This window comes from Phoenix dactylifera, unplaced genomic scaffold (assembly GCF_009389715.1).
Source record: "Phoenix dactylifera cultivar Barhee BC4 unplaced genomic scaffold, palm_55x_up_171113_PBpolish2nd_filt_p 000886F, whole genome shotgun sequence".
Taxonomy (NCBI): domain Eukaryota; kingdom Viridiplantae; phylum Streptophyta; class Magnoliopsida; order Arecales; family Arecaceae; genus Phoenix; species Phoenix dactylifera.
Genome location: NW_024068249.1, coordinates 1 through 72,089, shown reverse-complemented (window position 1 = coordinate 72,089; position 72,089 = coordinate 1). Strand labels below are relative to the sequence as shown.

Genomic DNA, 72,089 nt, shown 5'->3' with positions numbered 1-72,089 from the left:
GCACACTTCGGACCGTCCTGGAAACAGGTAGAGAATGAGGAACTTGACCCTAACCGCGACCTGCCGGTAGAACCAACACTATCAAGTTCTAATCCAAGAACAAAGGTGAAGCTCTCACATAAGAGAAACCCTCAAATTTCATTCATGCGTTCTCCCCCTCTCAAGTACAATCAGGTGCTATTTTAAGGCTGAAGTGGCTTCAAAGAGAAGCAACTCCTAGGAAATTACATAGCACTACTTGTCATGCATTTTTCAAGGCTGCATTTACCAAGGCTTGGAAAAGATGCATGTTACACCTACTCCTAGAAAAGTAACCAGAACCTAGGAAAAAGATCCCAAAGTAATTATAGTGACTTTGGGAACTACAAGAAAGTCTGAATGTGACTTGGGGAATACAAAACATCATCTGAAATATCACCCCAAAAGTATGCACGAAAATCCAAATATAATAGGAAAGTTGGCCTTCCCATGAATGCTTCTTGTCATGTGATTTGGACTTTCCAAAGTGTTGTCTTCAGGTTGGACTCAAAGCATCTTCACCCAATTGTATGAAAGTGACCCAATTAGGTGCAGCCTCTATCTCACGTTGGTCTTCTTTTCCTTTGATTTTTATGATCAGGCTTTCCAAAGCTTGTTTCATCCTCTTAGTCTTGGCCCTAGTCATAGGACCTTCAATTCCATGCAAAGGATCTTTAGATGGGCTGGTTGCGTCTCTATCATTGGTTGCGTCTCTATCACGCTGTTTCTACGCATTCTCACATTGAGGGGCATTTAGGGGAACTCTATAGAAGTCTGTTCAAAGCTAGAAATATACCAACTAAAAGTATTTTTTGTCTCGAATCCAACGAATCCAATTTCGTGGTAATCCGAGTTTGTTTGGGGCACGAACATGGCCGGTTCATCTGACTGCTCCTCTATAAGAGGATCCGAGTTCGTTTGGGGCACGAATCCCATCTTATCTAAGATTGATCCTTATCTTGTAAAAAGGAAGTGGAGTTCATGAGGGATTTGTAATTCGAGGTTGCTCCTCTATAAGAGGATCCTCAAAGGGGAGGGGCTGGTATCAGGTAGATCTGGAGAGACCAGGAGAGCTTATTGTAATCAGTTGAGTGGTTATTCAATGAAGTTCTCTTCCCCTGTATTTCTCCTTCTCCTTCGCGGTATTTTCTGGTGTCGTGCTTTGCTGCATTATTGTTGTTAGGCGTGACCTAAGTCATAGAGACTAGGTTCCCATGCCAGGAAGGCTGATCGGTTCTCTTCGGTAGACCGAGCCGCATGTTGTTGGGATCCGCTCTGAGATCCCTTCGTACGTGACACTTGGTATCAGAGCCATACCAGAAATGAAGGAGACGACCTCTACGGCAACTTCCATGGTGGGAACTAGGGATGCATTATCCTCGATCGTGGATCCCAATCCAGCCTTAGGAAGAGGTACGGCGATGGGTGGAACACATCCAGTTGATGATTTCCTGCATGGGTTACGCATTGCATCTTCGGTTATCTCCGCCGACAATCGATTACCGAGGTGTGAGGCCCAAATAGCTAGGGTTGAAGAGCGGATGGAGGACCTTGAGGGTTGGGATGCAACCCTCCGAGGTGAGATCGCCGCTTAGCTGAACCAGATTTTCTTCGATATGGAGCAGCGCTATAAGGAAGTGCTGCGTCATAACGGGGAGTTGGAGACCATGGTGAAAGCTCTCCAAAATCAGGTGGTTTACCTTTTAAAGGAAGGTACCACCACGGGCGTGTCCTCTTCTCCATTGACAATGGAGGTCGCAAGAGAGGCTACGCACCCTCTGCACAAGCTTGATGTGCCCAAGCCACAGGAGTTCTGCGGACGGCGGTCCACGAAGGAGGTGGATAACGTCCTTTTCGCTGTGGAACAATACCTGCAGGTTACCGGCGTAAGGGAGGAAGCCATGAAGATGAGCACGGCGGCCTTGTTCTTGAAGGACGTGGCGATGCTTTGGTGGCGACGTTGGGCTGACGATGTGAATCGAGGGGTTGTTCCAATCACCACTTGGGTACAGTTCCAAACTGGTCTTCGGAAGCAATTCTTCCCCGCGTTCGCTAAGGATGATGCTCGAGCACAACTGCGGCAACTCATGCAAAAGGGCGATGTGCGTGAGTATGTGCGAGAGTTCAGCAAATTGTTGTTGGAGGTACTAGACCTCAGCAACGAGGACTCTCTCTTCACCTTCCTTGACGGGCTCAAACCGTGGGCTAAGATGGAATTGCAGCGAAGAGGAGTCCAGAGTTTGAACAAGGCGGTAGCTCAAGCGGAGGCTCTCATCGAGTTCAAGACTCAACCCACAGCTCCCAAAGCCCAAGCATCGAAATAGGGCAAAGGTGGGGGAGCGAAATCAGGTTACAAGGGAGGTGTAAAAGGCTCGAATCCGGGCTCCTCGAGTGGAGGAGCTTCCCAAGCGAAGGGAAAAGGGGTGGTGCAAGGTACCAGCACTATCTCATGCTATATTTGCAATGGACCGCACAAGGTGAAGGACTGTCCATTGAGGGGCAAGATAGCATCTATGGCGATGGAGGAGAAGCAAGAGACCGACCAAAGGATGGGCTCACTCAATCTCAACGCCCTAAAGGCCAAGGGGCCACGAGGCCTACTCTATGCACCTATCAGCATTGGTGGTCACACCTTCCAGGCACTCATTGATACGGGTGCCACTGACTTCTTCGTAAACATAGCTACGGCAAAGAGACTCAATCTGAAGATTGAACATGATGAACACACGTTCGAAGCGGTCAACTCCATAGAGGTAGCTACAAGCGGAACGTCGAAGGATGTTGAGATCCAATTGGGCACATGGACCGGACGGGTGACATTGGTGGTCGCCCCAATCGACGACTACGAGGTTGTCATCGGTATGTCTTTTGCTTGCCCAGCTACAAGCCATGGTAAAGCCGGATTCAGATGTGGTAGTAGTCTTGAATTCGAGTAGAGCGTGCATAGTTCCAGGAAAGCGAATTAAAGGGACTCCGCAGTGAGTCCTATTGGCGATGCAACTTGCTAAGGGGCTGAGAAGGGGACTTCCAACATATATTGCGTCCCTTCAGCAGGAAGGCCTACTGGAAGGAGAGGAGATTCCAGCACCCATCAAGGGTGTTCTCACTGAATTCGAGGATGTGATGCCCCCCAAATTACCCAAGCAATTGCTACCAAAAAGAGAAATCGATCATCGGATTGATTTGGTGCATGGAGCATGTCCACCAGCTCAAGCACCAAATATAATGGCCCCACCTGAACTCTAGGATCTGAGGAGGCAGCTAAGGGAGATGGTGGATAGCGGGTTCATTCGACCTTCGAAGAGTCCATATGGAGCACCGGTACTTTTTCAGAAGAAGCACGATGGTTCGTTGAGACTCTGCATCGACTACTGGGCCCTCAACAAGTTCACGGTGAAGGACAAGTACCCCATTCCACGGATTGATGATTTGTTCGATCAACTTAGTAAGGCACGATGGATTTCCAAGTTGGATCTTCGCAGCGGGTACTATCAGGTCCCTGTGGCGGAGGAGGACATTAAGAAGACTGCATGTCTGACAAGGTATGGGAGCTTTGAGTACCTTGTCATGCCTTTTGGCCTCACCAATGCGCCAGCAACTTTCTGTGCTTTAATGCAGCGTGTACTCCATGACTTCATCGATAAATTCGTGGTAGTATACTTGGATGACATTGTTGTGTATAGCCGAACGTTGGATGAGCATGTGGCGCACCTGAGGCAAGTCTTCTCCACCTTACGGCAGCACCAGCTCTTTGTGAAAAGGGAGAACTATGTGTTTGCGCAGCGGAGGGTGCCGTTCCTCGGGCACATCATTGGGGATGGAAGGCTCATGATGGATCCCTCGAAAATTTCGGCCATAGCCGAGTGAGAGGTACCTACATGAGTTACACACTTACACTCTTTTCTTGGCTTGGCAAATTACTTTAGGAGGTTCATCACTGGATATTTAAAGTTATGTGCCCCACCGATGGATTTGTTAAAGAAGGATCGACCATGGTGGTGGTCAAACCAATGTCAGGAGGCGTTTGATAGTCTCAAGCAGGTGGTCACGGTGGAGCCGGTCCTCGTGCTACCGGACTTTTCCATTTCTTTTGAAGTCCACACCGACGCATCAGATTTTGCCATTGGAGGGGTGCTCATGCAGGAAGGGCACCCAGTGGCCTACGAGAGTCGGAAGTTGAACGACACCGAGCGTAGGTATACGGTTCATGAAAAGGAGATGATAGCGATTGTGCACTGCCTTTGAACCTGGCACCATTACCTCGCTGGATCTAAGTTTCTGGTGCGCACGGATAACATGGCCACAAGCTACTTTCAGACCCAGCCAAAGCTCACCTCTAAGCAGTCGAGATGGCAGCAATTTCTCGCTGAATTTGATTTCGACATCGAGTACAAGCCGGGCCAAACTAATTCAGTCCTTGATGCCTTGAGTAGGAAGGTACAGTTGGCTACGGTTTCTTCCTTTTTCGGACCAGCAAGTAACCCAATAGAGAGGGTCAAGGCCGAGATGGAGAAGGATCCGTGGGCCGCTTCCATGGGTAAACTCATCATGGACGGCAAGGCGCGCCGTTTCTGAACCAAAGGAGGGCATATTTTGACACGAGGGCGACGTGTCTATGTGCCTTCAGGCGGAGGGCTAGGGCGCGAGGTGCTGCGAGAACACCATGATTCTATGTGGGCGGGACCCAAGCTCTCATAGAACATAACTATTATTGGCCGAAGATGCGGGATGACATCGAGGAGTATGTTCTCACTTGTTTGCTATGCCAACAAGACAAGGTTGAACATCGAGGACCTGCGAGGTTGTTGGAACCATTACATATACCAGAGCATCTGTGGGAGAGTGTCTCCATGGACTTCATCATCGGGCTACCTCCAATGGATGAGAACAGTTCTATCATGGTAGTGGTGGATCATTTTTTGAAGTACGGGTCTTCATTCCAGCACCTACTACTTGCCATGCGGAGGACGTGGCACAGTTATTCTTCACATATGACAAGAACCCACCAGAAGACCTGCCCTAGGAACCCTTGAATCAATTTGCTATACTTGCCCCGAGATCGCTAGAAAAACAAGTTGTAGGAGATCAGATTAGAACTCTAAGGAAACTAAGTCCTTAAAACCCTAATCCTTGAAGACGCCACAAAGGTTGATCACTCCCTTTGATAAGTCAGAATTTTGTATTCTAATCCAAGAACACAAAAGAGCATAGCAAAGCTTGCCAACACTTTAATTCATTCATAATAATCCCTTGGTTACATATGGCAGCCTTTATATAGGCTTCAAACTAAGCTATTGGAAAGGACACCATCCCCTTTCCAAGGCAATAAGTAAAAAACGTTTTCCAAGTCACAACTTCCAAGTTACAACTTCAAAATAATAAATGACACAACTTTCAAGGTTCCTAACTACGAAGTACATGAATAACTTAGGAAAAACGAGTTGACAAGTCAAAACTTCATGTACAAGTAATTAGGAACACAACAAGACTCAAGCCCAAAAGTACCCACGAAAAATGGGCCTAAATAGCATCTCCACGTGGATCAGCCTTGTTTAATGGCTCCAAGCTTTGTTCTTCAGCATTTACTATGTAAAGATAAGTGATCAATCTTGGTGAAGCCTTAGAGTCTTCTAGAGCAGCCTCCTTCTCTTGAATTTCCATGACTAGTCCATATAAAGCTTCTTTCATTTGTTTTGCCCTTGCTCTAGTCATTGGACCTCCAATTCCTTGTAATGGATCTTTGGAATTAGCTTGAACCATTCGGCCAGCCCCTTGATCTCTATCATTCCCTCCCTCCTCGAAAGGATTCGTCCTCGAATCACCTACATCAAATAAGGATAAATCAGCAACATTAAAAGTAGCACTAATATTACTATAGTTGCTTGGCAAATCCAGCTTGTAGGCGTTGTCATTGATCCTCTCTAAGACTTGAAAAGGTCCATCTCCTCTAGGCTGTAGTTTGGATTTTCGTTGTGTTAGAAACAGTTCTTTCCTCATATGCACCCAGACCCAATCACCAGGTTCAAAAACAATCTTTACACGTCCTTTATTGGCTTGCTTAGCATATTGCTCATTCTTCTTTTCAATGTTAGCCCGAACCTTGGCATGTAAATCCTTCACAAATTCTGCCTTTTGCTTTCCATCAAGATTAGCACGTTCTTTAGTAGACAAAGATAGAATATCCAAGGGAGTTAAAGGATTAAAGCCATAGACAACTTCAAAAGGTGAAAATGAAGTAGAAGAATGAACAGTTCTGTTGTATGCAAACTCAATGTGCGGTAAACATTTTTCCCATTGCCTTAAGTTCTTTTGAATGATGGTACGTAACAAAGTAGTGAGTGTCCTATTAACTACTTCAGTTTGTCCATCCGTTTGAGGATGTGCAACAGTAGAAAATAAGAGTTTAGTTCCTAATTTATTCCACAAGGTGCGCCAAAAATGACTTAGGAACTTCACATCTCTATCACTAACAATTGTCTTAGGCAAACCATGCAAACGAACTATGTCTTTAAAGAACGAAGTCAGCAATATGTATTGCATCATTGGTTTTAGAACATGCAATGAAATGAGCCATTTTGCTAAATCTATCAACAACAACAAATATGCTGTCCTTTCCACTTTGAGACCTTGGTAATCCTAAAACAAAATCCATAGAAATATCAATCCAAGGTTGGTTAGGCACGGGTAAAGGTGTATACAAGCCATATGGTAAAACTTTAGATTTCGCTTGTCTACATGTAATGCATTTATCATAAACAGCTTGCACATCATGCTTCATGTTAGGCCAATAAAAATGTTCATGCAAGATATCTAAAGTCTTTTGCACACCAAAATGTCCCATCAGACCACCCCCATGAGTTTCTCTGACAAGCAATTCACGGATAGAACAAATAGGCACACACAACTGATTTTTCTTAAATAGAAATCCGTCATGCCTATAATACTCACCAGATGCACTCTTTTTGCATGTATTCCATGTTTGGCAGAAATCAGAATCATTGGCATACAAGTCCTTAATCAATTCAAAACCAAGTAACTTAGTTTGCAAGGTAGTAAGTAAAGCATACCTTCGAGACAACGCGTCAGCAACGATATTTTCTTTTCCATGTTTGTACTTGATGAAATAAGGAAATGTTTCTATGAACTCCAGCCACTTAGCATGCCTCTTATTAAGCTTACCCTGGGATTTCAAGAACTTCAAGCTCTCATGATCAGAATGAATGATGAATTCCCTCGGCCACAAGTAATGCTGCCATGTTTGAAGAGTTCTCACTAATGCATAAAGTTCTTTGTCATATGTTGGATAATTCAAGGCTGCCCCACTTAGCTTTTCACTAAAATAAGCAATTGGTTTGGAATCTTGCATCAAAACAGCTCCTATTCCAATTCCGGATGCATCACATTCAACTTCAAAAGCTTTATCAAAGTTAGGCAAACTTAACAAAGGTGCATTAGTTAGCTTATCTTTCAAATCAGTGAAAGCTTGTTCATGCTGATCATTCCACTTAAAAACAACATTCTTTTTAACAAGTTCATTTAAAGGTGCAGCAATAGAACTGAAATTTTTAACAAACCTTCGATAAAAACTTGCTAAACCATGAAAACTTCTTACCTCGTTCGCATTCTTAGGTGTAGGCCAGTCCCTGATTGCCTTCACCTTCTCCTCATCCATGCTAATACCTTGAGAACTAACAACAAAACCAAGAAATACAACAGATTCCATGCAAAATGTACACTTCTTAAGATTAGCATATAATTGGTGTTCTCTCAATTTGCTAAAAACAGCATGCAAATGTTGTTCATGTTCATCCAAGTTCTTACTATAGACTAAAATATCATCAAAGTAAACTACCACAAATTGACCTATGAAAGCACGCAAAACATGATTCATCAATCTCATGAAAGTACTAGGTGCATTAGTTAAACCAAAAGGCATCACTAACCACTCATACAATCCATATTTAGTTTTGAATGATGTCTTCCATTCATCTCCCTCTTTCATACGAATTTGATAGTAGCCATTTCTCAAATCAATTTTAGAAAACAAACAAGAGCCATGTAATTCATCAAGCATATCATCTAATCTTGGGATAGGATGTCTATACTTAACTGTTATTTTGTTGATGGCTCGGCAATCCACACACATGCGCCATGTTCCATCTTTCTTTGGGACTAGGATGACAGGAACCGAACATGGGCTAAGACTTTCTCTGACAATTCCCTTTTTCACCAGCTCATCCACTTGCCTTTGGATTTCCTTTGTTTCTTTGGGATTAGCTCTATATGCAGGTCTGTTTGGAATGGTAGAACCGGGCATGAAGTCTATTTGATGCTCAATGCCTCTTAAGGGTGGTAGTCCATTAGGAATCTCTTTTGGAAATATGTCCTCAAATTCCTGCAATAAAGTCACAACAACACTAGGCAAGGAGGGGTTAAGATCGTTAGTAGAAAGATAAACATCCTTGTACATAAGTACAAGTAGTTGCTGTCTTGAGAACATAACACTCTTAACCTCATTTTTTTCAGCAAACACACTCATTTTTTTACTTTTCTCTTTTTTTTGAATACTTTTCTCTCTGCTCTCAATCTCACTCCTTTCATTTGCATTTTTCCTCTCGGACTCACCTTCTCTCTTTTTACACTCTCTCGCTATCCGAATCTGATCTTCATAAGCTTGCAAAGGTTCGAGAGGGGTTAGGACTACAGTGCGGTTGTTCATCATAAAAGAATAATGGTTTTTGTATCCATTGTGTGTAACCTTCCTATCAAACTGCCATGGTCGTCCAAGCAAAATATGACTAGCATGCATTGGTGCCACATCACAAAGAATCTCATCTGTGTATTTGCCAATTGAAAATGAAACGAGCACTTGCTTGTTTACCCTCACTTCTCCACATTCATTTAACCATTGCAACTTGTATGGATTAGGATGCTTCATGGTGGGTAACTCCAGCTTATCTACTAACAAAGTACTAGCAACATTAGTGCAGCTTCCGCTATCAATAATCATGGTACATACCTTTCCCTTCACATGACATCTAGTATGGAAAATATGTTCACGTTGCTCCTTATCACCATCATCCTTAGGCTGGATGCTTAGTGCTCTTCTTGTCACCAACATATCTCCATGTACAGGTTCTTCAATGTCAATATCACTGCAATTTTCTAAGGGTGGTATCTCATCCTCACTTGAACTAGCACTTTCAATGTCACCATTCTCCAACATAATCATAATCCTCTTGTTTGGGCATTGGGAAGCAATATGCCCAAATCCTTGGCACCTAAAACACTTAACATTACGTGATTTAGAAGAAGTGTTAGTTTCGGTTTTACCTTTTGAAATAGCAACCGAATCTTTTGGCTTTGCATCTTCTTTTGTTTTTGAGGCAGATTTGTTATCCTTCCAATTAGACTTCCATGTGGAACTAGAAGCCAAACCCGATTTGGATCCTTTGGACTTGATTTGCTTTTCTATTTTGATGGCCTTGTGCAACAGCTCCTCCATCTCCACATAGTGTTGCAATTCAACCACATCAGCAACCTCTTTGTTTAAGCCTCCAATAAATCTTGCCATGGTAGCCTCTCGATCTTCCTCTATATTAGCTTTAATCATTGCCATCTCCATTTCTTTATAATAGTCTTCCACACTCATGGAGCCTTGAACCAGCCCTTGTAACTTTCTATGTAAATCTCTATAGTAATGGCTAGGTACAAATCTCTTGCGCATTACCAATTTCATATCTTCCCATGACCGAATTGGCCTTTCTCCAATCCTTCGCCGACTAATCATCAATTGATCCCACCATATGCTTGCATAATCCGTGAACTCAACGGCTGCCAATTTCACCTTTTTCTCATTTGAATAGTTGTGACAATCGTTTATGTTCAACTTTTCTCTCCCATTCCAAGTAAAGTTCGGGATCATTCTTCCCTTGAAAGATAGGAATCTTCATCTTGATGCTGCCCAGATTATTATCTTTTGAATCATCGGCCTTCTTTCCCCTTCTAGAGTAAGATTCATAATCTAAATCTTCTTCATCATCTTCAAACATCTGCCCCCTCAAAGGTTTGATTCTGCTTGGTGATTCCAAATCATCCATTCGTGCACCAAGCTTAGTAAGTTGATCAGCAATGGCTTTCATCCATAACTTCATATCAACATCTGGTTGTTCACTACCTCCACTACTCATCTTTGTATGCTGCAATCAAAAGATTAGTATAAACAGAATAGGTCCTCACACACTCCTCTCTCGGGTGGACACTCTTTTATGGCTTTTTCTTGATGATGAACTCACACTCTTGCCTTTTACCACTCAAGCCAGCCCTCTTTATGTTCTTGAAAGAATCAAAATCAACAAATCACAAAGAGCGATCAGATGGATGGTGGCAAATCTCCAAGAAAATCAGAATTTTAAGGACTTCGATGAGGCAAATGGTACTCACAAGAAAAATTGTCTTAAAGCATCAAGAACATAAGAAGACTTCAAAAGGAAGTAAAGGATATGTAATAGAAACAACTAGAAAGCAAGGAGAAATAAGAACAAGCTAAGCAGCCTTGTAATACGTAAAACGGCCTTGTAACAAGTGAAACAACCTTGCAACAAGGGGTCTCAGCTTTGCAACAAGTGAAACAGCCTTGTAATTAATGCCCCTTAATCAATAACCTTCTTTCTTTCTTTCTTTCTTTCTTTCTTTTCTTTTCTTTTTTTTTCGTTTTTTTTTTCGTTTTTTTTTTCCGTCTTTTTTTTTTTTTTGAATCAAACTAAGAAACAGAAGATTAAAGAACAAAACAGATTAGAGGAAACAAGAAACACAAGGAACTGAAAAAAAAACAGAAATAAGAGAACGAACAAAGAAACTTAAAGAAATAAAATAAGAACAAAGGAACAAAGATGATAAAGGATAAGTAACCTGATTTCAAGAACCAAAGCTCTGATACCAAATGACAAGAACCCACCAGAAGACCTGCCCTAGGAACCCTTGAATCAATTTGCTATACTTGCCCCGAGATCGCTAGAAAAACAAGTTGTAGGAGATCAGATTAGAACTCTAAGGAAACTAAGTCCTTAAAACCCTAATCCTTGAAGACGCCACAAAGGTTGATCACTCCCTTTGATAAGTCAGAATTTTGTATTCTAATCCAAGAACACAAAAGAGCATAGCAAAGCTTGCCAACACTTTAATTCATTCATAATAATCCCTTGGTTACATATGGCAGCCTTTATATAGGCTTCAAACTAAGCTATTGGAAAGGACACCATCCCCTTTCCAAGGCAATAAGTAAAAAACGTTTTCCAAGTCACAACTTCCAAGTTACAACTTCAAAATAATAAATGACACAACTTTCAAGGTTCCTAACTACGAAGTACATGAATAACTTAGGAAAAACGAGTTGACAAGTCAAAACTTCATGTACAAGTAATTAGGAACACAACAAGACTCAAGCCCAAAAGTACCCACGAAAAATGGGCCTAAATAGCATCTCCACGTGGATCAGCCTTGTTTAATGGCTCCAAGCTTTGTTCTTCAGCATTTACTATGTAAAGATAAGTGATCAATCTTGGTGAAGCCTTAGAGTCTTCTAGAGCAGCCTCCTTCTCTTGAATTTCCATGACTAGTCCATATAAAGCTTCTTTCATTTGTTTTGCCCTTGCTCTAGTCATTGGACCTCCAATTCCTTGTAATGGATCTTTGGAATCAGCTTGAATCATTCGGCCAGCCCCTTGATCTCTATCAACATATGTGGTAAAATATTGGGGGATACCGCGGAGTATCGTTTCTGATCGCGATGCTCGCTTCACGGGGAGGTTTTGGACGGAGTTATTTCGGATCTCGAAACGGAGCTGAAGATGTCCACAGCCTTCCACCCTCAGTCAGGCGGCCAAACAGAGCGAACCAATGCATTATTGGAGATGTATTTGAGGCACTATGTAAGTGTCAACCAGCGGAATTGGGTGCGACTCTTGGACCAAGCCCAATTCAGCTACAACTTACAGCGATCGGAGTCTACAAGTAAATCACTGTTTGAGGTAATTATAGGGTTGCAACCAGACACTCCGGGAAGTATCGCAGCGGACTACATGGGACGTAGTCTGACCGCCTACAGGTTTGTGAGGGATCTGAAGGAGGATATAGATTTGGTTCCGATCTCCTTGTTGAAGGCGACCAATTGGATGAAGAAGTGGGCTGACATAAAGCGGCGGGCAGCTGAGTTTCAGGCTGGTGATCTGGTATTGGTGAAGCTTTACCATCACATGAAATTGAAGTCGGGCTAATGTAACGGAATTTTATTAAGAATTTTTTGAAATTCCTTGCTTCCGCTGCGCCCCTAGATCACTTCGAAACCCTACAGTGGTATCAGGCCAATCTTTATTGGTTCAATCAAATGACCATGCATGATGTAGGATTCATAATTGCTATAAGAGCGCAATATTATATGATTGTTATATGCTATGAGATAGCAATGTTATAGTATGTCTATAGAAATGCTATGTATGAATGTGTTACATTTATAGAATGTGCCAGAGACCAGAAAGCCCTCATAAAAATTATATTAAGTTGTAGTGAAAAATACTTTAAGCTTACCCATTCTGGATCAATTGATCAATTGGTGTCTAGGAAAGTGTTAAAGGTGATTACTTAATTAGGACCGTTGCGAAAGCACGGGGAGCCTCCCACCTACTTACCTGGCCAATTTGGTTAATTGTCTTTTATAGATAGCTTAATGTTGAAAAACACTATTCCTAGCCTTTCTTCATGCGTCGATACTATTTTGTCGAGATCCATGCTAGTTTGTTGTGCTAACACAAGGCTTGCTCAGGGGACTGATATAATATTGTCTTGGTGCATTAAGATGCTTATGGCATATTTTAATATGTTGTTTTGTTGTGCTAACACAAAGGCAGCATTATTCAAATATGACTTATGGAAATGAAGGGTCTGACTTAACTAAAACATTATAGTTTCTTGTGCTAACATAAGGCTATAAGTGTTTTTAGAGGACAAGGTAATGTTGAGAATTGCATGAGATGCAATTGGAAAGAGTTTCCTATCTCTGAACTCATAAAGGTTTGTTGTACTAACACAGCCTTTTACGAGGAATTAGGATCTCAACCTTACTAAGAAAAATCCATTAGGGTTTTCTCGTTTATCATAGGAGAGGGCTATGATATTCGATAAAAATAGTGGAAGTAACAATTAGATAGAAGTTCTTATCTAATTGTATATATGTCATCATGATTGGTCTGCTTATGTTAGTTTTGTTCTTTGCTTATGTAGAATTAATTCTGAATTAATAGCTTCTTCACTATCATTGAGAGGCATCTTGAATGCCAACAAGTTGACCGGTCCGAACTATGTGGACTGGTTGAGGAATCTTAAGATTGTGCTCACTCAAGAAAAACTTTCTTACATCCTCGAAACTCCTGATCTTGGATCAATAGGAGATGATGCTACTGAAGATGAGGTTGCCACACACAAGATGTGGAAGAATGACAGTTTGACTGTCAAATGTATCATGCTGGCCTCCATGTCCAGTGAATTGCAAAGGCAGCATGATAGCATGGATACTCTCTCTATACTTCTCAATCTAAAGGAGCTATATGGAGCGCAAAGTAGAACTGCTAGATATGAGATATCTAAGCAGTTATTCCGTGCAAGAATGAATGAAGGAATATCCGTACAAAACCATGTTCTTATGGTTATTAACTTGATCACTAGATTGAGTCAACTAGGTTTTGCTATGGATGGTGAGCTAAGTCGAGATTTGATCCTGTAATCACTTCCTGAATCCTTCTCTCAGTTTGTTGTGAATTTTTTCACATGAACAAACTGAATACCTCTTTGCCTGAGCTGTTGAATATGCTCAAGACAGCCGAGACCCATATCAAGAAAGATAAGGGTCCACTCCTTATAGATAAAAGAAGGTCAGGCAGTAAGAGTTCTAAGAAAACATTGAACCCTAAAAGTAGCAAGATGAAGAGGAAGAAAGAAAAGAAAATCTCCGGATCAAGTATCTATTTTCATTGCGGCAAGAAAGGCTACTAGAAAAGGAATTGCAAGAGTTTTCTTGCAACTGTAAAGCCTGATGCAAGAGTTGCATCAAAAGGTATGTTTATGTTGCATGCCAGTTTGTCATTAAGTTCTTCAAATTCAAATTCAAATTCATGGATATTGGATACCGGCTGTGGTTCTCATATATGCAAGTCATTACATGGACTACAAAGAATTAGACGTTTGAAGAAAGATGACTTCGAGCTTTATGGCGTCGGAGGAGAGTCCATCCAGGCTGAAGCTGTTTGAACCTACAGATTGGAGTTGCCGTCGGGCAAGCTCTTGAAAATGAAAAACTGTTATTACATGCCAAAAATTATTAGAAATGTAATTTCTATTTCTTTATTATTAAAGAAAGGATTTGAAATTAATGTAAAGAGCAATGGTTGCTCTATTTTATTTTCTAATGAATTTTATCGCAATGGCATTATGGAAAATGGTCTTCTAGCTCTGTCTCTTAATGACAATATCTATCATATTGATAAAAGCAGCAAAAGGAAAAGAGAAAATGTGAATAACACCCTCCTTTGGCATTACTGACTTAGTCACATAAGTGAATCAATCATTGGAAACTTGTGAATCTTGTCTTATGGGAAAAATGACCAAGTCTCCATTCACTGGACATGGAGAAAGGGCATGTGAGTTATTAGGACTTGTGCATACAGATGTATGTGGTCTTATGACAACTCCAGCTAGAGGTGGATACTCTTACTTCATCACATTCACTAATAATTTATGAAGGTTCGGATATGTGTATCTTATGAAACAAATCCGAAGCCTTTGATAAGTTTAAAGAGTATCAAAGTATAGTTGAAAAACAAACTGGAAAGAGTATTAAAATTCTTCGATCAGATCGAGGAGGTGAATATCTTTTTAGTGAGTTTTTAAATCATCTTAAGGAAAAGGGTATTCTCTCTGAATGGACACCTTCGTATACGCCACAGTTAAATGGTGTAGCAGAAAGGAGGAATCGTACTCTATTAAATATGGTATGGTCCATGATGTGCTTTACAGACCTTTCTATTTTCTTCTGGGATTTTGCCCTAGAGACTACTGCATATGTATTAAACATGGTTCCGTCTAAATCTGTATCTAGCACTCCATATGAGATATGGAGAGGTAAGAAGCCAAATCTTAAGTATCTTAAGATATGGGGCTATCAAGCTTATGTCAAAAGAAATTTTAGACACAAGCTAAGTGCTAGATCAGATAAGTGTGTATTTGTAGGTTATCCTAAAGAGAGTATAGGATACCTCTTCTATCATCTTACTGATCGGTTCTTTCAATTTTGAAAATAAACCACGCAATAGCACGTATCCTGTAGGATAGTGATTACGGGTGTCGGTCCACAGGGATTGAAGAATAAGTTATTTTTCTTTTAAAAATAAATCAAGAAGAAGGATTTGCTAACTTGATTTAACTAAATTAAACTATGAGTGCGAATTGAAATTTATTAGAGTAGATAGATCTAGGATTTGGAATCCACCACATAGCATTGCATTAGGGACTGTGTTCTTAATTTTTATCTTTTGGAGAGGCATGCAAATTGGCTACAAGCCTTTTAAAATAAAAGCATAAAGAGTGTTAGAAAGATCCATCTTCGGTGTAGCATGAAGTGTCTACCTAAGTATGCTAATCTAGGATGCAGCACACTTCATCTTCCTAGGCATGAATCATCTTAGACTACTTTAGCAAACATGATTAGTAACTAGCATGCTCAAAATTTAAATATCATAAAGGAATATTTCATTGAAAATAAGAATTTAAACAAGCTCCAAAATAATAAAAAAAAATAAGAACTACAATGCCCTGATACATTGCTAGGGCTTCATCCAGCCCTAGACTAGACGTTTAGCCGCGCATGGCTTCCGGACAACCTCCCATCTGCAAATGAAAGCCTTCACCTCCCATCATTCCCAAAATATCACAAAACATTCTCTTTTCCCCTCCTTTCTCTTTTTTTTATTTCTTTTTCTCTCCCTCTCGGCTTTCTTCTTCTTTTCACCGAAACAGGGGGTCTCCCCTGTTTTTCTGTCGAAGCCCCCTCCTCTCCCTCGGCTCTCTTCTTCTACCCTTTATATAGATCTCTCCCTGGCAATGAATCCAAGGGGAACGGACGCATGATCCTTGGGCGGAATGCGCATCAACGGCTGGATCATGGGAGCTGGTTGCGGAAGAGTGGTCGGTGGAAGATGAATACGGACGGGAGAAGGGGTTGAATACATGTCCCGATTTGGATGCGTGATCCTTGGCTTGATGCGAGAGGCTGAATCACCGGCTGCTGGGATTTCCTTCACGGATGCCGGGGATGCGCTGGGAGGAGCCAATCGGAGGATCGATGGGAATCCGGAAGAGGAAGAGGCGGAACGTCATTTCTGTGATTCGGCAGTTGGTGGCTGGTGTGGATCTGTGGATGGAATCATGCTTCATTGCTTTCCTTCTTTGGACCATTGGCTGCTGGGAGGTGAATCCGGAGGAGTTGCTCGCTGGTGTGCTCGTTGGATGCGGCTGGAACGGGCTAATGGCGCTGGTGCACTACGTGGATCACGGAGGAAGAAATGGATCACGAGTTCTCGGTGGAGGCCGGATCGCAGGAAGATGAGATTGGCTCCGGATGCGTCACGGGCAGAAGAAGGGCCGGAGGATCTGGTCGCAGGATCGTCGGGAGGTTGCCGTGGAAGGTGGACGGCCACGGGATCTACGGGAGGGGAAGAAGATAAACAGTGAAATGCATTTTTAGTTTTTTTTTTTTCTAACACTGTTCATATGAACAGTGTTTTCACGGAACACTGTTCATATGAACAGTGTTTTCACGGAACACTGTTCATATGAACAGTGATTCCAGTAATTTTCGGAAAAAATTCTTTTCTTGCTCTATTTTGACATGAAAATGGGCATATGTGGATTTAAATTAAAGGTCTCCCCTGTTTTGCTTAGTTTGCAAACGTGATACGGAGATGGAAATTTATGAACCGTTGGATTGCTTGGGTGCATGCATGTCAGTTGGGCATTGGGCTCGAACCCAGTGTTATTGAACTGAAACGTGCTGGCTGATACGCTTGGAAGGCGAGGATATGTGAATTATTTACTTCTTATCATATTTTAAATTTATTTCAAAGATTGTTCTATTTTATGGTAAAATAAGTGGTTATCCGTTTAAGAACATTGAAAAGTGCTGGAAAAAGAATATTAAATTATAGATTAATCAGCACTTATCACACCCCCAAACCTACATTTTGCTAGTCCTCGAGCAAAATAAAAAAAAAAAAAGAAAAGCTCTAACTCACTTTCGCTGGCATCGCGATTGCATTTACCATATGCAACAAGGCTTTAAACCCCTAGGTTACCCTAGTAGACGAGTTATAGTCTCGTGAGGGTTTCTAGTGAAGATATCCACAAACTTCAAAATAAATCATTATTGTTATGAATTTTTTTTTTTTCTTTTTTTTTTCTCTTGGAGGTTTCTAGTGAAGATACCCACAAACTTCAATATTAAAATAAATCATTATTGTTATGAATTTTTTTTTCTTTTTCTTTTTTTAAAAAAAATCTAATTTAACATACATAAATGATAAGAATTTCAAAGCACACACGGTTTTATTTACTAAGTCAGCCCAAATCCTAGGTCAAGATGCAATTCAAGTTGAAGTCATCAAGTTTCCGTTAGGGAAGTTGTAAGACTCATTTATGCTGGAGTACTCGGTGAAATCTGGACCGTTCACAAGCTAAGGGTTTGGATCTCCAAAATGTTGCTAATACCAGTAGTTTCCAAGGATTGGTCGAAAGAACCTGCTCACTGATTCAAAATCATCTTATCTGCAGGATTTCGAGAGTTGTGGATGTTTACTTTAGTACCTCACGGGCTTTATCTGTAATATTCCAGTTTACTCGAATTTTTACAACGAAGGCTTTCACACTATTATCTTTTTCAAGGTCAATACAGAGTTTTTTTTTATAAAGATATATAAATTGTGCACTTTTACTCTTGTCGTGATTTCTCCGTGTAACGAGCAATGAGTCGACAACTCTCACACCAGTTGGCACAAGGTGTCAGGCATCAAGACTCACTCCCCTACGGACTTATGCTCGGAGTTCTCATCACAAGCCCACTTGACCTTTGACAATAGGTAGCCCTTTTCGATGTTCCTGACTAAATCCATTATTATTGATGTTTTTTTTTTTGAATTAGATAAGTATGATTCATCAGGGTCCAAGGTTGCTACTATACTATCAATATAATGTCGAGCCTAGACCTTAGAAGTGTCGGCCAGTGTGTAGTGAAATTCCGAAGTATTAATTAGCTTACAACTCCCTAAGAGAGACTTAATTAAAAGAACTTAAATTTGTATTACTTCTGACTAGTCATTGGGCTTTTTAGATTTTATATACCTTGTGTGTTTAGCATTCTCGTATTAATGTATAGAAATGAGGTTTTTTAAAAACAAAAACTTTTTTTTTAATTTTTTTTATTATTATTATTTTATAAAAAATGAAAATGAACATATTTTTTTTAAAAAGATATTTTTATATTTTTATTTTTTTTGATAAACCTGACATTATGAAGTGAAAATGAATGCAAGAGATGCAAACAAAACAAAAAATGATTAAAAATACTTAAAAATACCCCCAAACCTAAACCTAACATTGTCCTCAATGTTAAAGAAAACTAAAAGAATTGGGTTGCCTCCCAACAAGCGCTAAGTTTATTGTCTTCAGCCAGACACAGTGAGATAGTTTTTTGCATCTTCTTTTATGAGGTCATCTATTTTGTCTATCATAAAACACTCAACTTCCCTCGCGGGTTGGTCGGCCGCATTGAACACATTTAATTTTACCTTCATGTTCCCAAATGATATGTTCATTACCCCTGTTCTACAATTGATGCATGCATTGGCTGTTGCTAAAAAGGGCCGCCCAAGGATCACGGGGATTTGTTTCTTAGGATTAGGCTCGTGCTCCATATCAAGGACAATGAAATCTACTGAAAAATAGAATTTGTCTACCTTGACAAGAACATCTTCAATTATCCCACGTGGTGTTTTTACAGATCGATCAGCCAATTGAAGGGATACCGAGGTTGGTTTTAACTCACCTAAACCAAGTTTCTCATAAACTGAATAAGGTAAAAGGTTGACACTTGCCCCTAGATCTAAGAGTGCTCGATCAATGAAATTATTTTCTAAGACACAGGAGATGGTGGGAGCACTAGGATCTTTGAATTTTGGAGGAGTCTTGTGTTGGAGAATAGAACTCACTTGCTCGGTTAGGAAGACCTTTTTAGGCACATGTGCCCTAGATTTTCGCTTTTGTGTACAAAGGTCTTTGAGAAATTTGGCATAGGAGGGAACTTGTCTAATAGCATCAAGAAGCGGAAGGTTGATTTTTACTTGTTTGAAAACCTCCATCATCTCCTCTAGTGAAGTTCCCTTCTTGCCAAAGGGAGAGGGTGAATTAAGAGCTTCAGGAAATGGGGCCTTTGGGATGTGATTTTTGGCAGAAGGTGGACAGTGGACTAGCTGAAGAAGAAGAAGATTTTAGATTTTTATTTGACACATGTCTATCCTCTTCTTCATCTTCCTTATTGTTATCTTTCCCAATCTTATTGTCTACTACACGTCCACTCCTTAGGGTAGCCAAAGCACTGGCTTGTTCCTGATGAATTGCATTTAATTGATTTTCTTGAGCCATATATTGTCCCCTAGGATTACTTAGTGGTTGCCTTGGAAGCTTTCCTTCCTCTCGCTTGTTCAGTGCATTAGCTAGTTGCCCCATTTGGGATTCTAGCTTGGCGATGGATTGCGTGTGAGAGTGCACCAATTGTGTAATGGTTTCCAAACCTTGAAGGGCGTTCAACACTTTCTCCTCAAAGGCTGTGTTTCTTTGGGGTGGAGGAGGAGTGTGTTGAAATTGAATCGAGGGACGGTAGGGATGAATATTTTGTGGGGTTTGAAAATTCTGAGAATTTTGAAAATTTTGGGAATAGGGTTGGGCTGTGTTCGAAGCTTGCTGCTTCCAAGAAAAATTTGGATGATTTCGCCATCCCGGATTATATGTATTGGAAAATGGGTCAGTACCCGATCTAGGCTGTGTTTGAGCAGCATTGATGTGTTCTTGCACGAGTTCGGGGAATTGGGGCGCTGAAGGGCACTCATGAATAGGGTGGGATGGGCTAGAATAGATAGTACACACTTGTGCTTGGGAAGAGTTCATGTAATGTCCACCTATCATCAGTTGGTCAATCTTATGGGACAATGCATCTACCTTGCTAGACAGGTCCATAGAATGACTTATTTCATAAATGGTCCCTTTTCTTTGAGAATTCGGGGGTGCTGGACGAGAACAAGAAGCATAGTGGAGGGAGTTTTCATTTAGATTTTCAAATAATTGCCATGCTTCATGCTTATTTTGAAGCATGAATGTCCCCCCGCATGCAGCATCGATCATCTGACGGTTTCGTTCAGTCAATCCGTCATAGAAACATTGCACTAGTTGCCACTTAGGTATTTGATGATGAGGGCATTTACGGATTAGGTCCCGAAATCTCTTCCAAGTTTCATGAAATTCTTCTCCCTCAGTTTGGAAGAAGCTTGTAATGGCACGTCTAAACTGGTTTGTTCTTCCTATGGGAAAGTATTTTTTAGGAATTCTTGTTGCATTTGATCCCAAGAACGAATCGAGTTGGCTTCTAAAGAATTCAACCATTGTTTGGCTCTATCTTTAAGGGAGAAGGGGAATAATCTAAGTTTTAGAGCATCATCAGTAAAGTTCTAAATCTTGACAGTAGTGCAAATCTCAAGGAATTCATCTAGGTGTTTATATGGGTCTTCATTGGTGAGCCCATAAAAAGATGGGAGCATTTGGATCACACTAGATTTTATTTCATATTGTACGGCTGCTACTTCAGGTAATCGAATGCAAGATGGGGAAGTGTAAATGGTGGGAGTAAAGTACTCCCTCAGGAGTTTGGGTTGTTCTTCAGCCATCTCAGGAGGTGGGAATGATTCTAAGGTTTTGATTTCAGCTCGAATATTTCTAAGGGTCCGTTCTATTTCAGGGTCAAAAGGTAATAGGTTACGTACTCTAGAACGACTTCCTTGCATACACTAGTACTTGATCAATCAAGCATGCAATAAAAAAAAACACATAAATCCTTGTATTTGTCCTAAAACCACTAGACAGCTTCTAACTGGTTTGAAGAGGGCACCTAAGCCTCCAATCCGGTCTAATGAACCGAGTTGACCAGGTAAGCTTCCAGGTAAGTAGAGGGGTCACGATGCGTTCGCAAAGGTTCCACTTAAAACCCACTTGCCTCGAACAGATGAACTATCTCCCTTATAGGGACAAAGCTTGCCTAGACATCAACTAAGCCACAGAGCGAAATTGGTGCAACTTTCGGTGATATTCGTCCTATTGAGCTCGAATGTCCCTAGGAGCCAATGTCTAATTGATTTTAATTAAGCTGACACTATGTGAGATTGAGTTCACCTAAGTTGGGCAAGAGTCCGATGATGAAATCCGGCTCTTATCTTGTTGGGGGTGATTGCCCTTACTATGTGCGGATTAATTTGTGTATGTGTATCAAGCATGCATTCACACTTTTGCTGAAATTAAAATCAAACAATCACCACAAAATTTCAAACTAATAATTAATTTAAATAAGAAAGGTTTAGAGGTTACCAAAGAGAATTTTTCCAGCAATTTAAAATTTTTTTAAGCAAACCTCTAAAGCATTCCTTTTTGATAGCCCAGATCTCCTCTTCGATTCCTGATCAAATAAGACCAAAAGAAAAATTAAAAAAAAAATTAGTAGAAGAGAAAAAGGAGATAAAAAAAGTAACAATAATAGAAAATAATTTTTTATTTTATTTTAGATATATATTTTTTTTGAAAGTTTTTTTTAATTAATTAATTTTTTTTAATGATAGGAAAAATAACTATGCTAGCAATCTCCGGCAACGGCGCCAAAAATTTGATCGGTTCTTTCAATTTTGAAAATAAACCACGCAATAGCACGTATCCTGTAGGATAGTGATTACGGGTGTCGGTCCACAGGGATTGAAGAATAAGTTATTTTTCTTTTAGAAGAAGGATTTGCTAACTTGATTTAACTAAATTAAACTATGAGTGCGAATTGAAATTTATTAGAGTAGATAGATCTAGGGTTTGGAATCCACCACATAGCATTGCATTAGGGACTGTGTTCTTAATTTTTATCTTTTGGAGAGGCATGCAAATTGGCTACAAGCCTTTTAAAATAAAAGCATAAAGAGTGTTAGGAAGATCCATCTTCGGTGTAGCATGAAGTGTTAGGAAGATCCATCTTCAAGACCTACAAATGGAGACACAAGATATTCCTCAACCAAATGTACCCATGGATAAGGTACAACCACAACACACATCTCCTCTTCGAAGGTCAGATAGAGCACGAAGAGCACCTGAGAGGTATGCCGAACTAATCTCCATACCGGACGTACCGAACCGATCTACAAGGACAATTTGCTGGAATTTCTCCTTGCAGGCCAGGGATGATCTCTGTCATTGCTTGGACAATTTTTGGATCGTCGCTGTAGCTTTTATAGCAGCGACCCCATCTTGGATCTCTACAAACCTGCACAAGGCTCGAGCAGAAGAAGACTGAAACTGAATGGTCCTGGATGTTCTCCGTGAGATATGTTTAGCTTATTTATCTTTTTTGTAAGAACCAAAATTCACAGCAACATAATGGTTTTATGTCATTGTTATCGAACACATGGAGCGAAAACATGAGGAATACCTGTTGCTCTCACTTCAAGAGCAGTTGCAGCCCCAATTCTCTTCACAAGTGCTGGTTCTCTAATAGAAAAAAAAAAACATTTTTAACAAGAGCACAAAGATTATGAACATATAAAGAAAACGCTATGGAATAAAAGCAGGTTTACTTAATTTGATTATCCTTTGTAACTACTCTTACAACTAAATTAAGCTGCACCTTAGGAAAGAAAATATTTGGAACCACTTGAGCTGCCAGAATGCTGAACTGGCAACAATGCACTGATTGTTTCAAGTCATTTCACCCTCAGTGTGAACAAGTAGCAACAATAAGTTTAGTGGTACCAATACATATGCTGGATACGGCCTTACAACCATGAGAACTTTTGACACTCTTTGATGATAGCAAGTAGTGATGAAGGTATTGCCTTTTCAAAATGACTAAAATTGCCACGCCCCCAGCCCGAAATCGCGAGCCAAGGGTCGCGCCAACCGCCGTACACCAGTAAGAAACTCTCCCCACGAGCATGCAAGGCATCTTAGCCAACATCTCAATTTATATAAATTTAAAATAATTCAACTAAATAAATGCAATCTTATTTCATTGACTAACTCAAGTCATAAAGTCTCACAGTTCTAAATATGCAGCGGAACAATAATTTACCAACATGCAAAACTTAGTTCTTAAAATAACAAAACCTAGCAATGTCTAACAATTATAATAAATGTCCAAGATAATAGTTCAACTTAAATAACCCTAATCTAAGATAGCTTGTGCCACAATCCTTCTAGTCGCCCTCCCATTTTGAAACCTCAATAGACTAGTTCTCGAGATCTGTAAAACAACAATAAATTGTATAATGATCTAAACAGCCCAGTAAGTAACAAACACTCTAGCTAGATAAATCAGGCAATAATATGCAGAAAATAAATATATATGCAGTTCCAAGATACAAATCAAATATTTCTTAAATTCTTAAGATTCTTTTTACGGTTTCGAGATTCTTTCACATATTCAATTCATCTTGTCGATCCTGGACTATGACCACATGTTTCCTGTGGCAGGGTCATCAATACCGACTAATCTTCTCGCGGTGAGTCCTTCAGGATAGTCAATTGCCAACGTATCTGCCCCCATTGGCGGGGTCCTCAATATAGCCAGGTCGAAGTTCAATTAGTTCTCTATTTCATATTTCAGTTATGAAAACATGCAGCGTCAAAACCAAATATCGTTCATATCTCAATTTCTTTCAATTTATCAGAATTCAACTTAACAGCCGAGAACTATGACCACATGTTTCCTGTGGCAAGGTCATATCACCGACTAATCTTCTTGCGGTACCAATGTATTAGCCCCTATTGGCAGGGTTCTCAACATAGCCCGACTGCGAGTCCAAATCTATTACGAGTTATTATTCTTTTCTTGCATTACGTTCAATTTTCTAAACCGAAAATATGATATCGAATTAATCAAACACAATCCAAGTCGAAAGCAAATATGTTCAATCAGAATTATACAATATTCTAAAAATAGACATATAACACCATGCATCGAATTTGTAAATCAAGAATAACTCGACTCGAGAAAATATTTATAACTTGCCGATAAATCTAGAAAAAGGTTACATTACTTACCTTACGAACGAGATCCACAACAAATCCAATTAATTACGCAAATCCCTCACAGAACCTAATATCCAAAAATCATATTCTTCTTTTAAAATTCATCACTATATATATGTATATATATATATAACTTAAATTTTAACATCCTTCCATGGTCGAGCCTGCAGAAGTGCCTAGCACTCCGAGTTCAGGTTCATACCCGTAAACCACCTCCCTCCCTTTATATATATATATATATTTCCTTTTCTCTTTCTCTTTCTTTTTCTTTTCCTTTTCTTTTCTTTTCTTTTCTTTTCTTTCCTTTTCTTTTCTTTTTCTTTTCTTTTCTTCTCTTCTTCTCCAGAATCTTCTCCCAACTCCTCTCTTCCTTCCCCCCTTTCTTTTTTTCTTTTTCTTTCTCCTCCTCTTCTCTTCACCCGACTTCCTCTCCTTCCCCCGCTTTCTTTCTTCTTCTTTCTTCTCCCGCAAAGGGAGGTCGGCGAACTTGGGAGAGGCCAAGTCGAGGCCGGCGATGCCCGCGGCGGCCGGCCCTCTCCTTCTTCCCGCGGAGGAGGCATGCGCATGGGAGAAGAAGAGCCCGCAGCGGTCGGCCTTCTCCTTCTTCCCTCTCTTCTTCTTTCTTTCTTTCTCTTTTTTTTCAAATGGTATAACAAAGAGGTGAAGGCTAGGAATCTTTACCTCAGCCCCGGCAAAAATCCGGCGGCTTCCTTCCGACGGCAAACGGAGGAAGAAGAGCACCCAACCCATTGCTTTAATGGCTCTCCTCCCTCTCTCTTGGGCGGCAACACGAAGAAGAAGGAGAACCCCCAACCAGTTGGGCATGGCGGCTCCGCTTTGGATGGCTTCAAAGGAGGAGGAAGAAGCCCTAAAAATAACCAGGCATTCCTGGCTTCTTCGGGATGATTCTCCCCTTCATCACGCCCCCTCACATGCAACGCACGTGAGGCCGAAAGTTTTGGAGCTGGGCTGGTCAAGTGGACTGGGCTCCGTTCCAGGGTCTCACATCCTTCCTCCCTTAAAAGAAATTTAATCTATGAAATTTTTGTACATGCAGTTCAAGAATAATACTTCTTCCAAATCAAGTCATAACACTCTTCAAATCAAAGTCATCTTGTTTAACCAATGTCAAATAATTCTATTCACCACACTTCCTCTGCACACTCTGATTTAAACCTCAACATACCCGTGTCAAGTCTAGAGATTTTTTTCTCCTAGAATTACTTGCTTATTGGTACATTCATTATTATGTCTTAATCCGTGTGAACACTTTCGAAATTCAAAAGCTCATATTCTTCTTTTGACAATTAATCAAAAAAAATTGTTATGTAACTATTTAATCTTTTCTAGCAGCATAATAAGTTGTCTAACAAGGAGCAGTGGGCATAGCTAGACAATAAATAGAAATAAATATTGGAACTAGATTAATACCTGTCGTCCTTCAGGACAGTCAATTGCCAACGTAGCTGCCTCCATTGGCGGGGTTCTCAACATAGCGAGGTTGAAGTTCAATTAATTCTCTATTTCATATTTTAGTTATAAAAACATGCAGTGTCAAAACCAAATATCGTTCATATCTTAATTTCTTTCAATTTACCAGAATTCAACTCAACAGCCAATAACTATGACCATATGTTCCCTGTGGCAGGGTCATATCACCGACTAATCTTCTTACGATACCAATGTATTAGCCTCTATTGGCGGGGTCCTCAACATAGCCCAACTGCGAGTCCGAATCTATTACGAGTTATTATTATCTTTTCTTGCATTACGTTCAATTTTCTAAACCGAAAATATGATATCGAATCAATCAAACACAATCAAGTCGAAAGCAAATATGTTCAATCAGAATTATACAATATTCTAAAAATAGACATATAACACTATGCATCGAATTTGTAAATCAAGGATAACTCAACTCGAGAAAATATTTATAACTTACCGATAAATCTAGAAAAAGGTTACATTACTTACCTTGCGAACGAGATCCACAACAAATCCAATTAATTACGCAAATCCCTCGCAAAACCTAATATCCAAAAATCATATTCTTCTTTTAAAATTTAAGTTATATATATCTATATAACTTAAATTTTAACATCCTTCCATGATCGAGCCTGTAGAAGTGCTTAGCTCTCCGAGTTCGGGTTCATACCCGTAAACCACCTCCCTCCCTTTATACATATATATATAAAGATATATATATATATATATTCTCTTTCTTTTCCTTTTTCTTTTCTTTCCTTTCCTTTTCTTTTTTCTTTTCTTTTCTTTCCTTTTCCTTTCCTTTCCTTTTCTTTTCTTTTCTTCGCTTCTTCTCCAGACTCCTCTCTTCCTTCCCCCCTTTCTTTCTTTTTTTTCTTTTTCTTTCTCCTCCTCTTCTCTTCACCCGACTTCCTCTCCTTCCCCCTCTTTCTTTCTTCTTCTTTCTTCTCTCGCGAAGGGAGGTCGGTGAGCCCGGGAGAGGCCAAGTCGAGGCCGGCGACGCTCGCGGCGGCCGACCCTCTCCTTCTTCCCGCGGAGGAGGCATGCGCACGGGAGAAGAAGAAGTGCCCGCGGTGGTCGGCCTTCTCCTTCTTCCCTCTCTTCTTCTTTCTTTCTTCTTTTTTTTTCAAATGGTATAACAAAGAGGTGAAGGCTAGGAATCCTTACCTCAGCCCTGGCGAAGATCCGGCGGCTTCCTTCCAGCGGCAAATGGAGGAAGAAGAGCACCCAACTTGCTACTTTAATGGCTCTCCTCCCTCTCTCTTGGGCGGCAACACGAAGAAGAAGGAGAACCCCTAACCAGTTGGGCGTGGCGGCTCGACTTTGGATGGCTTCAAAGGAGGAGGAAGAAGCCCTAAAATAACCAGGTGTTCTCGGCTTCTGCGGGATGATTCTCCCCTTGATCACGCCCCCTCACGTGCGACGCACGTGAGGCCGAAAGTTTGGGGCTGGGCCGGTCAAGTGGACCAGCCAGTTCCAGGGTCTCGCAAAAATACTATTAAAATATTTTTTCTAAACTTACTTGGGATCCTATCTTTCTTTGCTCGTAGGATTTGAGTCAATTTAGCAATTAAGCGACCATTGGTTTTCGAATGGACATAATAGCTTCTTTTATTAGCTGTTACTCTATATGGCCTTGGTCTCGTTCGTCTCACTCTTTCACACTAGTCGAGGCAAGCAATTCTTACTCGGAAAAAAGAAGACTGTGACGAGGGAGTCCAATTAGTCAAATAGGAAGAAAATACGAAGAAAAATGGAAAGTCGTCGAAAAGCAGGGGTGGGATGTGATTCGCCAAGCTAGGGCAAACAAAGCCGTCCGGCCCTATAGGATTAGGAATGCGAAGGCCTTAGAGAATTGACCTATTCATAGAGTAATCCTATGATCTTTATAGAGGATATATGCTATGTCTTTATTTATATAAATAAATATAAGGGTGACTCAATCAATTGGGGGTGGGACTCAGTAAGATTTAGAGATGCTCTTTTCAGTTTGTTTACAGATGTATGGCACCACTGCTGGTGTACATTGTTCCCTCTTCCGAAGTTCTTGCAGGGCCACTAGCAACACATTAAGCTGGTTGTGAAGGGGAAAAAAGGTGCATCAACAGATAAAATACATTATTTGGCCCATTACTTTGACAAGTCTTAAAATATGGTGCATGGCTGCAAGACTTGCAAAGCAAAATGAATTGTTCCCAAATGTTTATATGTGGATGCAAAAACGAAAAAAAAAAAATCTAGAGTTTTTTGGTGACAAATTAGTTTCATCACTAATCTTTTTTATATATGGTGACTGAATAAGTTTCATTGCAAACAGATTTTGATTTTTTGGCAAGGATAAGATTTCATTGCTAAATAATTCATTTATAGTTTTGGCGCAAAATGTAGACCATTTGTCAAATTGGTCTTCTGATTGGGTCATTAGGCTCAGTCCAAGGTCTAATTGGGTCTAACCTTGGTCTAGTATCATTTTAAATCATTTGGGCTTGAATTAGGGTCGGTCCAAAGCCAATTTGGTCTCTAATTAGTTGAATTAGGCTTGATTCAGATTGAATTGGGCCTGCTAGGACTAGCTCAGCTTAATTGGGTTCGGACCCAACTGAATTTGGGCTTGATTTAATTCGCATTTAACTTGGTCTGCAATTTAGGCTCGTCCAGCCTTAGCCTAATCTGTTTGGGACCGGGCTTAGCCAGATTTAGCTAAGCCAATTACTTTTTATTGGGCTTAACGGGTTTTGGACCCGAACCAGGATCCGCCCCGTTATGCCGGAACCGTTAAGGTCCTTCTTCCAGAGTATTCCCGCCTCTTCGCCTCCATCCTCTCTCTCTCTCTCTCTCTCTCTCTCGCCCCCCCCCCCCTCCTTCGTCTCCACCGGAAGCCCTAGCCCCTTTCTTTCTTCTTCTTTCACCTCCGGCCGAGCCCTTCTCCCCTCCTTCCTCTCTCTCTTTGCTTCCCCCCTCCCACCTCCTCTTCTCCCTCTCGCCGTGCCACCGTGGGGCGAGCCTCCTCCGGGAGATGCTTCCACCTCGGAGCCGCAGAAGGCGGACGCTTCCTCGGCCTGCAGCCGCTCCGGCGACTGCGGCCGAGGGGTGCCCTTCTCCAGGGTGGGAGCAGTGGGAGAGGGAGGGCCTAAACCTCCTCCAAAGTGATGCCGGAGTGAGTTTTAGTCTCCGGGGACCTCCCTTACCCCGATCCGACCACGGCGGAGGAGGAGAACCACCGTGACCGAGAAGGAGGCGCGAGAGACCCAGGTACGATCCTCCTTTTTTTTCCCCTCTTTTTCTTTCTTTATTTTCTTTTATTTTCTTTTTCTCCTCCTCCCTCTGTGGTGGCGCCACCACCTCCTCCGTTTTTCTTTCCAGAGTTTTCCCGCCTCTTCGCCTCCATCCTCTCTCTCTCTGTCCCTCTCTCTCTCTCGCCCCCCCTTCCTTCGTCTCCACCGGAAGCCCTAGCCCCTTTCTTTCTTCTTCTTTCACCTCCGGCCGAGCCCTTCTCCCCTCCTTCCTCTCTCTCTCTGCTTCCCCCCTCCCACCTCCTCTTCTCCCTCTCGCCGTGCCACCGTGGGGCGAGCCTCCTCCGGGAGATGCTCCCACCTCGGAGCGGCAGAAGGGAAAGGGTAGGGGGCCCTGGACCTCCTCCGAAGTGGTGCCGGAGGAGTCAAACGGGTCCCCGAGGTGGGGCCGAGCCCCTGGGAGCTCCCCTGAGGAGGCGGACGCTTCCTCGGCCTGCAGCCGCTCCGGCGACTGCGGCCGAGGGGTGCCCTTCTCCAGGGTGGGAGCAGTGGGAGAGGGAGGGCCTAAACCTCCTCCAAAGTGATGCCGGAGTGAGTTTTAGTCTCCGGGGACCTCCCTTACCCCGATCCGACCACGGCGGAGGAGGAGAACCACCGTGACCGAGAAGGAGGCGCGAGAGACCCAGGTACGATCCTCCTTTTTTTTTCCCCTCTTTTTCTTTCTTTATTTTCTTTTATTTTCTTTTTCTCCTCCTCCCTCTGGTGGCGCCACCACCTCCTCCGTTTTTCTTTCCAGAGTTTTCCCGCCTCTTCGCCTCCATCCTCTCTCTCTCTCTCTCTCTCTCGCCCCCCCCCCCCCCCCTTCCTTCGTCTCCACCGGAAGCCCTAGCCCCTCTGTGGTGGCTTTAAATTCTGTCTTTTGAGTTTTCACATGCTTCTCCAGGGTGGGAGCAGTGGGAGAGGGAGGGCCTAAACCTCCTCCAAAGTGATGCCCGAGTGAGTTTTAGTCTCCGGGGACCTCCCTTACCCCGATCCGACCACGGCGGAGGAGGAGAACCACCGTGACCGAGAAGGAGGCGCGAGAGACCCAGGTACGATCCTCCTTTTTTTTTCCCCTCTTTTTCTTTCTTTATTTTCTTTTATTTTCTTTTTCTCCTCCTCCCTCTGTGGTGGCGCCACCACCTCCTCCGTTTTTCTTTCCAGAGTTTTCCCGCCTCTTCGCCTCCATCCTCTCTCTCTCTGTCCCTCTCTCTCTCTCGCCCCCCCCTTCCTTCGTCTCCACCGGAAGCCCTAGCCCCTTTCTTTCTTCTTCTTTCACCTCCGGCCGAGCCCTTCTCCCCTCCTTCCTCTCTCTCTCTGCTTCCCCCCTCCCACCTCCTCTTCTCCCTCTCGCCGTGCCACCGTGGGGCGAGCCTCCTCCGGGAGATGCTCCCACCTCGGAGCGGCAGAAGGGAAAGGGTAGGGGGCCCTGGACCTCCTCCGAAGTGGTGCCGGAGGAGTCAAACGGGTCCCCGAGGTGGGGCCGAGCCCCTGGGAGCTCCCCTGAGGAGGCGGACGCTTCCTCGGCCTGCAGCCGCTCCGGCGACTGCGGCCGAGGGGTGCCCTTCTCCAGGGTGGGAGCAGTGGGAGAGGGAGGGCCTAAACCTCCTCCAAAGTGATGCCGGAGTGAGTTTTAGTCTCCGGGGACCTCCCTTACCCCGATCCGACCACGGCGGAGGAGGAGAACCACCGTGACCGAGAAGGAGGCGCGAGAGACCCAGGTACGATCCTCCTTTTTTTTTCCCCTCTTTTTCTTTCTTTATTTTCTTTTATTTTCTTTTTCTCCTCCTCCCTCTGGTGGCGCCACCACCTCCTCCGTTTTTCTTTCCAGAGTTTTCCCGCCTCTTCGCCTCCATCCTCTCTCTCTCTCTCTCTCTCTCCCCCCCCCCCCTCCTTCGTCTCCACCGGAAGCCCTAGCCCCTCTGTGGTGGCTTTAAATTCTGTCTTTTGAGTTTTCACATGCTTCTTTTTTCTAGAAGCCAACTATGTTTTTTTTCTCTTGATCAAGTCACCATGTATTTAGTTTCCCATTCATACTTACTAAGTATTCCTCCCGCTTTTCAAAGAGAGGGAGGCACCTATTTTATGGCATCTTAGTTTTTATATTCTTATAATTAAGTAAGCTCTGTGATAACTGAATTATGTCGCCAATAGTTATATAAGTTCTGCATTTTTCTACACTTGTTATTGGCATGCTATCCATGTGATTTTGTGTTGATTATGGTGGGATATAGAATCACCGTTCCTGTAATTTATGCATTACACAGTAAGTCATGGATCTCCTCTCCATTATGTTTAAGTGCACTTAGTTTTGAGAGTTCCTTGAATTTCAGCCTCCCTCTTCATCTTCGCCTTCTCTGCTTTCTAATTGCTGGGCTTTTTGTTTTCAAGATTCTTTTTTAAGGGTTTCTTGAATTTTTGAGAGATTTTAAAGTAGATTTAGGTGGAGAGTCAAGGAAGTGGGGAACTTGGTTCAGCCTCCCTCTCTCCCTTTTCTTCAGTATATCTTCAACAGTTTTGAACTTGGTTGCGATTGACTAATTAATTTAATTTGTTTTTTTCATTTTTATTTCTACTCTCATTTAATTTGGGATGCTCTGGTCTTTTGCTGACATTTACATCCTTGTTTTCTGTACATCATGATAGTGACACCACTACTTTTGCCCCCATTTTTAATTAGTCATGCCTTTCATGGTAGATGCTGTTTCTAGGTCTCTGTTGGTCTAAAGTCTAAACTGTGGATGAAATAGTCTGCTGGATGATCGCACTTCATGTCATTGTATCAGGCATTGATAAATAATTAATTTTCAATCCAACAATATTTTTGGGTATGGTAATGTGCATTTTGTTGTTTTAATTCGTTGTTCAGTAAGCATTATTTAGTTGATCTCACCTAAGTTTAATCTTCACGTGATGCTACAGGCCTTAAAGCATTTATGTCATAACTTATATTAATTGTAGTTGGGTTCTAAAGTATCTCTGTTCCTTTTTTATTCTTATCATATCCACAACTGAAGTGACATAACAAAATCCTGACATAAATAGATGGCTCTTTACATGGACTACCGGTTTATTTTGTGAATCTTATTATACTATTATTTTTCTGCAATTCTTTTAGGTCTCTTGTTATTAAGTTAATGAAATGCCTGCTTCACTATTGGATAACTTTTTCTCCCATTTGTTGCGTTGAATCTTGACAAATTAATTTAAGTTGTTTTTTCTTTTTTTTTTCTGCCTCAGTTAATTTGGATGCTCTGGTCTTTGCTGACATTTACATCCTTGTTTCTGTACATCATGATAGGGACACACTACCTTTTGCTCCCATTTTTATGTGCTGTGTATGTTGCTTAATCTTTTATTTGACAAAATTGTTTGGTTCTCTTAGCACAACTTTCAAATAGTATCATTTGCCGTTGCATGAGACAAGGGACATGATCTTCTGAAAATGCATTTGCATAATCTCAGAACTATTAGACTAATCCCTATACAACTGGGAGAGCAGCATTGCTTATGTTTCTTCTATTTGGCTTTTCTTCTTCTTCATTGTTTCGCAAACTGGGCTGAGAGCGGCATTGCTTTGTGTTCTATACAAAGAGGCTGGATGATTCTTGGATGAGGGTTTTGCTACATTTTGAGAGGAAAGTAAACTATTCTCTTGACGGTGAGGCAATCTTGGATGGTCTGCTGCTGTTGTTCTGCAAGCAACCGTTTGCAGCTGTTTTGATTTATTAGTTGCAGATCAATTGGTGAATCTAAGCCTCTCCCTCCATCTTCCCCTTCTCTGCTTTCAAATTGCTGGGAGTTTTGTTTTTCAATATTTCTTTTGAGAGATTTTAATTTAGATTTTAATGTAGATTTAGGTGGAGAGTTGTAGGAACTAGGGAGATCTTGGTAAAAGTCTCCTCTCCCTCTCTCCCTTTTCTTCAGTATATCTTCAAAAGTTTTGAACTTGGTTCTCTCTGGACTTGAATGATGGAGAGATAATATTTTGATCGCTGTTTGTTCAATCTGGATTTGGTATTCTTGGTTGTTGGTGATATTCTGTCTAATTTGGTTCTGGAGGTTATGTTTATATTGCTTCCGATGTGCAATCTCTCCCTCTTTTCAATTGTTAATGTTATAGCATGTGAAATGATCTCTGTCATGCTAAATCCATAGGAAATCCTAAATCATTGAGCTTAAATGATTGCTATATAGGATTTCTTCGGAGGCTTATTTCGCTAAATGCTAAGACTAGTTCGATGGTTCTTCATGTAAAGAGTTTGGATTATTTTATTGCTTCTATTTCTCTCATCCTGCTTGGTTGTTGTAGATAATTTGTGCTGGTTGTTGTTTTGGTTGGCTGCCATTGCATGCTCCATTTGATGACATGTGAATGATGTTAATCAAATTTTGAGCAAACTTCTTTTAGGTCCGTTAGTCTTGGTGATGCAATTGGTTTGTCACCTGCTTTAATTTGTTGTCGCAAGCACCACATTTGTGGAATGCCTGAACATCAATTTAAAGTCGGCATTATGTGGTTCTGTATGCTGTTTTTGCCACTGTGACTGAGACACACATAAAACTTTAGTGTTTTCATGGATGTATTATAGTAATTTCTGTGCTTTTGTCGCCTCTTCCTGTCATGATATGATCAAGCCTTTCAAGGTGGATAATGTTTGTTGGTCACTGTTGGTCTAAACTCTTAAGCTGTGGATGAAATAGTTTGGTGCTGGCGGTTATGTCGTCTTCGGTAGCGGTTAGAGCGAGCAGCTTTTGAATGTCTGCTGTTTCGCAGACATCCGAGCAGCGGCCATGGTTAGAAGGGGGAGGAGAAGAAGACATTGGTGGGATCTTTTTCCTAGGTCGGCTTCTAGTTCTCTTTCTCAAGATTTGCTGGTATTCTATTTCTTCTCCTCCTACTTGTTCTTGGTCTCCCGGGTGGATAATGGTCGCGATGTTGTGCTTCTTGTTATCTTTTTCTCTTTGTTTATGTGCCTTCTCTTTTGCTTTTCTTATTCTTCTTTGTTTCCCAAATTGGGGAGAGCGGCGCTGCTTCTGGGTTCTTTACAAGGAGGCTATGATGATTCTTGCTCGAGGGTTTCGCTACAATTGAGAGGAAAGCAGTTATTCTCTTGACGGCAAGGCAATCTTGCAGGCAACTATTTGCAAGCCATTTTGATTTATTAGTTGCAGATCAATCGGTGAATCAGAGCCCCCCTCTCCATCTTCCCCTTCCCTCTCCATCTTCCCTTCCCTGCTTTCAAATTGCTGGGATTTTTGTTTTCAATATTCTTTTTACGGTTGTGTTTCCGAGAGATTTTAAAGTAGATTTAGGTGGAGAGTGTAGGAAGTGGGGAGATCTTGGTCAAAGTCTCTCTCCCTCTCTCCCTTTTCTTCAGTATATCTTCAAAAGTTTTGAACTTGGTTCAGATATTTTATTTTGTCAACTTTGCTTTAAGTTCTCTCTGGACTTGAATAATAGTGAGATAATATTTTGATCGGTGTTTGTTCAATCTAGATTTGGTATTCTTGGTTGTTGGTGGGACTCCATCTAATTTGGTTCTGGAGGTTATGTTCTATATTGTTTCGATGTGCTTTCTCTCCCTTTTTTCAATTGTTGACGTTCTGGCATGTGAAATGATCTCTGACATTCTAAATCCATGGGAAATTCTAAACCATTGAGCTTAAAAGGTTGCTATATAGGATTTCTTTGGATGCTTATTTCGTTAAATGCTATGACTAGTTCTCTAGTTCTGCATAGAAAGAGTTTGGATATTTTATTGCTTCTATATCTCTCGTCCTGCTTGGTTGTTGTACATAAATTTATGCTGGTTGTTGTTTCGGTTGGCTGCCATTGCTTGCTCCGTTTGATGACACGTAATTGATGGTCATCAAATTTTGAGCAAACTTTTTTTGGGTCCGGTAGTCTTGGTGATGCAATTGGTTGTCCACCTGCTTTAATATGTTGTTGTATGCACCACATTTGTGGAATGCCCGAACATCTATTTAATGTTGGCATTATGTGGTTCTGTATGCTGTTTTTTGCCGCTGTGACTGAGACACATATAACTTTAGTATTTTCATGGATGGATTATTGTAATTTCTTTGCGTTTGTTACCTCTTGCTGTCAACTTTGAATGATATGATCAACCCTTTTTTGGTAGATGCTGTCTGTAGGTCCCTGTTGGTCTAAACTGTGGATGAAATGGTCTGCTAGTTGATTGCACTCTCTGTCATTGTATTTGTCTTTGATAAATAGTTAATTTTCGGACCAACAAATTTTTTTTTTGGGGCTATGATAATGTGCATTTTGTTGTTTTAATTCATTTTCGATAAGCATTATTCATTTGATCTCACCTAAGTTCAATCTTCACGTGATGCTGCTGGCCTTAAAGCATTCACGTCATAAGTTATATTAATTGCAGTTGTGTTCAAAGTTTTTCCGTTCCCTTTTTTATTTTTATCATATCCACAACTGAAGTGACATATGTCACGCCCCGGACCCGGATCCGTGACATGGCCGTGCTATTGCCGACTACCGCCCACAATAGCACGAAGCCTCATACATGGGTAACAGGGTAGTCAGACTTGTCAAACTGTCATATATTTAAAATATTTGCCGTGTGTCATATAAGGTAGTATAGGGTATTTCTTCTTCCATCTCTGTGCCAGAGTCTTTTTTCCTCTGTTTTACTGTTGAAACAGAGGGGAGAAACATTCCACAGAGGAACTTTCCCTCTTTTTATTTTGTTTAAACCCATTTAAGTAAATCAGGTCATATCTTGCTCCGGGTTGGCTACAGCCGAGCAGTACACCCTTCAAGAAATCCCTCCTTCCTCTCCTAGGGCTTCAGAGGTTCAGCTCCATCAACCTTCGGCTCTAGGGTTCGGCTTCTCTGGTACAGTACCCGAGAGGGCTAAGGAATAAGAGGGTATAGTAACTCCTAAGTTAAGAAACTGAGAGTTTAAATAAACTCTGCTTAGGAGGTGACCCTTGGAGAGGCGGCACCCTCTCCTTCCTCCTTACTCCGGAAGCCTACAGATGCCCTTTCCCTCAGGCCAGCTGGGCTTGTCCTTTCAACCTGGGTGAGGTGGCAGACTCCCATTTTGCATGGATGAGGGCCCAACAGCTGGTCTTCCCCCCTATTGGCCAGCGGGGGCCCGTCACTTCAGTCCTCAGGCGTGAGGTGAGGGTTGCCATCCATGGGCCCAATACGGCCCCATTAACGACCGAGCCCAAATACCCTTAAACTGGGCCTCAGAAGTATTGGGCCCAGTTAGTATCAGGCCCGGATGTTACAAAATCCATGGGAAATCCTAAACCATTGAGCTTAAAAGGTTGCTATATAGAATTTCTTTGGAGGCTTATTTCGTCAGATGCTAAGACTATTTATCTGGTTCTTCATATTAAGAGTTTGGATTATTTTATTGCTTCTATATCTCTCATCTTGCTTGGTTGTTGTACATAGATTTGTGCTGGTTGTTGTCTTAGTTCGCTACCATTGCTTGCTCCATTTGATGACATGTGAACGATGGTCATCAAATTTTGAGCAAACTTTTTTTTGGTTCCATTAGCCTTGGTGATTCAATTGGTTCTGGAGGCTATGTTCTATATTGTTTCATTGTGCTCTCTCTCCCTCTTTTCAATTGTTGACGTTTTGGCATGTGAAATGATCTCTGACATTCTAAATCCACGGGAAATTCAAAACCATTGAGCTTAAAAGGTTGCTATATAGGATTTCTTCGGATGCTTATTTCGTTAAATGCTAGGACTAGTTCTCTAGTTCTTCATAGAAAGAGTTTGGATTATTTTATTGCTTCTATATCTCTCGTCCTGCTTGGTTGTTGTACATGAATTTATGCTGGTGGTTGTTTCGGTTGGCTGCCATTGCTTGCTCCGTTTGGTGGCACGTAATTGATGGTCATCAAATTTTGAGCAAACTTTTTTTGGGTCCGGTAGTCTTGGTGATGCAATTGGTTGTCCACCTGCTTTAATATGTTGTTGCACGCACCACGTTTGTGGAATGCCCGAACATCTATTTAATGTAGGCATTTTGTGGTTTTGTATGCTGTTTTTTGCCGCTGTGATTGAGACACATAACTTTAGTATTTTCATGGATGGATTATGGTAATTTCTTTGCATTTGTTACCTCTTGCTGTCAACTTTGAATGGCATGATCAACCCTTTTTTGGTAGATGCTGTCTGTAGGTCCTTGTTGGTCTAAACTGTAGATGAAATGGTCTGCTAGTTGATTGCACTCCCCGTCATTGTATCCGTCTTTGATAAATAGTTAATTTTCGGACTAACAAATTTTTTTTTTTGGGCTATGATAATGTGCATTTTGTTGTTTTAATTCAATGTTCAATAAGCATTATTCATTTGATCTCACCTAAGTTCAATCTTCACGTGATGCTACAGGCCTTAAAGCATTCACGTCATAAGTTATATTAATTGCAGGTGTGTTCAAAGTATTTCTGTTCCCTTTTTTATTTTTATCATATCCACAACTGAAGTGACATATGTCACGCCCCGGACACGATCCGCGACACGGCCGTGCTATTGCCGACTACCGCCCACAATAGCACGAGCAGTACAACCTTCAAGAAATCCCTCCTTCCTCTCCTAGGGCTTCAGAGGTTCAGCTCCTTCAACCTTCGGCTCTAGGGTTCGGCTTCTCTGGTACAGTACTCCAGAGGGCTAAGGAATAAGAGGGTATATTAACTCCTAAGTTAAGAAACTGAGAGTTTAAATAAACTCTGCTTAGGAGGTGACCCTTGGAGAGGTGGCACCCTCTCCTTCCTCCTTGCTTCCGAAGCCTACAGCTGCCCTTTCCCTCTGGCCCGCTGGGCTTGTCCTTTCAACCTGGGTGAGAGGTGGCAGACTCCCATTTTGCATGGATGAGGGCCCAACAGCTGGCCTTCCCCCCGCTGGCCAGCTGGGGCCCGTCACTTCAGTCCTCAGGCGTGAGGCGAGGGTTGCCATCCATGGGCCCAATACGGCCCCATTAATGACCTGGCGCAAATATCCTTAAACTGGGCCTCAAAAGTATTGAGCCTAGTTAGTATCGGGCCCGGACATTTATTCTTTCCCTCTTAAATAAATTTCATCCTCGAAATTAATCATGCCTCAATTTTTAGGTATGCAGTGTAATTCTCTAGAAAAACTGACTGAAATAAAGAAATGTGAATAGCCAGAATCAAACAAAATCCATGGTAAATCCTAAACCATTGAGCTTAAAAGGTTGCTATATAGAATTTCTTTGGAGGCTTATTTCGTCAGATGCTAAGACTATTTCTCTGGTTCTTCATATAAAGAGTTTGGATTATTTTATTGCTTCTATATCTCTCATCTTGCTTGGTTGTTGTACATAGATTTGTGCTGGTTGTTGTCTCAGTTCGCTGCCATTGCTTGCTCCATTTGATGACATGTGAACGATGGTCATCAAATTCTGAGCAAACTTTTTTTGGTTCCGTTAGCCTTGGTGATTCAATTGGTTGTCCACCTGCTTTAATTTGTTGTTGCTCGCACCACGTTTGTAGAATGCCCCAACATCTATTTGATGTTGGCATTATGGGGTTATGTATGCTATTTTTTGTCTTTGTGATTGAGACACATATAACTTTAGTGTTTTCATGGATCGATTATAGTAATTTCTATGCTTTTGTTGCCTCTTGCTGTGAACTTTGAATGATATGATCAAGCCTTTCATGGTGGATGCTGTTTGTAGGTCACTGTTGGTCTAGACTATGGATGAAATAGTTTGGTCATCTCATGGTCATCTCATCTTATAGGGGCTAGATTCGTGATTTTCTGTGGAAATTGTCTTCGATAAATCCTAACCATTGATGTCTCTTTAGCAAGCATATCTGATTGGTGGAACAGCATGCTCAAGTTGAAAAACTGTTCGATTGCAGTATTTCTTGAAGTTTGTAAGTATATTTTGATTTATTTGCCAGCAATTTATCAGAGTATTACTTTTATTGCTTAAGGCTGTGATTTCTTGAATCAGATTAACTTTTTGGTCTGTTATTGACGTTCAACAAGCATCAATAGTGCTGGACACCAATTTTTAGACTAGTATACTAGATTAAATTATCCATTTGTTGTGGACCTGTTTTGACCAGATCTTGATTTGAAAGCATTGGTAGGTTGTGAGTTGAGAGGGAACCCTCTTGAGTAATATTTAGATTTGCAGTAAACCTTATTTATTTGTTGCAGTAGACCTGTTTATCTAATGCTGGAGATTATGTGAACTTGTCATGTAAGACATAAGGTTCAAAATGGTATTATAATGGTTCCAAGAATTAGGAGCATGGGCGAGCATACAATGTGACGGATAATCGCCTTCTCAAAGAGCTGGTTCTTTTATGTTGGTAAACACGGCTCAACCTTCCACCTCTTCTTTCTCCTAGCTTTCTACTTGAGAGAGGAGGTGAGCATCTATAGTGATTTCTCAGTTACCCTTCAAGCATTGTTCCTTCTCCTTTTCTTCTTCGCTTTATTGTGTATGGATGTATTTATGTATGAATATTCATGCAACAAGGGGTGACTTCTAAAATTGTTCTTCTCTTCTTTGCATGCCATCTTCTCTAGCAATAGGCGAGACATATATGGAAGGTCTACTACATTGCTGGCACCCGATCTGCATTCATTGTAAGTTGGAGAGGTCATCACCAGAGGAGAAGAGGTGCAGGGATCTTCTCCTCTTTTTTGCGTGCATGTATATTAATGAGATGATGGGCAAGTTGTGAAATTTCTCCTCTTCTTTGCGTGTCAACTTCTCTAGCAATAGGCGAGGAACTTCTGGAAGTGGTGAATTTGAGCCTCTTCTTCCTTTTCCCTTTTTGCCTTTCAATTTCTTGTTTTTTGAAGATTATATTTTTGTAGCACTTTTTTAATTACATAACTGTAATTAAATATTTTTTGATGTAATTTTTCGGTTGTTCCTGAAGAATTCATTGGATTTGGAGGCTGATGATAGTTTCAAGATAAAGATGGTATCGATAAAGGTACGATTTTGACTTTGAGAACCCAAATTCTCAAAGTTTCTATTTTGCTTGTCAAAAATCAGGAGTTGTTTGCTCAATACTCGAATGTGTCACATTTTTACATTTTCTCCTTGACAAAATCCGACCATAAATACATGGGCTCTTTTACATGAACTACCAGTTTATGTGTGAATCTTATTGTGCTTTTTTTTTCTGCAATTCTTTTACGTCTCTTGTTATAAAGTTATCTGAAATGCCTGCTTCACCATTGGATAACTTTTTCTCCCATTTGTTGCGATTGGCTAATTAAGCTAATATGTGTTTTTCATTTTTATTTCTGCTCTCATTTAATTTGGGAAGCTGTGGTGTTTTTCTAACATTTACATCCTTGTTTTCTATAAATCATGACAGTGACACCTCTACTTTTGCTCCCATTTTTATGTGCTGTGTATGTTGCTTAATATTTTATTTGACAAATATGGTTGGTTCTCTTAGTACACTTTCAAATAGTATCATATGCAATTCCCATGAGATAATGACATGATCTTCTGAAAATGCATTTGCATAATCTCAGAACCGAACTATTAGACTAATCCCTGTATAGCTCCTATGCCTTTTTATATTAGATCAAGTTCAGAACCAGAAGAATTTCTCTTTGTTTTGTCTGCTGGCCATCAGTTATGGTTATATCCTTGTGACATACTGTGTGGTAATTCTAATCCTTCAATCATTTAATCATTTTTTGTTAACCTTGTTGGTTACATTGATCTGCATGACTTTCCATTGGCTTGGAAAACATTTCTGCATGTTGTTCTGGATACTTTACCATTTCTTTTTCAACCTCTCTTTCTCTTTAATTTTCATGATTTCATGCCTGAGCATGTTTGTTAATGTATTACGTGCGGGCGGGGCTTGGTGCAATGGTAAGGTTGCTCCATTTGACCTGTGCATCATGTATTCGAAACACCTCAGATGCTAAGTGGCAGAAACCTTGGGGATGCCTTTTTTTGTTTTCTTGAATGTATTATGTATCATAAAGGTAAGGCTTGTGATATGTCGGGATGATTATATTATATTAAGTTGTGAATGATTGTTTTATGATTATTATTTTTTAGGATGTAGTCTTATCTTCTAAAGTTCAAATGGACCAACAATTAGCATATCTGGTTGACTCGGTGATTTATTTTTCGAACTGAGGTTGGCTCGTTACAAAGCCAAATATTGTGTATTGTAGGTAAATTGTCTGTTTTGGTTTCTTAGGACTCACTTCTCGTAAGCTAAACATGATTCCTTTTTTGGCTTCCAAAAAGGCTCCATTTATTTTTATACAAGAATTGACTTGTGTCTGGCCTGTAGTGGATATAGCTTTGTGTTCTTTATTATTGGAAGCCATTCTTTTCTTTTCTTTTTCTTTTTTCTAACATTTTTTAATATTTTTTTTCTTTTTTTAATAAAAAACGTTGTCTTCTTGCACCTTCCATGCTAGACCTAATGATTTCTATTGAACACAGATAATTCCTTGACCTGTACGTGGTTTGACGGCCATACTCTTTCTGGTTCCCTTTAGATGAGATGAAGTTTCTTGATTCCACCTAGTTTGAGACTAAGTTTGTTTAATTTATTTACATAAATAGTACACTTGTATTGCGTTCAGATGATAATGTACTTGCTTGAGTTTCTATTGTCCGCCGGCCTTTGTAGTTTAGGTAATTATGGATAGCCACTCTCTTTGCCAGCTATCCCTTTTTAACCACAACTTTTATGTTGATTATACACTTTGCATTTCGCTTTATTCATGGTAAATCTACTTCATCAGTTTTTGTGGCTTGGACCTTCAAATTGCATCATCCTAGAATTTTACCAAACTCATAAAAACTGTTCAAGTATATTCGTGTCTGCTGTTGTCTTATCTATTTATCTTCTGAGCTATTGCTGACCCTATGCAGCAGCTAAAGTCCGAACCTTTTGGGTGATGATGACATCTTTACTCCTTTCTTTGATAGCCTTTAAATGAAAAATATTACAGCTCCTAGTCATCTTATCTTATAGGGGCTTGATTCGTGATTTTCTGTGGAAGCTGTCCTCGATAAATCCTAACCATTGATGTCTCTTTAGCAAGCATATCTGATTGGTGGAACAGCGTGCTCAGGTCGAAAAATTTTCTGATCGCATTATTTCTTGAAGTATATAAGTATATTTTGATTTATTTGCCAACAATTTGTCATAGTATTACTTTTATTGCTTTAGGCTGTGATTTCTTGAATCAAATTAGCTTTTTGGTCTATTATTGACGTTCAACAAGCATCAATAGTCTTGGACACCAATTTTTAGACTGGTATACTAGATTAAATTATCCATGTGTTGGTGACCTGTTCTGGCCAGATCTTGATTTGAAAGCATTGGTAGCTTGCGGGTTGGGAGGGAACCCTCTTGGTTCACGTATCCAAAAGCTCCAAAAAAATTTGGAACCGGTACGGGCCGATACGGTTAGCCGGTTCGGGCCGGTACGGGTTTTTAACACCGAACCAGACCGTTCGGAGCCAGTATCGGTTCGGTACGGGCTGAACCGGCCGGTACAGCATTCCTTGCTTTTTTGTTTGTATGGATGCATTTTTGCAGGAATATTGATGCAACAAGGGTTGACTTCTAAATTTGTTCTCTTCTTTGCATGCCACCTTCTCTGGCAATAGGCGAGGCATTTTTGGAAGGTCTACTACGCTGCTGACAACCAATCTGCATTCATTGTAAGTTGGAGAGGTCATCACCCGAGGAGAGGAGCGGGATCTTCTCCTCTTTTTTGTGTGTATGTATGTATATTGATGAGATGATGGGTGACTTGTAAAATTGCTCTTTTCTTCTTTGCGTGTCAGCTTCTCTAGCAATTGGCGGGGAACATCTGGAAGTGGCGAATTTGAGCCTCTTTTTCCTTTTCCCATTTTGCCTTCTAATTTCTTGTTTTTTGAAGATTATATTTTTTTTAAGGCTTCTTTAATTACAAAACTGTAATTAAATTTCTTCTGATGTGTTTTTTCTGCTGTTCCTGAAGAATTCATATGATTTGGAGGCTGATGATAGTTTCGAGATAAAGATGGTATCAATAAAGGTACGATTTTGACTTCGAGAACCGACATTCTCAAAGTTCGTGTTTTGCTTGTCAGAAATCAGGAGTTGTTTGCTCAATACTAGAATGTGTCGCATATTTACATTTTCTCCTTCACAAAATCCCGACCATAAATAGATGGGCTTTTTTACATGAACTACCAGTTTGTGTGAATCTTATTGTGCTATTTTTTTCTGCAATTCTTTTATGTCTCTTGTTATTAAGTTAGCTGAAATGCCTGCTTCACCATTGGATAACTTTTCTCCTAATTGTTGCGATTGGCTGATTAATTTAATTTGTTTTTTCATTTTTATTTCTGCTCTCATTTAATTTGGGATGCTCTGGTGTTTTTCTGACATTTACATCTTTGTTTTCCGATCGCAGTATTTCTTGAAGTATGTAAGTATATTTTGATTTATTTGCCAACAATTTGTCATAGTATTACTTTTATTGCTTTAGGCTGTGATTTCTTGAATCAAATTAGCTTTTTGGTCTATTATTGACGTTCAACAGGCATCAATAGTCTTGGACACCAATTTTTAGACTGGTATACTAGATTAAATTATCCATGTGTTGCTGACCTGTTCTGGCCAGATCTTGATTTGAAAACATTGGTAGCTTGCAGGTTGGGAGGGAACCCTCTTGGTTCACGTATCCAAAAGCTCCAAAAGAATTTGGAACCGGTACGGGCAGATACGGTTAGCCGGTTCGGGCCGGTACGGGTTTTTAACACCGAACCAGACCTTTCCAAGCCAGTATCGGTTCGGTACGGGCTGAACCGGCCGGTACAGCATTCCTTGCTTTTTTGTTTGTATGGATGCATTTATCCATGAATATTGATGCAACAAGGGGTGACTTCTAAATTTGTTCTCTTCTTTGCTTACCATCTTCTCTAGCAATAGGTGAGGCATTTTCGGAAGGTCTACTACATTGCTGGCAACCAATCTGCATTCATTGTAAGTTGGAGGGGTCATCACCCGAGGAGAAGAGGAGCGGGGATCTTCTCCTCTTTTTTGTGTATGTATGTATCTTGATGAGATGATGGGTGACTTGTAAAATTGCTCTTCTCTTCTTTGCGTGTCAGCTTCTCTAGCAATAGGCGGGGAAGTTCGGGAAGTGGCGAATTTGAGCCTCTTCTTCCTTTTCCCATTTTGCCTTTTAATTTCTTGTTTTTTGAAGATTATATTTTTTTAAGGCCTCTTTAATTACAAAACTGTAATTAAATTTCTTCTGATGTGTTTTTTCTGTTATTCCTGAAGAATTTGTAGGATTTGGAGGCCGTTGATAGTTTCGAAATAAAGATGGTATCAATAAAGGTACGATTTTGACTTCGAGAATCCACATTCTCAAAATTCGTATTTTGCTTGTCAGAAATCTGGAGTTGTTTGCTCAATACTAGAATGTGTCGCATATTTACATTTTCTCCTTCACAAAATCCCGACCATAAATAGATGGGCTCGTGCTATATTTTTCTGCAATTCTTTTATGTCTCTTGTTATTAAGTTAGCTGAAATGCCTGCTTCACCATTGGATAACTTTTCTCCTAATTGTTGCGATTGGCTAATTAATTTAATTTGTTTTTTTATTTTTATTTCTGCTCTCATTTAATTTGGGATGCTCTGGTGTTTTTCTAACATTTACATCCTTGTTTTCTATACATCATGACAGTGACACCTCTACTTTTGTTTTGGTTTTTATGTGCTGTGTATGTTGCTTAATCTTTTATTTGACAAAAGTGATGGGTTCTTTTAGTACAACTTTCAAATCATATCATATGCAGTTGCCATGAGATAATGACATGATCTTCTGAAAATGCTTTTACATAATCTTAGAACTATTAGACTAATCCCTGTATAGCTCCTATCCCTTTTTATATTAGATCAAGTTTCGAATCGGAAGAATTTCTCATTGTTTTGTCTGCTGGCCATCAGTTATGGTTATATCCTTGTGACATACCGTGTGGTAATTCCAATCCTTTAATCTTTTTTTATTAACCTTGTTGGTTACAATGAATCTGCATGACTTTCCATTTGCTTGGAAACTTTAATTTTCATGTTTTCATGCCTGAGTTTGTATTGTAATTTTAGTATGTTTGTTAATGTATTTTATGTGGGCGGGGCTTGGTGCAGTGGTAAGGTTGCTCCATTTTGACCTGTGCATATTATGTGTTCGAACCACCTCTCGAGATCCTGTGGGGCAGAAACCTTGGGACGCCTTTTTTTTTCTTTTGAATGTATTATGTCTAATATGGGTGAGATTTGTGATATCTTGTAATGATTATATTCTATTAAGTTGTGAATGATTGTTTTATCCTTATCATTTTGTAGGGTGTAGCCATATCCGCTGAAGTTCAAATGGACCAACAATAAGCATATGTTGGTTGACTCTGATTTATTTTTGGATCTGAGATTGACTTGTTACAAAGCCAAATATCGTGTATTCTAGGTAAATTTTCTGTTTTGATTTCTTAGTACTCACTTCTCAGCTATTGTTGGACCCTATGCTGCAGCAAAAGTCCGAACTTTTTGGGTGAAGATGACAGCATCTTTACTCATTCCTGTGTTATCCTTCAAATGAACTATTTCTACTCCTGGTCATCTCATTTTATAGGGGCTAGATTCGTGATTTTCTGTGGAAGCTGTCCTTGATAAATCCTAACCATTGATGTCTCTTAAGCAAGCATATCTAATTGGTGGAACAACATGCAAAGGTCGAAAAACTGTCCGATCGCAGTATTTCTTTAAGTACGTAAGTATATTTTGATTTATTTCCCAACAATTTGCCTTACTATTACCTTTATTGCTTATGGCTGTGCTTTCTTCAATCAGATTGGCTTTTTGATCTATTCTTGATGTTCAACAAGCATCAATAGAGCTAGTCATATTTTAGATTGGTATACTAGATTAAGTTATTCATGTGTTGCTGACCGGTTCTGACCATATCTTGATTTGAAAGTACTGGTAGGTTGTGAGCTGGGAGGGAACCCTCTTGAGTCATATTCAGATTTGCGGTAAACCTTATTTATTTATTGCAGTAGACCTGATTATCGAATGCTCGAGATTTTGTGAGCTTGTCATGCAAGACATAAGCTTCAAAATGGCTTTTATAATGGTTCCATGCTTTAGGTGGAGCACGGGCAGGCATACAATGTGACGGATAATCGCCTTCTCAAAGAGTTGGTTCTTGTATGTTGGTAAAAAAGGCTCAGCCTTCCACCTCTCCTGCCCCCTAGCTTTCTTCTGCTCTTTTTTGTGTATGTATGTATATTGATGAGAAGATGGGTGACTTGTAAAATTGCAGTTCTCTTCTTTGCGTGCCAGCTTCTCTAGCAATAGGCGAGGAACTTCTGGAAGTGGTGAATTTGAGCCTCTTCTTCCTCTTCCCTTTTTTCCTTTTAATTTCTTGTTTTTTGAAGATTATGTTTTTTTATGACTTCTTTAATTACATAACTGTAATTATATTTCTTTTGATGTGTTTTTTCTTCTGTTCCTGAAGAATTCATAGGATTTGGAGGCTGATGAAAGTTTTGGGATAAGGATGCTATAAAAAAAGGTACGATTTTGACTTCGAGAACCCAAATCCTCAAAGTTTGTATTTTGCTTGTCAAAAATCAGGTGTTGTTTGCTCAATAACAGGCTGTCACATTTTTACATGTTTCAAATCTACTCGCATTCCAACATCATTTTTTCAGTTTTCCTGACTCTTCTTTTTTATTTCACTTATTCTTTCCCAGGTAATTTTTGGTCTTGCATGGATTCTGTCATCCTTCGTTATTCTCTTTTTTCCATCTTTTCTTCAAGTAATAGTGTGAAAAAAGACGAAGTGGCTTGCTTAGAGGCCAACTAGTGCTGGCGATAACTTTAAGTTCCATTTTTGCGCTTCCTTTATGTAGGAGTTGCAGAAGCCGAGGTAGAAATTTCTCTAGAGTTGGTATTAACTAGGGTAATCTCTTTGGACTTTCCCATGATGATGTCCTTAGTCTTGGTAACAGTTATCCAATCAATCAATTATTTATTCTGGTCCTTTGTCTACTTTTATTTTTCCTGATCTTGCTACTTATCTCTGTATATCTGGTGGTAATTTGATTCACTTGTAAACTTTTATGCTTCAGAGGCCTGGATCATACTCTATTGCTATGTGGTGGTCTATCGGTTGCTGCTGCAGGAATTTCTATACAATAGTTTGAATTTGATTTTCCACTACAACTGTTCATGAAATACTCTTTCCTTATAAACTTATTACTATTGTTTGACTACTAGAATTATTCCGAATTTGTTTTTTATAAGATTCACTTCTATTTATTTGCCCCTTTTTCTTCATAGCTATTTATTTGCCCCTTTTTCTTCCTAGCTATTTCGTAGTATTATTTGCTAATCAAATTGGAAAGGGCGGAAATAAAATATAAAAATTTTATGCTTTGCAAGTTGGAAGGTCCATTGTTCTGCAGGCTACTGCTGCAGCCTATTGGAGACTGGACAAGATTTTTGGATCGCTATATGCCTTTCCTCCTACTCAACTCTGTATACCATTTCTTTTCCTACTCTTCTGTTGGTTGATTTGTTCATTAAATATTGCACTTTATTCTTTTATTGACAGCTTTTGAATTTATATGTTAAGGCCATTTTCTCCAGAAGGTTGTGATGATTCTTGGACCCGGGTTTTGCTATGAAAGGAAAGCGGCTATTTTCTTGACGACGAGGCAATCTTGGATTTGGCATTCTTGGCTGTTTGTGGGACTCCGTTTAATTTGGTTCTGGTGGTTATGTTCTATATTGTTTCGATGTGCTCTCTCTCCCTCTTTTCAATTGTTAATGTTCTGGCTTGTGAAATGATCTCTGACTTGCTAAATTCATGGGAAATCCTAAACCATTAAGCTTAAAAGGTTGCTATTTAGGATTTCTCCGGAGGCTTATTTCGTTAAATGCTAAGACTAGTTCTCTGGTTCTTCATATAAAGAGTTTGGATTATTTTATTGCTTTTATATCTCTCATCCTACTTGGTTGTTGTGCATAAATTTGTGCTGGTTGTTGTTTCGGTTGGCTGCCATTGCTTGCTCCATTTGATGACATGTGAATGATGGTCATCAAGTTCTGGGCAAACTTTTTTTGGGTCTGTTAGTCTTGGTGATGCAATTGGTTGTCCACCCGCTTTAATTTATTGTTGCCCGCACCACGTTTGTGGAATGCCCCCGCATCTATTTAATGTTGGCATTATGTGGTTCTGTATGCTGTTTTTTGCCACTGTGACTGAGACACATATAACTTTAGTGTTTTCGTGGATGTATTATTAGTAATTTCTGCGCGTTTGTTACCTGTTGCTATAAACTTTGAATGATATGATCGACCCTTTCTTGGTAGATGCTGTTTGTAGGTCACTGTTGGTTTGAACTGTGGATGAAATGTTCTGCTAGTTGATTGCACTTCTAGTCATCGTATCTGGCGTTGATAAATAGTTAATTTTTGAACCAACAATTTTATTTTTTTGGGCTATGGTAATGTGCATTTTGTTGTTTTAATTCAATGTTCAATAAGCATTATTCAGTTGATCTCACCTATGTTCAATCTTCACGTGTTCAATAAGTGGTTCTGTATGCTATTTTTTGCCTTTGTGACTGGGGCACACATACAACTTTAGTGTTTTCATGGATCGATTATAGTAATTTCTATGCTTTTGTTGCTTCTTGCTGTCAACTTTGAATGATATGGTCAGGCTTTTCATGGTGGATGTTGTTTGTAGGTCACTGTTGGTCTAGACTGTGGTTGAAATAGTTTGGTGTTGGAGATTATGTTCTCTTCAGCAGCGATTGAGCGAGCAGCTCCGGAAGGTCTGCTGTTCCGCAGACAATTGAGCAGCAACAATCGTTCGATGGGGGGAGGAGATTAAGAGACACTATGGGATCTTTTCCCCAGCTCGGCTTCTAGTTCTTTTACTCATGATTTGTTGGTCTTCTCTTTCTTCTTCTCCTTCAACTTGTTGTTGGTCTCCCGGGGGGGTAATTGTTGGGAGTTGTATCCTACGTGTCAATCGTCAGCGTGTTGATCTCTTATATTCATTGTTGGGAATTGATTGATAAATTAATAAAGTGTTATTTGGCATTATTCATCATTTCATTGTACATCTTCAAATGATCTCTTATATGATGTTCTTAAGACTTATTTTATGATAAAGAAGGATTTATGTTCTTAAACCTATTTGCGACCAAATGATATGCTGTTAATAGGACAACAACATTGTCGAGATTAGGTCGTTATGAGACATATACGTTGGTTGTCCTCTTAACCAAGGAGTGTGGAGATACTGATATGTCACACAGGTGAAGTGGAGTACATTTCACTGAACGTGACCAATTCCGGAACGCTCTACTGTCAAGAGATGTTCCGAGTGGATATGGGTGTAAATATCCCTCAGACCTGAGATCACCACAGTGATTAGCAAGCAACTTACTGTACTTTGGTACCGAACTAGCAGAATTTCTAATTCTGGAACGGAAGGTTACTGGTGCAGTCAAGTACTTGCGAAATCAGTTCGTGAGTCAAGATGGAATTGACCCCTCTTGGAAGTAGGAGATAATGCTGTGTTCAATTTAGCAAAATCTTGGCCAGGGCAATCCTTGTGATGAGTCACAGGATTTCTAAAGTTGATCACATAGTGGATGTACTGATTAGAGAGTTGACAGAACTCTGAGGTCATCCTAGCATTAGGAGTCAAAGGGATGAATTATACAGTAACCATAGTCTAGGGTTTCAGAATATTTGCTTCGCATATATTCGGCCTATCCCAACGTCGGATACCATTGCTAGATGGTCACATTGATTAGTGCAAGAAGTCGTTCCTGTACTACCGGCTTAGGTTCGAACCAATGAGGTCACACGCATAGAAGTTTTCTGATTGATCAAGATAGCTGATGGATGATTGAGAATCATTTAGGAATAATTTGGTCAATTCGATTGGCAAATTATCCTATAAAATAATTAAAGTAATTATTGGAGGATTAATTAGTAATTAGATTACTAATAAACTCGATTTGATTGAGTAAACGGACTAAGAATGAGCCAAATTGAATTGGATTTAATTTTGGTTTTGACCTAATTGGATTAGTGGCGCAGGGGTCGACTCGAAGTAAAGAGGGGTCGACTCGAGATAGGCTCATTTTAAATCATTACGATTGAAAATATATATTTCAAACATATTAGAGCATATTCAGAATATTTGTATTTAATGTTGAGTTTTGGTACGGATTAGAACATTATGTTCCAAAGTTAGGCAAGTTGAAAGATAAAACAAAATCAATTCATTTTGCCTAAATAGAGATATCATTCTCTTCTTCTTTTTACAAATTTATTCAACTTTCATATTTCAAAGATAATTGTGAACGACAAATCTGAAATTTCTTTTCAATAATACCAAAAAAAATTCTATATAGTATTTCAAACATTCAATCAAATTATCCAAGCATGGAGCATTACAAAATATTGAGAACCCATAATTCAAAACATCATGCCACATGCAAAATATATTATGTGTTAAGTCATGCATTAAAATATTAAGAACAAGTATGTCAATGATCAAAATCAATTCTTTTTAAATAAACTCCCCCTATTTAAATATAATCTTGCAATGATTTCATCCTTAAGGTGTGTTTTCAAGTGATTAAAACTTGACTTGATTCTTTTTATATACTTTCATTTACTTTGTCATTCATTTTCTCATTTTTCTTTTTTGAATTTCTTTCCTTAACCAATTAACGAACATTTTGATTTTGTTTTTTTTTTGTTTTTACTTTCTTATGCTCTATACTCTATTTGCTCCCTATCCAGTGGAGTTGGAAGGGGCACGAGGTACTACCACTAGCCTCCCTCTTGTGCCGTCCCTAATATACCCAACACCGAATAGTTGGGTCAAATAGTGCCGGGTACTACCACTAGCCTCCCCATTGGCACCATCCCTATGATGAGCAATATAGAAAGGTTAAAATGTTCACTTCAAATTTTCTCTATTTAAGTGTAATTAATTATGGATTTTATCCCTTCCAAAAGAATACTCACACAAGTCTCACAAATATGCCGAATATATTATGCTTGTTTTGCTTTTCCTTAAGATTGGAGTATTTGTCTTTACTTAGATTTTTTACTTCCCTTGAATAATGTTCATTTTCTTTTCTTTTTCTCTCTCTCTTTTTGTTATTCTCAAGTATTTTACATGAAATAGCAGAATAAAGAAATAATCTTATGTATCATATAGATGTATATCATGCAAACAACATTTTCATTATGCTCAAGGATTCATAGCTTCTCACAAGTTATTTTAAATCAAAATTTTAAGCATAAACTTGTGTATTTCATGGCTATGACATAGGCAAAGATATATTTTAGTTTGGGCAAACCATGAAACAATTTCTAAAAGCATAAGTCAATCAATACATGTATAGACATGATATCAAGAAATTAATAATTAAAGACTTTAATCAAGCCATAATAAGATTTAAGTTATTGACTTTGCTCAGCTAATTTATAAGAGAGGTATCTGAATTACCGATTCATTCTGCATTCTTCAAGTCAAATACCTACTAGATTTCTTATGTGTAAACTTTTGGCTGAAGAAGGTCCCCTTTCTTGGTTACATGTGAGTGTTTATTGTATCTTATGTGGAGGTGTCCTTCAGGTTGAAATCTCTCATTTTCTTGCTTAAGGATTGTGCATTATTAACAAGATTTTTTTCTTTCTTGAAGGAAAGTCATTAGTTTCTTCAAAATACAACACATTTCTTAACTAGATGACTCAACATAAGATATGACAATAATTGAATGTTGAGTCACTTTACTCAAGAGATTGCCTAAATATAAGCAAGCACAAGTCACTTGAACTAAAGAGACAATTCTATTAAGCAAGATGGCTCAAGGACAAACATGTGAGGCAATAGAAAGATTCACCAAGATCAAATCAATTTCTTGTTTTCAAAATTAATTTAGCTTAGATTCTATTTGCTTAAGATAATTATCAATAAGACATGCTAGCTAAGTTTTAATCAAATTATCTTAAACAGTTGTTTCTATCAAAATTCAGATTATGATTCATTTGTCATCAATAAAATATGATTCATTAGAGTTAGATTGAAGTCTTGCACAAGGGCACATAATGAGCATACAATCTGGTCTACTAGCTGTATGATAAAATAATTATTCTATCATGCTTCAATACAGTTTTAAAACAATAGATCTACCTTGCTCATCCTTTTCAAATTCTACAAGATGGGGTCATAGACATACCTTCTTCATGCCAATCTTCTATAAGAGTTTTCTTGTGGACTAACTTTGATCAATGAAGATCCCCTTTCTTGTTTGTCTTAATTTGGAGTTCGAGAAAAAATGTTAATTCATTCATCATACATATTTCAAACTCACCTTGCATGAGCTTAGTGAAATCTTCATATAAATCTTCATTAGTAGAACCAAAAATGAAGTCATCAATGTATACTTTGAGCAAATAAGATATCACAAATTCTTCTTTTTAATGCATAGATTTATCACTATTACTTTCTATCAAAAAGATTACTCAAGCTTTTATATCATGCTTTTGGTGCTTGTTCCAAATCATATATTGCTTTATCATATTTGTAATGAGTATTTTCAGATAAGGTGGTTATTTTACATAGATCTTCTTTAATGAAATAACCACATAGGAGTGCATTCTACACATTCATTTGACATAATATAAAGCTCAATTTGGTTCTAATTATTAACAAGTTTTCAGATTTTATCGGCAAGATTTCAAATTCTATCTCTTTCAAAAATAATTTAGTTTAACTTGACCAATTATAATCTTGTTCATTCTTCTTAAGGTGTTTTAGTTTCAGATTGTTATATGTAAGCAAAAAGATTAACCATATACATATATAATCTGATCTTAGTGACTTGATGAAAGATCATTAGTCTCATAAAGAATAAAATGAATTGATATTTCTACAACTAGGATCTTTTCATTGAATATTCTATATGCATTGCTTGATGAATGATACCCAAAGATAGGAGTATCTTTATCAGATTTGGCATTATTTTTATAAGAACATATCAAGCATAACATGTACGACTGAAAAATATGAAAGATATGCAATAGTTCATTTTCTATTTTTCAGAAGATCAAAAGGAGTTTTCATCAAAAATAGATCTAATAGAAATCATATATATGACAAGCAGTGATGATAGCTTTTTTTAAAAAAAAATGACTATCATACAACATTGTCTTTTTCATTTCTTCAAGAATTCTATTAATCCTATTTTACTTATGGTATTCTTGGTGCAGAAACAATTGTATTTAATATTATTTTCTGTGCAAACTTTATCAGAATTTTGGTTTTCAATACTGTGCTATGATACTCTTTATCTTCACAGTTTGGAAATCTTTTTCATTTGAAACACTTTTACAAGATTTAGTAAATACAGAAAATACTTCAATTTTATTTGCCAAGAACAAATCCAATGTAAGCTTTTAAAAACTTAGTGATGAAAACAACATGTTTAGATTTAGAAATTGATTCTTGTTTGTTTCCTTAGTTAACATGCATAGCAAACTTTGACCTTGCAGAAGATAATCTAAGTAAGCCAATAACAAGGTCTTTTGAGATTAAGTACATACTAGTACGAGTTGATTTTGTATGCCAAAAGTGATTTCTTTAGTCTTGGTATTTATAATGCATATATATAAAAATATACCAAGTACACATTCTTATGCCTAAGATCAATAAAAGATAATGCCATGGATAAAAACTCTCAATCAAGCATATAGAGAACTCAAAAAGATATTTTAAGAAAATTGATTAATCATTAACAAAGTATCCATCAATAAGTAAAGTATAGCATAGAAGGATGGAGGAATTTGAATTTATTTTTTCTATTTTAATTACTTTTCTTGATTATATTTTAAGTTTCATTCTGTAACGTGTGTCTAGAACACCCATTTGTGTGAAAGTTCTATTTGTTCCATGGGTATCTTGGCACACTTACATCTATACCTTCATATTTTCATTTTGGGTACCCAAGCTTGCTTGGGTCCTTGAGAGTTAGGACATATGGTTCCTTTTGGAACCCAAATCTGTTTAATAGTAATAACTTTACCATTTGATTTAATTGTACTAGAACTATAGGTAAAGTTGTTATGCCCATTCTTTTGATGTTTGAAATACGTTATTCTTTTTGATGATTTGCTTGACGAATTTATAACCTTTTTCTTTAGGGATTCATTGCTAAGCGAAGGAGTCAAGCCAAGTTTTGATTTATCATAATCAGCATATTGGCTTTCAAACATCATTTTTAATCTTTCTGAACTTACAGTGAATTTGTTAATAAAAGATTTCAATTGGTTAATTTCTTCACTTAAGTTTTGATTTTCTTTAATTAAATTCTGATTTTTCTGAATCAATTGTTCTGAATTTAACCTTAAGCTTTCATTTTCAGAATTTAGTTTGTCTTGTATTTCAGCAATAGAATTTCTTTCTTTTAAAATTTCCAAATTTAGTTTCTTAATATTTTTATTCTTCATAGCTAATTTTCTACATTCACCATACAAATCATGAAAAGCATTTAATAATTCATTATAAGAAAATTCTTCTTGAAAATCATTTGATGTAAAAGTAGATTCAGATTTTACCTTATCTTCTTGTGCCATAAAGCACAAGTTAGTTACCTCTTGTAGTTCTTTGGAGCTAATATCTTCATTGTTGCTCCTAACTTTCATTTTCTTGCTTGACTCTTCCTTGGTCAAGGCTTTCTTACTTTTTATCTCTTTCTTCCTTTCTTCTTGCTTCCTCTTCTTCTTTGTCTTTAGGAAGCTTTTAAATTTTTCGATGTTTGGGAATGGATCCTTGTTTTCATCACCGAATTCTTTATTTGTTGTTCTTTCTTCCTCGAGTCGACTTGGGTTTACTTGGAGTCGACTCGACTGACTTGAGAGGCGACTCGAGATCTTCGGGAGACGTCTCGTTCTCAGAGGCTGAAGAATTTGTTTTCTGTCTTTTGAACTGTTCTGCCTCGGAGTCGACTCGGGCCTTGTTGGAGTCGACTCGGCTAACTTGGGGGTCGACTCTGAAATACTTGGAGTCGACTCGTTCACAGGGTCTCCGAAACTGAGTCTCTGCCATTCAGACTGTTTTCCTCTAGGAGTCGACTCAGACAAACTGGGAGTCGACTCAGCTGATGTGAAAGATTCAACATCTTTTTCTGCAAGCTCACTGTTAGTGTGTAATTGAAGCATATGTGAGCTAGTCTGGATTTTGTTATAAATATTTTCTAAAGTGTCCCATATTTCCTTAGCAAATAAGCATGCAGAGATTTCATTAAATTTAGTCTCATGGATAGCACAATATAGTATATTCATAGCATTAGCATTCAGTTGTGCTAAGTCTTTTTCATTAACAGTGTAAGAGAGTGAGTGGGGGCCATTTATTACGATATTCCATAAATCATAGTTTTGTGATTGAATAAAAATGCGCATGCGTGCTTTCCAATGTGTGTAATTTATACCATTAAATAGTGGAGAGTCTATCAATTAATTGTCCCTCTCCTAGAAAACTATCTATTTGAGTTGTCATGATCTTTGGCTCTTGATCGTGAGATCAACAATTAAACTTAGAGCACCTGCTCTGATACCACTTATTGCCCAGTAGATACAACCCAAGAGGGAGGGTGAATTGGGTTTTTTAAAACTTTTATACTACTTCTAAAACTTTTCAATTAATTATGCTAAGTTGTATAGATGCACAGTGGAATTTAAACTTAGCAACAGTTTGATTTTAATCTTATCAAGATTAAAACTATTAAGCAGCGGACTCAATAAAAGATTACTCTAAGTTTGCCCAAGCATGCAATTCAATACAATGAGTCTTAATGCAGTTTTATTGAATGAGACTTGATTAAGTAAATTGAATATGCTCGCAACTAAAGGATGTGCGGATAAGAGTTAAGCAAGCAATTTATCTAAGTAAGTGAGGAAGTTAGACAATGACAGAAAGCATCACAAACACAACAAACATATAGTGGTTCGGTGCACCCCAGCACCTACATCCACTCCCTAAGATCTCTTAGGAATTTCACTATAATCCTTCAGATTACAGCTGGTTGTTTTACAAGCTCACAACCTAACTTGTTGTTTTCACAAGATCACAACGAACTCGGTCGGTTTTCACAGGCTCACCGACTAGAACCACCCGATTGTTTTTCCGGGTTCACAATCAAATCCAGTTAGTTTTTTCCGGTTCACCAACCACAACCTTACACCGTTGGTTTTTCCTTTGGCTCACCAACAAACCTTAACTCCTTGATTCAATCCCTTGATTGAATTAAGTTACAAGATATTAAAATAAAAAAACAAATACAAGCTTCTTAAACAAGCAGATATAACAATGTAAATAAATAGAGTAAAGAGAAGAAGCCTTCAAATAGATTTTGTAGATGAAGGAACTCGGCTTCTTCTTTACTTGACCCTCTTCTGATTTCGCACGAGGTAGAGGATCACTGAGGCAGCACACAGTCGGAGAGAAAGCTTTGGGATTCACTCGGATACTCTTCTTCACTTTCTTTTGCTTTGAATGGCCCTTTTGTGCTTATGGGAGGTTTCTCTAGAAATCTCTTTGAAAAATCTTCCCTATGTGTTCTCTCCCACTTCCTTAGCTTCTCCCCTAGCTCTTTCCTTGATTTTATAGCTTTGGATGGCGTGGGAACAAAGATCTAGCCGTTAGAGACAAAAATAGAGCCGTTGGAGTTGAGAAAAAACTAGCCATTATGCCTCCCAGCGTGTTCGAGTCAACTCGGCTGAAGCAGGAGTCGACTCTGCTGGGAGTCGACTCGAGCACTGTAGCGCTGAAAATCAACTCTCTGTCTTTTTATCTGTTCTCAGTCGGAGTCGACTCGCAGAGTCTCGGAGTCGACTCGCAGAGTCTCGGAGTCGACTCGAGCACTGTTCCTTGAAACTTCAGAGTGCCAGAGTCGACTCTAAACTTCCAGGAGTCGACTCGAGGACTATTATTTTAAATCTTTCTTTGAATTTGCCCTCCAACTTGAATCCTTTAAACTTGAATCTTGGGCCAATGAAGTGTAGCTTTCTTCCAACTTTTCTTGAGAGCTTTTGAGATCTTTTTGTATTTTTTCAACTTGCTATGTTCCTTGCAAAACAAATTATTTTTCTTCTTACAACACAAACATTAGTAATTATACTTCAAGGTTTTCTGATCATCAAAATCAATCTTTAAATCAATCTTTGGGTCATCAGATTTGCTTCCTAGGAGCCATGAAGGACTGGCCGAGACCACATTGGGGTTTTAGGGTTTTTGGATTTTGGAAAGAAAGACGATGGAAAGGGAAATTTTGGAATGAATGAAACGTTTTGTGGAACAGGAGTCGACTCTTGACTAAGTGAATAATGTTTCGGGAGAAAGCTATTTCAGAACAGCGATGGTCGACTCATTTGTTTGATGAGTCGACTCAAGTAAGGCGGTGGTCAACTCCCGACTTGGGTGAGTCATCTCTTCTACTTGAGACAGAGTTGTTTCAGACCTTTATATAATGCAGACTCTCCTCCGCACTTCATGAGTCGACTCCTCATTACCATGAGTCATCTCCTCATTAGTCAAGACTCAACTTTTCAGCTTAAGATTCTCCGAATATGATTTAATCAATAAGAATAATCGGAATTAATCATGTAAGTATTCAACTAAACAAATGTTTGTACTATAGTTTTAATCAAATGGGTCACAAATACACAGTTCTCCTCTTGTCTCATTAAATCTCTCTTCATTTAGGCAAGGGACATGTTTTAACATGTTTTCATAACTGAAAGATGCATGGTTAGAAAATGTGGTTGTAACGCTGTTTCTACGCATTCTCACATTGAGGGGCATTTAGGGGAACTCTATAGAAGTCTGTTCAAAGCTGGAAATATACCAGCTAGAAGTATTTTTTGTCTCGAATCCAACGAATCTAATTTCGTGGTAATCCGAGTTCGTTTGGGGCACGAACATGGCCGGTTCATCTGACTGCTCCTCTATAAGAGGATCCGAGTTCGTTTGGGGCACGAATCCCATCTTATCTAAGATTGATCCTTATCTTGTAAAAAGGAAGTGGAGTTCATGAGGAATTTGTAATTCGAGGTTGCTCCTCTATAAGAGGATCCTCAAAGGGGAGGGGCTGGTATCAGGTAGATCTGGAGAGACCAGGAGAGCTTATTGTAATCAGTTGAGTGGTTATTCAATGAAGTTCTCTTCCCCTGTATTTCTCCTTCTCCTTCGTGGTATTTTCTGGTGTCGTGCTTCGCTGCATTATTGTTGTTAAGCGTGACCTAAGTCATAGAGACTAGGTTCCCATGCCAGGAAGGCTGATCGGTTCTCTTCGGTAGACCGAGCCGCATGTTGTTGGGATCCGCTCTGAGATCCCTTCATACGTGACACTTGGTATCAGAGCCATACCAGAAATGAAGGAGACGACCTCTACGGCAGCTTCCATGGTGGGAACTAGGGATGCATTATCCTCGATCGTGGATCCCAATCCAGCCTTAGGAAGAGGTACGGCGATGGGTGGAACACATCCAGTTGATGATTTCCTGCATGGGTTACGCATTGCATCTTCGGTTATCTCCGCCGACAATCAATTACCGAGGTGTGAGGCCCAAATAGCTAGGGTTGAAGAGCGGATGGAGGACCTTGAGGGTAGGGATGCAACCCTCCGAGGTGAGATCGCCGCTTAGCGGAACCAGATTTTCTTCGATATGGAGCAGCGCTATAAGGAAGTGCTGCGTTATAACGGGGAGTTGGAGACCATGGTGAAAGCTCTCCAAAATCAGGTGGTTTACCTTTTAAAGGAAGGTACCACCACGGGCGTGTCCTCTTCTCCATTGACAATGGAGGTCGCAAGAGAGGCTACGCACCCTCTGCACAAGCTTGATGTGCCCAAGCCACAGGAGTTCTGCGGACGGCGGTCCACGAAGGAGGTGGATAACGTCCTTTTCGCTGTGGAACAATACCTGCAGGTTACCGGCGTAAGGGAGGAAGCCATGAAGATGAGCACGGCGGCCTTGTTCTTGAAGGACGTGGCGATGCTTTGGTGGCGACGTTGGGCTGACGATGTGAATCGAGGGGTTGTTCCAATCACCACTTGGGTACAGTTCCAAACTGGTCTTCGGAAGCAATTCTTCCCCGCGTTCGCTAAGGATGATGCTCGAGCACAACTGCGGCAACTCATGCAAAAGGGCGATGTGCGTGAGTATGTGCGAGAGTTCAGCAAATTGTTGTTGGAGGTACTAGACCTCAGCAACGAGGACTCTCTCTTCACCTTCCTTGACGGGCTCAAACCGTGGGCTAAGATGGAATTGCAGCGAAGAGGAGTCCAGAGTTTGAACAAGGCGGTAGCTCAAGCGGAGGCTCTCATCGAGTTCAAGACTCAACCCACAGCTCCCAAAGCCCAAGCATCGAAATAGGGCAAAGGTGGGGGAGCGAAATCAGGTTACAAGGGAGGTGTAAAAGGCTCGAATACGGGCTCCTCGAGTGGAGGGGCTTCCCAAGCGAAGGGAAAAGGGGTGGTGCAAGGTACCAGCACTATCTCATGCTATATTTGCAATGGACCGCACAAGGTGAAGGACTGTCCATTGAGGGGCAAGATAGCATCTATGGCGATGGAGGAGAAGCAAGAGACCGACCAAAGGATGGGCTCACTCAGTCTCAACGCCCTAAAGGCCAAGGGGCCACGAGGCCTACTCTATGCACCTATCAGCATTGGTGGTCACACCTTCCAGGCACTCATTGATACGGGTGCCACTGACTTCTTCGTAAACTTAGCTACGGCAAAGAGACTCAATCTGAAGATTGAACATGATGAACACACGTTCGAAGCGGTCAACTCCATAGAGGTAGCTACAAGCGGAACGTCGAAGGATGTTGAGATCCAATTGGGCACATGGATCGGACGGGTGACATTGGTGGTCGCCCCAATCGACGACTACGAGGTTGTCATCGGTATGTCTTTTGCTTGCCCAGCTACAAGCCATGGTAAAGCCGGATTCAGATGTGGTAGTAGTCTTGAATTCGAGTAGAGCGTGCATAGTTCCAGGAAAGCGAATTAAAGGGACTCCGCAGTGAGTCCTATTGGCGATGCAACTTGCTAAGGGGCTGAGAAGGGGACTTCCAACATATATTGCGTCCCTTCAGCAGGAAGGCCTACTGGAAGGAGAGGAGATTCCAGCACCCATCAAGGGTGTTCTCACTGAATTCGAGGATGTGATGCCCCCCAAATTACCCAAGCAATTGCTACCAAAAAGAGAAATCGATCATCGGATTGATTTGGTGCATGGAGCATGTCCACCAGCTCAAGCACCAAATAGAATGGCCCCACCTGAACTCTAGGATCTGAGGAGGCAGCTAAGGGAGATGGTGGATAGCGGGTTCATTCGACCTTCGAAGAGTCCATATGGAGCACCGGTACTTTTTCAGAAGAAGCACGATGGTTCGTTGAGACTCTGCATCGACTAATGGGCCCTCAACAAGTTCACGGTGAAGGACAAGTACCCCATTCCACGGATTGATGATTTGTTCGATCAACTTAGTAAGGCACGATGGATTTCCAAATTGGATCTTCGCAGCGGGTACTATCAGGTCCCTGTGGCGGAGGAGGACATTAAGAAGACTGCATGTCTGACAAGGTATGGGAGCTTTGAGTACCTTGTCATGCTTTTTGGCCTCACCAATGCGCCAGCAACTTTCTGTGCTTTAATGCAGCGTGTACTCCATGACTTCATCGATAAATTCGTGGTAGTATACTTGGATGACATTGTTGTGTACAGCCGAACGTTGGATGAGCATGTGGCGCACCTAAGGCAAGTCTTCTCCACCTTACGGTAGCACCAGCTCTTTGTGAAAAGGGAGAACTATGTGTTTGCGCAGCGGAGGGTGCCGTTCCTCGGGCACATCATTGGGGATGGAAGGCTCATGATGGATCCCTCGAAAATTTCGGCCATAGCCGAGTGAGAGGTACCTACATGAGTTACACACTTACACTCTTTTCTTGGCTTGGCAAATTACTTTAGGAGGTTCATCACTGGATATTTAAAGTTATGTGCCCCACCGATGGATTTGTTAAAGAAGGATCGACCATGGTGGTGGTCAAACCAATGTCAGGAGGCGTTTGATCGTCTCAAGCAGGTGGTCACGGTGGAGCCGGTCCTCGTGCTACCGGACTTTTCCATTTCTTTTGAAGTCCACACCGACGCATCAGATTTTGCCATTGGAGGGGTGCTCATGCAGGAAGGGCACCCAGTGGCCTACGAGAGTCGGAAGTTGAACGACACTGAGCGTAGGTATACGGTTCATGAAAAGGAGATGATAGCGATTGTGCACTGCCTTTGAACCTGGCACCATTACCTCGCTGGATCTAAGTTTCTGATGCGCACGGATAACATGGCCACAAGCTACTTTCAGACCCAGCCAAAGCTCACCTCTAAGCAGTCGAGATGGCAGCAATTTCTCGCTGAATTTGATTTCGACATCGAGTACAAGCCGGGCCGAACTAATTCTTCTTTGGACCATTGGCTGCTGGGAGGTGAATCCGGAGGAGTTGCTCGCTGGTGTGCTCGTTGGATGCGGCTGGAACGGGCTAATGGCGCTGGTGCACTACGTGGATCACGGAGGAAGAAATGGATCACGAGTTCTCGGTGGAGGCCGGATCGCAGGAAGATGAGATTGGCTCCGGATGCATCACGGGCAGAAGAAGGGCCGGAGGATCTGGTCGCAGGATCGTCGGGAGGTTGCCGTGGAAGGTGGACGGCCACGGGATCTGCGGGAGGGGAAGAAGATAAACAGTGAAATGCATTTTTAGTTTTTTTTTTTTCTAACACTGTTCATATGAACAGTGTTTTCACGGAACACTGTTCATATGAACAGTGATTCCAGTAATTTTCGGAAAAAATTCTTTTCTTGCTCTATTTTGACATGAAAATGGGCATATGTGGATTTAAATTAAAGGTCTCCCCTGTTTTATACGGAGATGAGAATTTATGAACCGTTGGATTGCTTGGGTGCATGCATGTCAGTTGGGCATTGGGCTCGAACCTAGTGTTATTGAACTGAAACGTGCTGGCTGATACGCTTGGAAGGCGAGGATATGTGAATTATTTACTTCTTATCATATTTTAAATTTATTTCAAAGATTGTTCTATTTTATGGTAAAATAAGTGGTTATCCGTTTAAGAACATTGAAAAGTGCTGGAAAAAGAATATTAAATTATAGATTAGTCAGCACTTATCACACCCCCAAACCTACATTTTGCTAGTCCTCGAGCAAAAAAAAAAAAAAAAAAAAGCTCTAACTCACTTTCGCTGGCATCCCGATTGCATTTACCATATGCAACAAGGCTTTAAACTCCTAAGTTACCCTAGTGGACGAGTTATAGTCTCGTGAGGGTTTCTAGTGAAGATATCCACAAACTTCAAAATAAATCATTATTGTTATGAATTTTTTTTTTCTTTTTCCTTTTTTTTTCTCGTGAGGGTTTCTAGTGAAGATACCCACAAACTTCAATATTAAAATAAATCATTATTGTTATGAATTTTTTTTCTTTTTCTTTTTTTTAAAAAAAATCTAATTTAACATACATAAATGATAAGAATTTCAAAGCACACACGGTTTTATTTACTAAGTCAGCCCAAATCCTAGGTCAAGATGCAATTCAAGTTGAAGTCATCAAGTTTCCGTTAGGGAAGTTGTAAGACTCATTTATGCTGGAGTGCTCGGTGAAATCTGGACCGTTCACAAGCTAAGTGTTTGGATCTCCAAAATGTTGCTAATACCAGTAGTTTCCAAGGATTGGTCGAAAGAACCTGCTCACTGATTCAAAATCATCTTATCTGCAGGATTTCGAGAGTTGTGGATGTTTACTTTAGTACCTCACGGGCTTTATCTGTAATATTCCAGTTTACTCGAATTTTTACAACGACGGCTTTCACACTATTATCTTTTTCAAGGTCAATACAGAGTTTTTTTTTTATAAAGATATATAAATTGTGCACTTTTACTCTTGTCGTGATTTCTCCGTGTAACGAGCAATCAGTCGACAACTCTCACACCAGTTGGCACAAGGTATCAGGCATCAAGACTCCCCTACGGACTTATGCTCGGAGTTCTCATCACAAGCCCACTTGACCTTTGACAATAGGTAGCCCTTTTCGATGTTCCTAACTAAATCCATGATTATTGATGATTTTTTTTTTTGAATTAGATAAGTATGATTCATCAGGGTCCAAGGTTGCTACTATACTATCAATATAATGTCGAGCCTAGACCTTAGAAGTGTCGGCCAGTGTGTAGTGAAATTCCGAAGCATTAATTAGCTTACAACTCCCTAAGAGAGACTTAATTAAAAGAACTTAAATTTGTATTACTTCCGACTAGTCATTGGGCTTTTTAGATTTTATATACCTTGTGTGTTTAGCATTCTCGTATTAATGTATAGAAATGAGGTTTTTTAAAAACAAAAACTTTTTTTAATTTTTTTTATTATTATTATTTTATAAAAAATGAAAATGAACATATTTTTTTTAAAAAGATATTTTTATATTTTTATTTTTTTTGATAAACCTGACATTATGAAGTGAAAACAAATGCAAGAGATGCAAACAAAACAAAAATGATTAAAAATACTTAAAAATACCTCCAAACCTAAACCTAACATTGTCCTCAATGTTAAAGAAAACTAAAAGAATTGGATTGCCTCCCAACAAGCGCTAAGTTTATTGTCTTCAGCCAGACACAGTGAGATAGTTTTTTGCATCTTCTTTTATGAGGTCATCTATTTTGTCTATCATAAAACACTCAACTTCCCTCGCGGGTTGGTCGGCCGCATTGAACACATTTAATTTTACCTTCATGTTCCCAAATGATATGTTCATTACCCCTGTTCTACAATTGATGCATGCATTGGCTGTTGCTAAAAAGGGCCGCCCAAGGATCACGGGGATTTGTTTCTTAGGATTAGGCTCGTGCTCCATATCAAGGACAATGAAATCTACTGAAAAATAGAATTTGTCTACCTTGACAAGAACATCTTCAATTATCCCACGTGGTGTTTTTACAGATCGATCAGCCAATTGAAGGGATACCGAGGTTGGTTTTAACTCACCTAAACCAAGTTTCTCATAAACTGAATAAGGTAAAAGGTTGACACTTGCCCCTAGATCTAAGAGTGCTCGATCAATGAAATTATTTCCTAAGACACAGGAGATGGTGGGAGCACTAGGATCTTTGAATTTTGGAGGAGTCTTGTGTTGGAGAATAGAACTCACTTGCTCAGTTAGAAAGATCTTTTTAGGCACATGTGCCCTAGATTTTCGCTTTTGTGTACAAAGGTCTTTGAGAAATTTGGCATAGGAGGGAACTTGTCTAATAGCATCAAGAAGCGGAAGGTTGATTTTCACTTGTTTGAAAACCTCCATCATCTCCTCTAGTGAAGTTTCCTTCTTGCCAAAGGGAGAGGGTGAATTAAGAGCTTCAGGAAATGGGGCCTTTGGGATGTGATTTTTGGCAGAAGGTGGACTTAGGGGTGGCAAAATATGACCCGATCCGCCAACCCGACCTGTGTTCGACCCGCCATAAACAGGTTTGGGTTTGGCCTAAACAGGTTCGGGTCGTAAACAGGTCGACCCGTTTAACCTGTTTATTAATTGGGTCGGATACGGGTTTTAGATGTCTGACCCGTTTAAACCGTTTAACCCGTTTAACTGTTGGGCAGGTTAAACAGGTCTAAACAGGTTAAACGAGTTAAACAGGTTAAACAGGTCTAAACAGGTTAAACGGGTCTAAACAGGTCTAAACAGGTCGGGTTGGGCAGGTTAAACAGGTTGGGTTGGACAGATTAAACAGGTCTAAACAGGTTAAACGGGTCAGGTTGGGCAAACAGGTTAAACAGGTCGGGTCGGGTTGGGTAAACAGGTTACCTATTTATTAAACAGGTTAAACGGGTCGGGTCGGGTTACCTGTTTAATAAACAGGTCAGGTTCAGGTTTGCAATTCCTGACCCGTTTAATAAACAGGTCGGATTCAGATTTATAGTTTTCTGACCCGACCTGTATTTGACCCGACCTGTTTATGCCTGACCCGACCCGATTGCCACCCCTAGATGGACTAGCTGAAGAAGAAGAAGATTTTAGATTTTTATTTGACACATGTCTATCCTCTTCTTCATCTTCCTTATTGTTATCTTCCCCAATCTTATTGTCTACTACACGTCCACTCCTTAGGGTAGCCAAAGCACTGGCTTGTTCCTGATGAATTGCATTTAATTGATTTTCTTGAGCCATATATTGTCCCCTAGGATTACTTAGTGGTTGGCTTGGAAGCTTTCCTTCCTCTCGCTTGTTCAGTGCATTAGCTAGTTGCCCCATTTGGGATTCTAGCTTGGCGATGGATTGCGTGTGAGAGTGCACCAATTGTGTAATGGTTTCCAAACCTTGAAGGGCGTTCAACACTTTCTCCTCAAAGGCTGTGTTTCTTTGGGGTGGAGGAGGAGTGTGTTGAAATTGAATCGAGGGACGGTAGGGATGAATATTTTGAGGGGTTTGAAAATTCTGAGGATTTTGAAAATTTTGGGAATAGGGTTGGGCTGTGTTCGAAGCTTGCTGCTTCCAAGAAAAATTTGGATGATTTCGCCATCCCGGATTATATGTATTGGAAAATGGGTCAGTACCCGATCTAGGCTGTGTTTGAGCAGCATTGATGTGTTCTTGCACGAGTTCGGGGAATTGGGGCGCTGAAGGGCACTCATGAATAGGGTGGGATGGGCTAGAATAGATAGTACACACTTGTGCTTGGGAAGAGTTCATGTAATGTCCACCTATCATCAGTTGGTCAATCTTATGGGACAATGCATCTACCTTGCTAGACAGGTCCATAGAATGACTTATTTCATAAATGGTCCCTTTTCTTTGAGAATTCGGAGGTGCTGGACGAGAACAAGAAGCATAGTGGAGGGAGTTTTCATTTAGATTTTCAAATAATTGCCATGCTTCATGCTCATTTTGAAGCATGAATGTCCCCCCGCATGCAGCATCGATCATCTGACGGTTTCGTTCAGTCAATCCGTCATAGAAACATTGCACTAGTTGCCACTTAGGTATTTGATGATGAGGGCATTTACGGATTAGGTCCCGAAATCTCTTCCAAGTTTCATGAAATTCTTCTCCCTCAGTTTGGGAGAAGCTTGTAATGGCACGTCTAAACTGGTTTGTTCTTCCTATGGGAAAGTATTTTTTTAGGAATTCTTGTTGCATTTGATCCCAAGAACGAATCGAGTTGGCTTCTAAAGAATTTAACCATTGTTTGGCTCTATCTTTAAGGGAGAAGGGGAATAATCTAAGTTTTAGAGCATCATCAGTAAAGTTCTAAATCTTGACAGTAGTGCAAATCTCAAGGAATTCATCTAGGTGTTTATATGGGTCTTCATTGGTGAGCCCATAAAAAGATGGGAGCATTTGGATCAACACTAGATTTTATTTCATATTGTACGGCTGCTACTTCAGGTAATCGAATGCAAGATGGGGAAGTGTAAATGGTGGGAGTAAAGTACTCCCTCAGGAGTTTGGGTTGTTCTTCAGCCATCTCAGGAGGTGGGAATGATTCTAAGGTTTTGATTTCAGCTCGAATATTTCTAAGGGTCCGTTCTATTTCAAGGTCAAAAGGTAATAGGTTACGTACTCTAGAACGACTTCCTTGCATACACTAGTACTTGATCAATCAAGCATGCAATAAAAAAAAACACATAAATCCTTGTATTTGTCCTAAAACCACTAGACAGCTCCTAACTGGTTTGAAGAGGGCACCTAAGCCTCCAATCCGGTCTAATGAACCGAGTTGACCAGGTAAGCTCCCAGGTAAGTAGAGGGGTCACGATGCGTTCTCAAAGGTTCCACTTAAAACCCACTTGCCTCGAATAGATGAACTGTCTCCCTTATAGGGACAAAGCTTGCCTAGACATCAACTAAGCCACAGAGCGAAATTGGTGCAACTTTCGGTGATATTCGTCCTATTGAGCTCGAATGTCCCTAGGAGCCAATGTCTAATTGATTTTAATTAAGCTGACACTATGTGAGATTGAGTTCACCTAAGTTGGGCAAGAGTCCGATGATGAAATCCGGCTCTTATCTTGTTGGGGTGATTGCCCTTTACTATGTGCGGATTAATTTGTGTATGTGTATCAAGCATGCATTCACACTTTTGCTGAAATTAAAATCAAACAATCACCACAAAATTTCAAGCTAATAATTAATTTAAATAAGAAAGGTTTAGAGGTTACCAAAGAGAATTTTTCCAGCAATTTAAAATTTTTTTAAGCAAACCTCTAAAGCATTCCTTTTTGATAGCCCAGATCTCCTCTTCGATTCCTGATCAAATAAGACCAAAAGAAAAATTAAAAAAAAAATTAGTAGAAGAGAAAAAGGAGATAAAAAAAGTAACAATAATAGAAAATAATTTTTTATTTTATTTTAGATATATATTTTTTTTGAAAGTTTTTTTAATTAATTAATTTTTTTTAATGATAGGAAAAATAACTATGGTAGCAATCCCCGGCAACGGCGCCAAAAATTTGATCGGTTCTTTCAATTTTGAAAATAAACCACGCAATAGCACGTATCCTGTAGGATAGTGATTACGGGTGTCGGTCCACAGGGATTGAAGAATAAGTTATTTTTCTTTTAAAAATAAATCAAGAAGAAGGATTTGCTAACTTGATTTAACTAAATTAAACTATGAGTGCAAATTGAAATTTATTAGAGTAGATAGATCTAGGGTTTGGAATCCACCACATAGCATTGCATTAGGGACTGTGTTCTTAATTTTATCTTTTGGAGAGGCATGCAAATTGGCTACAAGCCTTTTAAAATAAAAGCATAAAGAGTGTTAGGAAGATCCATCTTCGGTGTAGCATGAAGTGTTAGGAAGATCCATCTTCAAGACCTACAAATGGAGACACAAGATATTCCTCAACCAAATGTACCCATGGATAAGGTACAACCACAACACACATCTCCTCTTCGAAGGTCAGATAGAGCGCGAAGAGCACCTGAGAGGTATGCCGAACCAATCTCCATACCGGACGTACCGAACCGATCTACAAGGACAATTTGCTGGAATTTCTCCTTGCAGGCCAGGGATGATCTCTGTCATTGCTTGGACAATTTTTGGATCGTCGCTGTAGCTTTTATAGCAGCGACCCCATCTTGGATCTCTACAAACCTGCACAAGGCTCGAGCAGAAGAAGACTGAAACTGAATGGTCCTGGATGTTCTCCGTGAGATATGTTTAGCTTATTTATCTTTTTTGTAAGAACCAAAATTCACAGCAACATAATGGTTTTATGTCATTGTTATCGAACACATGGAGCGAAAACATAAGGAATACCTGTTGCTCTCACTTCAAGAGCAGTTGCAGCCCCAATTCTCTTCACAAGTGCTGGTTCTCTAATAGAAAAAAAAAACATTTTTAACAAGAGCACAAAGATTATGAACATATAAAGAAAACGCTATGGAATAAAAGCAGGTTTACTTAATTTGATTATCCTTTGTAACTACTCTGACAACTAAATTAAGCTGCACCTTAGGAAAGAAAATATTTGGAACCACTTGAGCTGCCAGAATGCTGAACTGGCAACAATGCACTGATTGTTTCAAGTCATTTCACCCTCAGTGTGAATAAGTAGCAACAATAAGTTTAGTGGTACCAATACATATGCTGGATACGGCCTTACAACCATGAGAACTTTTGACACTCTTTGATGATAGCAAGCAGTGATGAAGGTATTGCCTTTTCAAAATGACTAAAATTGCCACGCCCCCAGCCCGAAATCGCGAGCCAAGGGTCGCGCCAACCGCCGCACACCAGTAGGAAACTCTCCCCACGAGCATGCAAGGCATCTTAGCCAACATCTCAATTTATATAAATTTAAAATAATTCAACTAAATAAATGCAATCTTATTTCATTGACTAACTCAAGTCATAAAGTCTCACAGTTCTAAATATGCAGCGGAACAATAATTTACCAACATGCAAAACTTAGTTCTTAAAATAACAAAACCTAGCAATGTCTAACAATTATAATAAATGTCCAAGATAATAGTTCAACTTAAATAACCCTAATCTAAGATAGCTTGTGCACAATCCTTCTAGTCGCCCTCCCATTTTGAAACCTCAATAGACTAGTTCTCGAGATCTGTAAAACAACAATAAATTGTATAATGATCTAAACAGCCCAGTAAGTAACAAACACTCTAGCTAGATAAATCAGGCAATAATATGCAGAAAATAAATATATATGCAGTTCCAAGATACAAATCAAATATTTCTTAAATTCTTAAGATTCTTTTTACGATTTCGAGATTCTTTCACATATTCAATTCATCTTGTCAATCCTGGACTATGACCACATGTTTCCTGTGGCAGGGTCATCAATACCGACTAATCTTCTCGCGGTGAGTCCTTCAGGATAGTCAATTGCCAACGTATCTGCCCCCATTGGCGGGGTCCTCAATATAGCCAGGTCGAAGTTCAATTAGTTCTCTATTTCATATTTCAGTTATGAAAACATGCAGCGTCAAAACCAAATATCGTTCATATCTCAATTTCTTTCAATTTATCAGAATTCAACTTAATAGCCGAGAACTATGACCACATGTTTCCTGTGGCAAGGTCATATCACCGACTAATCTTCTTGCGGTACCAATGTATTAGCCCCTATTGGCAGGGTTCTCAACATAGCCCGACTGCGAGTCCAAATCTATTACGAGTTATTATTCTTTTCTTGCATTACGTTCAATTTTCTAAACCGAAATATGATATCGAATCAATCAAACACAATCCAAGTCGAAAGCAAAATATGTTCAATCAGAATTATACAATATTCTAAAAATAGACATATAAACCATGCATCGAATTTGTAAATCAAGAATAACTCGACTCGAGAAAATATTTATAACTTGCCGATAAATCTAGAAAAAGGTTACATTACTTTACCTTACGAACGAGATCCACAACAAATCCAATTAATTACGCAAATCCCTCACAGAACCTAATATCCAAAAATCATATTCTTCTTTTAAAATTCATCACTATATATATATATAAACTTAAATTTTAACATCCTTCCATGGTCGAGCCTGCAGAAGTGCCTAGCACTCCGAGTTCAGGTTCATACCCGTAAACACCTCCCTCCCTTATATATATATATATATTCCTTTTCTCTTTCTTTTTCTTTTCTTTTCCTTTTCTTTTCTTTCTTTTCTTTTCTTTCCTTTTCTTTTCTTTTTCTTTTCTTTTCTTCTCTTCTTCTCCAGAATCTTCTCCCAACTCCTCTCTTCCTTCCCCCCTTTCTTTTTTTCTTTTTCTTTCTCCTCCTCTTCTCTTCACCCGACTTCCTCTCCTTCCCCCGCTTTCTTTCTTCTTCTTTCTTCTCCCGCAAAGGGAGGTCGGCGAACTTGGAGAGGCCAAGTCGAGGCCGGCGATGCCCGCGGCGGCCGCCCTCTCCTTCTTCCCGCGGAGGAGGCATGCGCATGGGAGAAGAAGAGCCCGCAGCGGTCGGCCTTCTCCTTCTTCCCTCTCTTCTTCTTTCTTTCTTTCTCTTTTTTTTTCAAATGGTATAACAAAGAGGTGAAGGCTAGGAATCTTTACCTCAGCCCCGGCAAAAATCCGGCGGCTTCCTTCCGACGGCAAACGGAGGAAGAAGAGCACCCAACCCATTGCTTTAATGGCTCTCCTCCCTCTCTCTTGGGCGGCAACACGAAGAAGAAGGAGAACCCCCAACCAGTTGGGCATGGCGGCTCCGCTTTGGATGGCTTCAAAGGAGGAGGAAGAAGCCCTAAAAATAACCAGGCATTCCTGGCTTCTTCGGGATGATTCTCCCCTTCATCACGCCCCCTCACATGCAACGCACGTGAGGCCGAAAGTTTTGGAGCTGGGCTGGTCAAGTGGACTGGGCTCCGTTCCAGGGTCTCACATCCTTCCTCCCTTAAAAAAATTTAATCTATGAAATTTTTGTACATGCAGTTCAAGAATAATACTTCTTCCAAATCAAGTCATAACACTCTTCAAATCAAAGTCATCTTGTTTAACCAATGTCAAATAATTCTATTCACCACACTTCCTCTGCACGCTCTGATTTAAACCTCAACATACCCGTGTCAAGTCTAGAGATTTTTTTCTCCTAGAATTACTTGCTTATTGGTACATTCATTATTATGTCTTAATCCGTGTGAACACTTTCGAAATTCAAAAGCTCATATTCTTCTTTTGACAATTAATCAAAAAAAATTGTTATGTAACTATTTAATCTTTTCTAGCAGCATAATAAGTTGTCTAACAAGGAGCAGTGGGCATAGCTAGACAATAAATAGAAATAAATATTGGAACTAGATTAATACCTGTCGTCCTTCAGGACAGTCAATTGCCAACGTAGCTGCCTCCATTGGCGGGGTTCTCAACATAGCGAGGTTGAAGTTCAATTAATTCTCTATTTCATATTTTAGTTATAAAAACATGCAGTGTCAAAACCAAATATCGTTCATATCTTAATTTCTTTCAATTTACCAGAATTCAACTCAACAGCCAATAACTATGACCATATGTTCCCTGTGGCAGGGTCATATCACCGACTAATCTTCTTACGATACCAATGTATTAGCCTCTATTGGCGGGGTCCTCAACATAGCCCAACTGCGAGTCCGAATCTATTACGAGTTATTATTATCTTTTCTTGCATTACGTTCAATTTTCTAAACCGAAAATATGATATCGAATCAATCAAACACAAT

General features: G+C 40.0%; 1 long non-coding RNA gene and 2 other non-coding genes across 43 annotated transcripts; all 3 read left to right on the top strand.

The window, feature by feature from the left end:
• The first annotated feature begins 20,572 nt into the window (after window positions 1–20,572).
• LOC120107522 lies at window positions 20,573–20,678 on the top strand. The gene has a single exon (XR_005509273.1). It is a non-coding gene; the product is annotated as a small nucleolar RNA R71 (small nucleolar RNA).
• Window positions 20,679–28,813: 8,135 nt separating this feature from the next.
• Window positions 28,814–49,373, top strand: LOC103700753. 41 transcript variants are annotated; one of them, XR_005509244.1, is made up of 15 exons: window positions 28,814–29,178; window positions 29,698–29,845; window positions 30,103–30,250; window positions 30,772–30,919; window positions 39,774–40,189; window positions 42,218–42,317; window positions 42,551–42,912; window positions 43,039–43,271; window positions 43,894–44,053; window positions 44,165–44,289; window positions 44,528–44,584; window positions 45,596–46,278; window positions 46,394–46,623; window positions 46,764–46,820; window positions 47,161–49,373. It is a non-coding gene; the product is annotated as an uncharacterized LOC103700753 (long non-coding RNA). The 41 variants fall into 41 exon arrangements; XR_005509252.1 differs by lacking the exon at window positions 28,814–29,178 and having other exon boundaries at window positions 29,403–29,845; window positions 39,774–39,833; window positions 39,967–40,189; XR_005509242.1 differs by lacking the exon at window positions 28,814–29,178 and having other exon boundaries at window positions 29,403–29,845.
• A 17,032-nt stretch (window positions 49,374–66,405) lies between these two features.
• On the top strand, window positions 66,406–66,511 carry LOC120107523. Its single transcript, XR_005509274.1, has one exon. It is a non-coding gene; the product is annotated as a small nucleolar RNA R71 (small nucleolar RNA).
• The last annotated feature ends 5,578 nt before the right edge of the window (window positions 66,512–72,089 follow it).